Source organism: Wasmannia auropunctata, unplaced genomic scaffold, assembly GCF_000956235.1.
Source record: "Wasmannia auropunctata unplaced genomic scaffold, wasmannia.A_1.0 LD336076.1, whole genome shotgun sequence".
Lineage (NCBI taxonomy): Eukaryota > Metazoa > Arthropoda > Insecta > Hymenoptera > Formicidae > Wasmannia > Wasmannia auropunctata.
This window is the reverse complement of record NW_012026814.1, coordinates 3,850,688-3,902,831: the sequence shown is the minus strand read 5'-3', so window position 1 is coordinate 3,902,831 and position 52,144 is coordinate 3,850,688. Positions and strand designations below refer to the sequence as shown.

Genomic DNA, 52,144 nt, shown 5'->3' with positions numbered 1-52,144 from the left:
TATAAGACCGTCACTGTTTTTCAGATTCACGCGAACTTGCTTATGTCCGTCTCTTCCTTATTTCTTATCGCTCGTTTTCTCTTCTACCTATCTAGATATTTTTTAGCTCTTCTTTCTCTCTCTCTCTCTCTCTCTCTCTCTCTCTCTCTTTCTCTTGCTTGTGTATTTATGCCTATTCGATTTGTTTTACTTAGTTACTCGGTTCCATCGAAACTTGTCTTTGTATACGCGTTACTTACTGGTTTCCACGACTGGCGGCGGCTTTTAAAGCAACACAAAACCGAAGACCGAGTGCGGTAGTAGCCTGCTCGGCTAATTGGAATTGCATTAATTCCCTTTCTTCGCCGGCTATTGGCCGCTTATTCAATAAAGCTGCCTCTCAGTATGCATGACCTATTACCATGAAAATCCATGTTCTAAATATATCTTGAAAATTGAACGAATATTTAAATATAAGAAAATGGAGATAAAATTCTGATGTGATTACAACACACATGCTATTAATTTAAATGTATAAAAAATTTGAATTATAATATAATTGTTAATAATTTAATAATATATCAAAATCAAAATACCGTAATTATTACAGTATCTGCATAATTAATACCTTACAATATATTTTATTAATATCGTACTTTGGTATAAATATTAAATATATGTCAAGACAAAAATTATAATGGGCCTTCACTTGAAATGCAGTAACTTTTAATACTGATTTTTATATAATCCGACACTCTTGTGCATTTTATATATTTTGAATAGTTATTACATATATCAGAAAATTTAATAAACAAAACATTCATATAGATATTGACAGTATTGACAGTATACGTGAAATTTGTATATATAAAAAATTGCTAATATTTTTATTTTTTGTTTTTTAACATTGATAAAATGTCGATAAAGTGTTTTGTGACAGTTTGAAATAGGTATATGGAATTTATATTCACTTCCATGATATCATATTACATCTGTTTTATAATCTTCGATGCGTCCGTTTCCTATGGAACATTCACTCTTTTTTTTTACAAGATTTTTTTTATTTTTTTTTACTAGTATATTTAATAAAACTATAAATTTCAGACATTTCTTGATTTTTATATTAATGCACAAATGTAGATATTTGACCTTTTTTCATATTACAGTCGCCTGCCTGTCTTCTCTGATAAATGCAGCTCATTTTATGTTGCTTTAAGAATGCGAAATTTATTTTATTATCATTCTATTCGATAAACGGAAAAGTATTATTCATGCGACGAAAGAAGAATGATATGAATATATCACATTAACAATAGAATACGCGAGAAGAAAGAAATCTCTCATTAATTATGTTGACCTCGTTATGCATCGTCACTGCTCCAAATAATAAATGTCAACGTTTATCATTTATATCGCCCGAAATGTCAAAACTAAATATTCTTACGATTTATTGCATTAACTTCGGTGAAATCTTTATATAATTACATAATTTAGACCACATATTTAACGAGTGTTAATTAGAAATCATTGGACTTGAAATAATACTATACATTATGTACCAAAATTTCCAATTCGCTTCTTACCGATCCACAAAATCGGCAATATTAATAATTCACATGCACAACTGGGAATTGCATATTATATTGCATTTTAATTGCAAGCCAATAGAATATTAATAGCCTTAATACTATTAGTAGTGTCAATGAAGTGCACACAATCGATATTACACTTGAGCTGTAATAATGTAATACTCCGAATACTCTAAAACACATTTAAAAGATTTGCTTGAGATTAAGTTGTACCGCGAGACAAATTTTTGTGTCTTTTTAGCTTTTCTCTTTGTTATTAGTGTGCACACAGCTCTACCCGCTTTCTATGGATTTTAAAGAATATATCCCGACATCTCAATTTTCCCATTTTCTTCTGTAGTTCTCCCGTACGGAAAAATGTTACCTGCAGTGAACCATCCGGGACTAAAGGCATGAGAGCTCTGTAAACTTTTTAAATCAACAACCTTTTCCCGCTCCTCGCGATCTTTTCCTTTGTAGAGATGTACAACCGAATAATTTCGAGTAATTTACTCTGTGATCGATGATTTATTGTTGGTGCTCGTATTTATCGCTTCACATTTTCACTTGCACTTGAAGTTCTTGCGATATTGATAATTACGTTGAAAAATATTTAACTAATCTGTAATACAAATTTAATTATTTAAAATGAATGTGATATATTTTTAATAACTGTTTCTGAGAGACAGTTTCTCTATGTTCTTTATTTCATTTATTTAATTGAATCAAAAAAGATTAATACTTGATTTTATTATTACGTTAATAATAACGTAATAATAACGGCACAATCGAAATAATCTTCTTAACATAATTATTCGTGTATTGGCATGTTTTATACTTTTGTGTACGCAGATTTAATTTTAATTATAATATAATTAATTAAGTAATTACAAAATTGATAATCTCTGAATGAATACGTTGTTAATTTAATTTAATTGCTGTCACGCTAGAGCATAATACAATTCTATTATGAAGTATCCGCAATTAAATAAAATCAAGTAATTTCTCTATGTATTGTAATAATCTTATTTACAACAATTAATTTTTATCTACTATCATCTGTCGCAAAATATGCAGGTATTTCTGTTTAGTTTGAAAAAAAATATTAACAATCGATTACCACACACAGGAATCGCAAATATTAACAATCGATTATATTAAATTCCCTTTTTTTTTTGTACAACTTGGCAAACAATATGCAAGCTAGAACATTTTTCTTCTAACGTTGGCACAGGGATATACCAACTTTTATGTCACGCGTACTGTAGACACGTATCCGGGTGGGTGTGTACATAATGCGTACTAGTCAGTCGGGTCGTTGAGTGACAGCCGAGCTAATGGACCATCTCTCTTCTCTTCTCTCATCACCGACAGCCGGACGCCATTGTTGACTTCGCATCATCCACTATGACGGGCTCCTACGTCGCAATGTACCTTCGTGGATCCTTCGTTTTCCTACAAGAACCGCCTTGTCTGGAGGTTCCTTTTATTAACCCGTCCGTGGGCAAACACGTGGGGTCAATATTTCGAGAATGAACATTTTTAAGGGCAAACAATAGGTCGCGGAGAGATGAGACCATTTTTCCAGCTAATGCGTCGTACGGGATACGGTAGTATATTCTAACGTGGTATTTCATAGTGGCATTTCTCCGATATTACGTATTCATGATATACATTTTCAGTTCATCATAATCATCGACAGTCTATTGAATTACGCATAATTAATGTTAAACTTGTACATTCGGCTCGCCGTTACGGAACTGACGCGGGCGATAGTTGTAACGTTCACTTTTGACAGAAGTTACGGCATTGTGTATAGCAATAATTCGTTAATCACACTCCGTCCAATTAATGTCAAATTAAATGGTGTGAAATACGAACCGCATTTCCGTTTGATGCAGATACGCCACATGTTGATGTCATTACCGATCGCGTCTGATGAGCCGATTATACATATATATAATATTTGAGCACGCTGCTTGATAAATAACCATCTGATATAATTTTCTTGTTTAAAATGAAAATCAAAATCGCATTAAGAAAATATCTCACTATATTGGTGGAATTAATATTTTTTTAAACGCGATTAGACTGTGTATTAAATGCTTAGACTAGACGTTTGTATCTTTGCAAACTACAATGTCATTATTCGTAGAATTTCTCTGTAATTATGCACTGTCTGTGTATAGTAGAGTGTTAGACAGGGTTTGAAAAAAGAAGATCGCCATAGTTACGCCGGCTGGAGGAAATGCGTGAATATAATGAGAGAGCGAAAAAGGGGGCGAGCATATGGGTTCTCGAAGGGCACCGGGGACAGGGGATATGGAGAACATTGAATGAGGGGGTGGGGAAAGAGTGAGGGAGGAGAGGCACATACGTGAGCGAGGGTAATGTACTGTTCTCACCTCCGACAGGCCCTCGGGGCTTCCTCGGCTATCCTTTGGTAGTGTACGCGCCGGTATACGCGATTGTACGCTGTGTACTATCCGGCGTACACGTATGTAGACGCCTAACTTCATATGTACGTGCAGACAGGCATATACGCGCGACGGGCAAGGTCGGTACGACGTAGTCTCGGTGCACGAGAAGCGCGTTTGTTGCTCGTATCTGTTCATCATCAGGCGACTCGTATCATATTCCGGCAAAGGCGCGAAAGAGCAAGTTAACTTTCCCTCTTCCTCCCGATACGTCTGCCCCATTGTTGGGACCGCTATCTTCTCATCGCTCTTTCTATTTCTATCTTTAATGATTTTAATCTTTGCACGACGAGGAAATGAGATTATTTCTGAAATCATCATCCTTTATATTAATGTTTGAATTAGGATAAAGTCAAAGAAATGAAGAAGTGAAATACAGAGAAGTTTAAATCAGAAAATAGAAGAATTTAAAAATGAAACTAATCTAAAGTTAAAAATATACATATAAATTTTTTATTATAATTTATTGTCAATTTAGTCTTTTTTTCGTAGAAAACAATTTTTTGCAACATCTCAATAATCATTGACGAAAAATTACGCATAAATTATTTTATGCATTTGAATCACTGTGTTGACGATCTATTTCTCACAAAAATTTGTAGTTAAAGGCTCTATACTAGATCATTATTTATGCATTGGATAAACTAATAAAAAAAAGAAGGGGGAAAAAGTAACCGACGACGTGATTGATTCATCGACAATCCGCGATTGTCCCATCCACGTGCATACGCACTCGCCTATGCACGTTCGTGAATTATGGCGTCCGCCGAACAGGAAGGGAAGTACACGAGAGAATCGAGGAGGAATGACGCCGAGTCGAATCGCGAGCCGCTACGAGGGGGGATGAAGAAGAGAGAAACGGCGACAAGGGCTGCTGACAGGCAGTGACGGGTACCACTTTATCCGCGACACGATTCTGCGCTTACCACAGCCCACGAGTTTACCGTCGTCGTCGTCAATGCCGCCCACGACCGATCTGATCTGATCTCATCCTAGTCACCCTGATCCACACCATCCACTTTCTATCCGCCACCTACCTTCGTTTACTATCTTACTTGATCTCGTCGCCCTCTGTATCTCCCGCCGAGGTTTTCCTTACCTTCGGCTTCTATTGCTCTTGTTTTCCTCCGATATCCACAACAGAGAAACGCTGCTCCTCGGTGGTATACCGAAAACACCTTTTTCCCTCGCGAGGCTTAAACTACAAGGCTCGGCGAATCTCAAAATTTCTATGTATTATTGTATGTTCGCGCGGATTGCGAAAACACACTCTATCCTAAGTTCGTTCACGTGTCTTCATTTTGTGTAAATACGTTGCTTGTGCTGTGCTTCCTCCCTCTCCGCTTATTCGCTCTCGCTAAGAAGTAGAGCTGGCTTTCCCACACTCAGCCGACTTCGAACCGAATAGATATGCGCGAGCTCTCGGCGGAAGGCTTCACGACGACGGAGAGACGTCTGTATTTGGAAATCTCACGTCGGCGAGGGGAGAGCGCGCGCCACTCTTGCAAATCGAACCCTCTTATTTCGGTCATCCTGTCGAACGGTTCTCGATCCCTTCCCTCATGCGCACCTGCCTGTCATTTGGTACGAGAGTGCTTCCGATTTCGACGCCCTAAGGGAAATAATCCGTCGTTTCGCTCCCTGGATCACGTAGAAGACCGCGCGTATCCTTTGCCGGAGTATTACGGATTTCTGTATTCCGACATGCATGTATATCGTAGTATACCGTATCCGTATGTATCGACCGATACACGTGTAAGCCTCGGCTTCCCCCGCGATGCAAAGCAGACGCCGTGAGTGGAAGTCGTACGGCTCATCAGCGTCAACGTGCAAGTGCCTTGTTGTCTGAAATTGCGGCAACGAAATGCACGAAACTTTATCGATCGGCACAATCTTGTGCAAGTTGAGCTTGTCTTCGACGGTTTCGCGTTCTCGTCTGAGATTACGGGGGTGGGGGAGGGGGTGAGCTGTAAGTGACAGACGTATATTACAAAACCTCGTAAAGCAGCACTGAAATATCCTTCGTATAAAGCAGCGCGAAAGACGTGCCAACCAGAGGTCGTTGTCCCGTTATGAGAATAGAGAAAATTAACTTGAAATTAATGTAGAATTTAAAATTAAAAAATAATGTTTTACAAAATATAATTATTTTATGTCATATGCTTATGAACACGTAATATTAAATTCATTATTTCTATAATAAACTGAATAATAAAAAAAAGTACCTATGTAATGAATATAAATAATAGGAATAATGCACTTAACGAGGGTGAATAATAGAGTAATACTAGGGTAACGTTCGAAGCATGAAAGGTAGTTGTGTAAAGCCACGTGGCTAGTTTAGCTAGTAACAATACGACAACATGAGCCATCAACTGTCGATATACAATAATAGCATGATGGCATGCATTATTTGCTGGCTATCATCGTGAATCGCATTCTGAGTGAAAAGAATGAAACTCAATGCAACGAAACATCGAATTGTAGAAGACAACATTTGTGAGGGAAAGGGGAGATATAGGAATGTGTATACGCTAATATTCCCCCGTGTTCGTTGTAATTTAGAATAAAATTGTTAAGTGGGAATGCAGTCGATGTAAAGCGTAGAATGCAAATGTATATTGATATTTTGTGATTTTAGTGACTTCGGATTTACATACATCGCAACAGCACCTGGCATGCCGTGTTACGGATCTCAGCTCGCGTAAAATATTATCATGGTACCATCTGCCACTTGCAACAGATACACGGGAAAAATATTTTGTTTATCCGTTTCATGCGTACGGCGCATATGCATGTACTCGCGAAAGTAATCTATTTGAGTAAAGTCGGAGAAAATACGTAAGAGTAATCTCTCTTCAACTGCGCTTTATGATCGCTTTCTATTTTTTTAAATCAGCTTCAAATCTCTGATCGCGATATCGAGTTTGAGGACATATTTTTCGTGAACAAATTTTCATCTGTCAAGGACTAACAATAAGACTATTACGTACAATTATAATTTTATTTGATACATGTTGAAAAGAAATATTGAATTGTTTTGATACAGAAAGAATCTTTCGATTTGTATGAATGCAGTAGGAAATAACGTGATCACCGTCGTTCAAATGATAGAGTGTGCCGAGCTCGAGGGTCTCCGCGTTGAATGCTTGTCTTGCGGGGCAAGTGCCTTTCGGGTACATTCGAGCCTCCAATGGGCGTCGATAGACATTCTAACGATCTCCCGACCGCGACTATAATTTCGGGTTTCTCTAATTAATACAAGTGTATAACCTTGAATGAGTCCTGGATGGGTTCCTGACTGCGCGAAAGAATGGCCGTGCCCACCGCGTGCAGTTCGACGAATTAACTCGTTGTCCCTTCGCAACAGCAGGTATCACGACTCGGCTCGGCTCAGTGCGGTTGCACTAAAGCCTCCTTTTTCTTCAGGAGAAAAAAAAGCTTCATCGCCGAGGATCTCCAAATTACCAGCATTTATAAACCGGACTGAGCACTCAGCTTCGCTAACGCTAACTTTAGAGTAACGGTCCGCGGGAGTCATCGCTTTTAATTGCCATCCTCGCTCGCTCGCATTATCCGTTCCATTCGGCGTAGAATTATGAATTATCGTTCACCGCACGTTATTGGACGTTATTACTTTCGACTCAACGATTATAACTCGGGCGCGGTGTGTCTTGGGCGAATGAATTACAAAATTCATATATTTCCCTCACGTTTGATTAAAATACATTGTGCTTTTGTGGAAATTGAAATTATGTATCTACTAAAATTAAATGATTAGTCGACGAAAGTAGCTACGGATAGAATTAAAGGAGCGATAAGACATACATACATATAACATAAAAACGTAACAACATCAAAGTTAAATATTTAATAAGTAACTTCTTTTTGCTATTTTACTTTCTGCTCGTAGTATTAGATAAAAATGTTAAATTGTAATTTATAGAACTCTTTAAAATAACAGACGAAACGGATGTAATTAAATGTAACCAATTCCGACGAGAAACAGTCGGCATCAAAAGAATCTTTAGCGCTTGATATGAAAGAGCGCACCATTTCTGTAATGTATTGACGTAACATTTCTGCTCGTCTACTCGCTCATATCAACTTGCGACTCACGGAATGGCGTATGGCTTCCTTCGTGTAAACAATAATCCTACCGTGTAAACGCGAAAACGTAGGCCGCTCGAACCATCGTAGTCCGCGTGCTTCCTCAAGCAAGAAATAACGCGGGATCGCGTTCTCGCGCTTTCATGAATTTTCTATACGCGCACCGGATGGATTAAAAATAACCGTAAAAGCGTTTTTGCGCGAAGATAGCCCGGCAAATCCTTCCTTGTTGAAAGCAAATTTTGCGCCGCTAGCTTTATCCTCATATTGCTCAAGAGTAGAATATTAAAAGCTATCTAGGATAATGTCTGTTCAGCATCTTTACGTAGCGCGGGAGGAACAACAAAGGATCAAAATTTATTTATGGTGTCAGTAATACTACTGATACTCTTGCTCGACATTATGTCGTATAACCGCGTTTTCGAGAAAGATGCGGCGAAGATAAACAATAAGATACAAGCTCCTTGTGTATTCTTTCATTACGAGAAGTGGCTCGAGCAGATTAACGAATATCAGAAGATAAATCGCATCTCCCGCACGTAAAGTGTACAATCACTCTAAGCTATTTACCGTTTCCTAGACACAGTTTATTCTTTACCTTACTTTTCTTTAATAGTTAAGAAAAATACTTGGGAGCGATCCCGCTCATCGACCCGGCATTGATTAAAAAGAACAAATCAGGCTAAGAATATCTCGGCCTGCACTTCTCTCGGGACTTGAAACTGGAAAGTAGTTAAAGATTAGGGATAAACAGTATATATTAATGTACGTAGGAAGTTTGCTCGATACCTGTCGCAAAAGTTACGAAGTTACAAGCCCGCCCTACCCGCACCGGGCGAAGTTTGTTGCTCGAGCAAAGAGGTTCGCAATCATTTATTAAAAGGTAGATCAGAGAAAACGACCTGAAATTTCAAAGCTTCTCAAGAACGTTGACTGAAGAGGCAGCACGAACCAGAAAAAAAAACTAATGCTAATGAGCAATAACGATGGAAAGAGAAAATGATACACAAACTCTTAATTTAAAAATTTCCAGATGTAGGTTAGTTTAATTTGTAAGTTCAAATAACAGAACTTTCTTGAATAACACAGCTCTTTCATTAGGTTTAAGAATTTCTGTGTGATAAAAGATGAAAAGGTATTGACTTACACTGTATTATGATAAAAAATCATATGATTAACATGACAATATTCAAAAACGTACAGATACAGATTTCTACGAATGGTTTTTGCGCAATTAAGTTCTTTTTATAATCGCGTCAATTTCATAAAGCATCATTTTCACGCTGTTCAAACACAATATGCTAATCTCCACAAAATTATTCTAATTAAATCAGCACCATTATATTTTGCCTCATCGTATAACTGGCGCAAATTATTCCAGATTGCTCGTACAATAAATATTATGACTGGAATGCTATTTTGAAGGTGTTTGAAGGAATGAAGGAGAAATTCGCGCTAAGTTCTATAAGCGTTTTATGAAAAAATATGCACGGATAAATAATTGTTTTCAGTTATCGTTTATCAACGTTGTATTTCGGATAAGATATGTAACGACAGAGCTTGCCTCTTCGCCGATCTAATTGCGGTTTCCTTCGTTCGCGAATAGCGAGCATTGAATCCTAAGGCGATCAAGCGTCGGGCGTGTGTATCGACGGGGGGAGGGGGAGGGATTATCTCGAACGCAAAGCGAGTCGCAGGTACCGTATAACCGCGCACCACGTCGGTGTACGCCTCTGCGCTCGGAATTTCCCGGATAATTTGGTCGGTGCGGCCCGCCAGCCTGTGATTTGCGAGCTCCCGATGGATAAAGACGACTCGTTGCGGATGGAAGGGCGGCGGGAGGGAAAGAGAGCTGCACGAGGACAAATGTTGCGAGACAAGGAGACAAGTAGGGCGTCGCGATAAGGGAGAGAAAGAGAGAGACAGAGAGAAGGCACGCGGGGACTCGACAATTTGCCATCGAGTTTGCGAGCGACTTCCTGGCAGCCCGAAGGTCTGTCTCCTAGACGAAGGAGAACAGAAACTACCTGAGTTAATCTATGTGAGAACCTAAGCAGCTGCCTCTGGTGGTAGGAAGCCTGTCCTTCCCTTATTTCCTTACAGCCGATACGAAGAGAAACAACGGGCTTTCTCCGCTACGTTTCTTGCCCTTAGCTCGATTACAGTTTATGCAGAATGCCCAGGTGTTTGTATATTATTACTACGAGTAATTTAGCATAAAATCAATAGCGCTGCCTTCCAGCATTTCTTCAAGAGGGAGGAACGCGAAAATTCGCTAGTAATTTATACATAGCGCTTATACCTTTCTCTGGTAGGGATGTTCCCCCCTAAAAATAGAATTCACCCCGCGGACATTGTAATTTCCGTGACGGTTACTCCGAGCGTATCGCTATTTCGCGAGGAACCTCTTTTGTCTGATAGGTGTAATTTTGCGCGCGCGGATTCTTCTTTTCCTTCCTCGAAGTGTAATCGGTACCGCGGCCTCGGTTCTGGTAAACGCTTTCTCGCTAATCATATCTCGTTTTTGCTTGTTTCAGGTAAGTGCAATTAGCCTATGTACGTTCGACCGCGAGATGCATATGGAAGGTATACGCGTGAGTATATGCCACTTTGATGAAATTTCAAAACGACTGCTACCCCGGCGTCGATGTGATGGACGCTGGGTGTCCTGACAGCCGACGGGACGAAGATGAAAGACGCGGTGGCTGACGCGGGCGAGTCACCCGAAAGAGAGTGGCGCGAGACTAGCGTCCAAATTGGACGCCGGAATGACGAATCGTCGTGGCGCTCGTATGCGAAATTCAATTAGGTCGGGTTCACCGGTTAGTTCCGCGGTTGCCTTCGAACAAGCCCCGCGAGAACGGACGCGCGTCGATTGTGTCCGCGATCTCCGCCGTCGTTAACCAACAATCCGCGACAGACGATCTATAAACGTATACAGTTCATTAACTTCTAAATTCGATTTTTAAATATAATCGGTAAAGAAGTGGTTGACATATTCAAAAAACATATAATATGCGAACATTGAATTATTTAGAGTATCAGAGCAGTCTTTTATATTTTGCGTGTGCAAAAATCTAGTATAAATATCAATGTGAAATGCTAGCGCATCTCAAATTATCTCAAGAGACAAAATACCGTTTTATTATCTACTATAGTAAAAAATATTTTATAAAATGAAATCTCAATTTAAATATGACTTATATCATGAGTGACACAAATGGAACATATTTTATTTTTTAATGGGAAGTAATAATTAATTTTCCATCGAATTTTATCCGACGACGAGACGTTTTTATTATTTTTTAAGAAAATTTGCTTTTCTTCGCGAGAGATTTCAATTTTTTACACAATCTTCTAATTAATCTACTTTTTACTAAATTGTATGAATTTTTGACAATATTTTTATCAGATAGAAACCAAATATTTTTTCTATTCTCTACATTTACGAAAATAGAAAATATTCACTTAACTGTATTAAAATGCAATATATTTCCGAAACATTTTTATATTTTCTATATTTTTATATTTTTATCTTTACAAACTATTCGCGACCACATTGTATCCAAACATTTTAAGAATTCTATTTTCGAGTTTTTATAGTTAATTTTTTTTCTAATTTGTACTACTTACGATTTACGAAATGTTTAAAAGTATCGATTGTATAATAATAGAATATTATTAGTCATGGGATTTACGTAATTATCAAGGTAGACACAAGCCTTTGCTGGTACGCGGACTTGCTGAATTGCTCGCTGAGCTTGATAGGGTACAGCAAGCGAATCATGAGGTAACTTCTAGGCTGAAAGTTTACTGGTTACACCAAATTCCCTCCCTCCCCCCGCTCCCTCTTCATGAATTCTCTGCGTTCAAGGCGAGGTTACCCGTTGTGTATCCTTCTATGTGCAATTGTGGACACTCGGAGTAGTTCTACACGTACATGCAAAAACACATATTTACTCATAAGGCAACGCTTCGTCGTAACGATAAAGCATTGACCAGTTGACTAACAGTGACTGAAGTTTTCTCGATATATATTCATGCATTCGCACATAGGCTTACGCAAGTAATAAATTGTAATGTCTATTATATATACATTTATATATTTACATATATATCTGGATCTGTGAAACAACGTATGTACGAGTAGTATGTTTTCGTGTGGCTAGACAGAATCAGGATATACTGGCGGATGACACAATTGGGAACTCAAGCGCGAATAGCCAAACGGTTGTAGGGGCTCTGAGCTAATTATTATAATTCCCACAACAATGATCGTACATTAAAAACTGATATCGCTGATGAGAGCTGGAAATTAATCATCGCTTACCCAGATGTATCCACTGACCCACTGAGTCCCTGAGACACAGTCTAGGAATAACTTCTCAAACAACTACGGGTCTCCTAACGACCTTACGACCCGAGAGAATATGCGAATGGTCAGTGCATTGACGCACATGGATAAGTTTTTAATCACTCCGTCGACGCGCGATTTTTATCGGGAAAAATTACGACAAAGTTGTTCGCTCGTTACAAATCACCGAGCTTTGAGGCAAAGAAACTCTTTCATTCGTTGAAGACAAGTGCATATTAAGATTAGATTTGTCTTTTAAATTGTGCATATAATTTCATTTATTTCTCTAAAATTAACCAGAATTGTTCCGCAGTATTTTGTCCGAAATAAAAGATACAGAAACTCAGACAATATATATACATATATTACTCGTTGTAATTAGAAACGCTATTTTCTCTGGATTATATGGCAGATATAATTTGTTAGACTTCATAATAAATTAGAAATGAAATACCTCCCGGTTGTTAAAACGCCCTTTGCCTACGCCAATTGTAATTAGCAACTTCCGCAAGATTAAAATTCCTTCGCGAATCAGTGAAGCGCCGTAAAATCGCCTGTAAACGCTGATTTCATTGGGCGATCGCGCTGTGTCGCACCGTAATGACCGCGATAACCGATTATGGCCCTGAATTATGAAGGAAGTTTTAAACCGTCCCGCCTTCATTGGCAAACGCAATTAATTAACGAGGAGCCACCCGCCTACGAATTATTCGATCCTCTTCTATCTATCTATATAGCTGCACGCGTTCACGAACGGGATTGTCATTTGGGCCATCGGAACGTTGGAAACTCGCGTGTAGCGAGAGACAAATGCATCGTTGAAATATGTAAGCGAGAATCCGTTACGGTTAATGCGTCTGTCTCTCCCTCGTGCTTCCTAAATGCGTTTAGTTGACGAAAAACGTAACAAATTGCTGGCGCCATGCGAACGTCGTCGACTCCGTAAGAAAGCCCCCGTTTCTGGCATTGACAGCTGGATAATGTTGCAAGCCTCTTATGGCGAGGCATTACGTCGCTTGGCGGTATCATCGTGTCTGTATCCCTCGCGCACTAGTACTTGAATTGGTAATTTCAGTACGCGTCATTACGCACAGACGCTCCTATTATGGTGCTCTGTCTGCGACAAAGTCAGGCGTATTTTTAACGATGCGGAAATGCAAAGAAGTTTACGAAGTAGCGCGACAATTGATTGTTGCAAAATAAGTTCTCATTATTAAAAGACAGTGCTTTTTTTTGTTTATTAAACTTTTCGCCATTTTCAACTCTCAATTCCTGTACGCACGAGCCCTGTCGTCGCGATATGACGGCGTTATTTCGGGAATATTATTACAGCAAACTGAGAGATGTAATACGCAGCGCGCTCCCGAGTTCCGAAATCGCTCATAATTATGTCAAGAACTTTATTCTATGTGCGATTTTCGCGTCGACGTGATTTCCCCCGCGATATAGTCGCGTTCGATCCGTGAAGCGCACGAGCTGCGCCCGGGGAGGGATTTGATGCGGTACTTTAAAAGTACGTGGCACACTCCGGCTATACCTACAACTACATGGTGCGCCGATTCGCTATCGTTTCGTCTAAACTGTCTCGCGATATCGATGAGAGAACGTGGCGCGCGCCCCGCGGAACATTGCACTGTGGTCTCGTGGAAGAAATTGAACTCCGCGAAATCCAATAGGTTTCGGATCGAATCGGAGACTCCGCGACCGTTCCGGAGAGCTTTATCTCCTCAACCTGGCCGCGCGGCTAAACGAGGCTAAACATAATCCGCAACGGGACGTGTTCGCAGGAGGTGGCTGGCGAGCAACGCGCGCGCGCACACACACGCTTCTCTGCTGTCCGGATTCCACCGTCGCCGTCCGTTCCGTATGGCGCGATTTTTTTGCCCGAAGACTCAAAGGCAAAAGCTATTAACATCGTGACTTTTCTTCCGTTCAACGGCCAGAACTCATTACCACGTCGTATAAGAGTTCCGACAGTTTTCGAGGTAAAGTTGGATTAGAGGTTGGCAGCTCGTTAGCCGACCTTATCGATCGTTTCTCTTGGATACCATTGTGCACGGCGTATTAATTAAAAAATGAAAATCCAGTGCCCGTCCAACACACGAGGAGGTTCTGTAATTCCCCAAGTTCCGTATCCTCTCTCGCACCCTTTTCCCTCCGCCCTCTCTCACCTTCGTCCAGAAATGGTCGCGAAGTTAAATTACACTGGATCGCTTATCGATTTTCAATTTACTCTCAAGTATCAATAATTCAATGAACTTTGGAATACTACTTAGAATGAAGCTAGCAAAAGTCTCAATGGGCCATGGTTTATCTTTTCATACCTCTCTCATAGTCGAGAGCACATAAATTAATGCAGGCTCGCTGCAAAAAATGTGGTGGACGTTTCAAGTCCGATCGATAGAATATTCTGAATGATAGTACAAAGTCGTATGTTAGAAGTACACCTGGGAGCACACGGTCGCGTTCGACATAATCGTTGACAACCGTGAGAAGCAACATATGCGATTTTACCAAATCATTATCGATATGGCTCTAATCAAGCGCAAACAAGGGGGACTCTCGCGCCGCGTTCAAATTACTAGCAAATGTGTGTTACAGACAGGTGAGGGTGTCGAGGTGACATCTCGCGATCACTCCGGTCCGCCAATTTATCGAAAGAAAGACTAATGGTTGCCGGAGGGTGACGCTTGGTGAAGTCTGTGGTGGGATGAAGAGAAAAAGGGAGAGAGAGAGAGACAGAGGTAGAGATAAAAAGAGAGTGCGAGAAGGGTATGGAGGGGCAAGGAAGAGCAATGACAGATACCAGCGTCGGAACCGATCGATCTGGAACGAAATAAAATATGCTCGCGAGAGCACGGGCGTAATTACGAGCGCTGAAGAAAAATACAGCGCGCCATTACCGGAGGGTTAAGTGAACCTGCTCTGATCGGCTTGTACGGAAAGGAGAAAAAGAGAAGGACGAATACGGGGAAGGGGGTCAGCAGTGCGGGAAACACGGGGAGAAAGCGAGATAGGGCGAGGACGATGGTGAGATAGAGACGAAGAGTAAAGCGGGGCAGGGCAACGAGGGGCAGCAGAGCGAGGTGAGGCACCGGAGGAGAGAAGTATTACTCAGATAACTGAGACGTGGAACGAATGAACGAAGGGAACTTCGGAACGGGTAGGAACGAGTCGTAGGAGGTCGGACGAGGCAATGGGGAGTGCTCGCTCTCGCGGGGACCGAAGGGAAAGTACAGTTTGCGTGTTCGGGCGCAAGTTCGCCTTGGCTTCCGGTTGCTCGCATGCTACAAGTCCACTTGTATTAGGCCCGCCGCCGCGCCGTACGAATACGCCGCGCCGCGCCGCACGCCCGCCCGCCCGCCTGCCCTGCCGCGGTTCAGACGTAGTCAGTCAACGGCACACGAACGCACATGAAGCACACATTCCCTCTCTCTCGTTCGGGCATTTACGATCGAACGCACGAAAGCCGTTTCGGCCAGAACTCACCCTTCCCCCGGACGCGGAAGCTAATCGCCGGTTGAATTAATTCCAGAACTGAGAATGGCTTCTGCCGACATGCCGGCGCTTTACTATCTGGAAATGGAAAGATATCGGACTATCGAGTGCGACTAATGGCCGCCGGAAATGCTAGACAGAGCGTGTGCATGCAGAACGCGATTTCGATTGCGGCTTAGCCGCGAGTATGTGGATAAAAGGTTCGAGGTCGTGCGTTTTGCTAAATTCATGTGACCTCGCCCGACCCTGGGGCTCGGGAGGTGAACTCTGATGTGGTTAGGGAAACTACCCGTAGACTAGATACAATCGGTCGTTACAACTTTCGCGGGAAGGCATATAAAAGCTATTACACGCGGGCTAGATAATTTCTATTATTACGAGAGTCGTGCTGAAGATAATAGAAAGTTGCTTTGAGATATGCCGAATAATAACTCTATCTTAAGCCCACTTTAGATGATCTAGAATTCGCGTTACATTTATGAATTTTGTAAAAGCTATGAATTCTATTTATAATTTTATATACTGCATTTTAATGTATATTTTATATATTAAATATGTGTATATTCTGATTCTTCAATAATTTTTCGTTTATATTTTAGTACATAAAATTAGAAATGGAATTCTGTTCTAGTAGATTTTATACGTCATTCAAAATTAAGAGAAAAAATATGCATATTTTAATTTTTTACATAAAAGAATATTTCCACACATGATACAACATTTCTTTTGCAATGAACGCGCTCCGAAAGCTATTCAAAAACACGTGTGTTTTCTCTGTTCCTTAATTATCATGCACAATATTTCATTCACGCGACAGATCCAGCCTCGCGTTTCAATTAAAAACCCTCCCCTCCTGGATACGAGCAAACTCCATCCGTGCCGGCAGTCAGAAATCAATGAAAAATTTTCAGGATTAATTTCGAGGAAAATGGTGAAAACACCGTGTCCGCAACGCGCGTCGAATCAAAGTACTTTTTTGTGATTCCATATGGGGGTAGTTAAGTTAAATAATGAATGAGAGGATTGGCTAGCTGAGCCGGTCTGCTGGGGGTTCGGCTCGGTATACCGAGTTGCTTTGATGTCTGGCGGCAGCCGCCGATTATGGAATCAATTATTGCGCGGTGTGCTCCCTCTTTCGTCCTCTCTAGCCTTTTCAATCCACCACGCTTCGGGCTTTCGCTCGCTTTCCCCTCTTTATCCTCCCTCTATATATATCCTATTTTCTCTCCTCTATCTCCGTCTTGCTTCGTGACGGATGCGAAGGAAAAGATTTATTCCGTATAGGAAGAAATTACACACACGGACAGAATCACGGTGAACCGATTCCACGGAAGGTCAGCGGAGGTCCGAGCTCGGGTCCATCCGTGTACATAAGGATACCGCTATTATCGTCCCATAATCTACGCCAATTACCTCCGAAGACGGGCAGTATCGCGGAAATAGAACCTTAACTGTCGGTACGTGCTTATTTCTCCCAGTTATAACACTCGGAATTAATTTTAATGAGACAAACCGCGCGATTTTGATAAACACTTTGCGAATAATTACATCACCGTTAATCATGGAAAATGTCGTTTCGCTATTTGCGAATCAAAATAGTTGACTCTTTTTATTATTTATACAACATTCGCATTTAAATTATCGTCATTAATAAACTATATTGGAATTTGAAATTTATAAATCTAATTTATAAAGCGACTTGGAAGCATTAAGGAATAATGAAAAGGAGCAAATTACAAAAATTTACTATTTATTACATCTTATTACAATATCACAAGTCAAATTAAAAAGTTAACATAAAATAGCGTAGATGAACGAAGTGTACCTTTTCTAGAAATATTTCTTTTTTATATACTGTGTCTTCTTGGAGTCTGTAATAGAATTTGTAATAGAATGGGATTAGTCGATGTCACGAACAATATGTATACATGCACATTAATATATATAATATAAAGAGCCATCGCAGTTGCACGTTGTCTACTGGTTGCGTACGCTTTTTTTTCTACTGATTAGAAAAAATAGATGGTTACCTCAAAGTTTTCGATCGATCAGAAAATTTAATGTAACAAAAACTTGATTTAATTAATGATATAAAAGAATTTGGAAAAGGTTATTGCTTACTAACATTGACTCTTATTTTTTTTGCTCTCTTTGATGGAAATCACGTAGCGCTGCGGTATACTCAGCGGCGGCGAATAGCCGGTCTCGTAAGCGCCGTCCTCGAACAGGATCTCGTATTCTTCCGTGGCGACAGTTGGCTGTTGCTGAACGACCGCCTTGTAAAAGCAAGTAGTTTGCGGGTACAGCGCCATTACCGTGGATCCTTTCGGGAACAGGGCGTGCGGATCGGTCTCGGGATTGGCCCTCATCAGCGGTAACGGTACCACTCGTCTCCGCGACAGCGTGTGACGGTCCTTCTGCTCCTCGTCGATATCGTCCACCTCGTATTTATTTGTCGCGGGATTAAATTGCACGACCTCCGCGAGTATCCAATTCTCTCCCTCCTCGTTGCCCTTCACCAAGGCAGCCACTATATCGCCCGTCTTCGCGATGTACGTAGGCTCGGCGGGTATCGCGCCGCACAACGGTGGCGGTTTGGCGCCCGGTGTCTTTCCCACGTAGAGGGGCAGGGTCTGCGCCGTGTTCAGCAGCATCTTCATCAGCGCGCCGCGCCTGATGGTTTCCTTGTTGCCGGCCTGACGCGCCTGTATGCGCCGTTCATTTCGTATCGTGCGTATCTCGTTAATCTTGCTGAGAGCCTTGCGCAGGATGTCCTCTTCCTGCTGAGTATCAGTCACCGCGGCGTTGTACAGGTTTTTTAACTTTTGCTGGTAGTAAGGGGAGACTTTGTCATCCGGCGTGACCTTCTCGTGGGTCTTCATGATGTTGTTTAGATTGTGCTCGGAGCGGACTCGTTGATTTTCAATTTCGTGCACGAGATTGTAAATATTTTTCAGGCGCTCCTGTATCTGAGTCGCCGCCGCGTCCGCCGTGAACGGCATTGTGAAGAGATATATATGGGAGTTACAGATGTTAGTCCAGTAACTGGTAACCTAACGGAATATGCTATCGATCGTTTCCCTGTAATGAAAAAGTACAAAACGCACGCTTTAGAAACGTTTCCTCAACGTGCTTTTTAATTATCGATTTAGAATCAATTAAATGAAATAATATTCATATCACAATTTAATAAAGTAATATTAAAGTATAAATTTATTAAAATAATATTAAATGTTTTACATTAACAGCATTCACGATATCTTATTATGTAATATTAAACGTTCCAACAATATTTAAAAAAAAAAAATTTTTAAATTAGGTTAAGAGTTCATCAGTGTCAAACTCGTATTTTTCAGAAACATGCTTTAGTCTAAGATTCCACGTTCTATGTCATGTGCGTGTTAGCAGTCATTCCGAATGCAGTTAGCAGTTTGACATTTCTCCAAAAACTATGTCGCTCGATTTGACACGATTTAATGCGAGGCGTGCAATCGCGCGCGTCATTCATTTTCAAAACTCGTTCAATGAATTTTACGCGTACTACGTCCGCCAACGGCGCCAACAGCGCTCGTGCTTAAAATGGCCGAGAGTCGGCGCGGCACGACTGGATCAATACACTTACCCGGTCGGGAACTGACGCATGTCCGATTGAATAATTGCCCGATGAGTCTCCGACGAATAACGTTTCGATCAAAGGTTTCGAGACACCGGTAGTTCTACGCAGGGCTTCCTAACGCCGAGGTGCGAGAGGCACTAAACGTTACGAGATGCTACGCGTTCGGTCGTTCACGAGCATCTGCGCCACATTGCTTCTCCCACTCTCTGGCCACAACAGGTCGATTGAGTTTTCCTGTCAAGGCGATGCTGCCACCTGGTAGCAAGATCTGAAAACAGTGCATCAGTGATGATAGTGCTGATCATCGCAGAGCTGGAGTCACTAGTACCCATTGTGTATCTCAGAGTTGCTTGACAAATTTATTAATCGTCAATGTACAGAATATTTTTACAGTATGTTTTGCACATTTTTAAATATTAATATTACATAATTATATTGATTATATTAATTATATATTATTTGTGAGATAGAAGATTGTTTATCTTTTTTTTTTTTAATTTTATATTAAATAAAATTGGGAAAATCCATGTGCTTTGAAAAAAGAATTAAAAAGTTTTAGATGAAAGAGCACAATTGAAGTCCACGACGGCGATTTTGCTTCAAATTTGTTAAAATTTTGTTTTGGCGCACATGGCAATCCTTTTGCATCGGTCTAATAGCGAATCGAGTCATTTAATTTACATAAGTATATTGGAGAGAATAATCTAACAAAGTGCGGACAAATATTTCGAGTGTCTGTACGTGCGCGAGAATACATATTACGTGTTACATAAATTATCAAATTATCAAGCTTTCTCGATATGATTCGATCGCAACTTTCTCTGCTTTACTTTTTATTTGTTGCAACAATATCATTAGATATCTGTGAAAAACAAATATTGATTTTGAATATCACGGATATTGGATACGTAAATTATCAGACATCGCTTTAAATACATTCTAAATATTTTTTTCATCTTAAGATATGAAAGGTTTCCATCGCAAAAATATCTAATTAATGACTTAATCTCGAATATTTAATGCTATGAATTATAGTGAATGAGATTATCTTTTTTTGTATCTTTCTTATAAGAATGTCTTTCACGGCGATTTGTACCGCGTCAGTGCTATTACTATACTTGAATCGTATTCAAGATATTTCATTAAACGTTCGATCGGACATTCCATTACTTGCAGTGAGGTATGTGTGCGCGCCAATGATAAAGTCGTTTCGATATGCAAAAAATGGTCATACGCTGATAATTTTTCTTAGGACGAACTCGTTCCTCGTAGATCCAATCGTATATATCGTATCGCACAGACGGCTGGCTGCGGCACCAAGCGGAGGCATACATACATTGAATGTGGCGTGTATCATCGCTAACAACCAACAGGTTAACCGCGCTAACAGCATCGATAGCACCGCAGAATGCCATAACTCATTCGCGCCGAGGCATGCCAAGGCTTGGGAAAACTGAATCTAATCTCTTGATTAAATTCATACTTCCGCGGTGAGATTTCGCATTATCGTACTTTGATAAACGTAGCCATCCATTTGTGAATTCTCCATAATATATTGATAATCCGTCATAGTTTAAGAACTGAGCTGAAACTGGCATAATTATAAAAAAGTTAATGCGACAAATGAAAATATCGTATCGGAGGCAAAACAGCAAAACGTAATATTTAATTACTTGTAATCTTTTTTTAATTTGACATTTGTTGTTAAAATAACAAATTAGAATACAGTAATAGGGATCGATTTTGGAGTATCTGTGCGACAAGTCATTATGGTTGTCATAAAATTACACACCATTATTGATCAACTGCGTTTCAGTGATTGCCTATCGAAGCATCCGTTTCGATAAATCGCGACGACCGGGTTTCGCCCGTGAAAACGTGTCATATCGTTCCCAGATACGCGATCTCTTGGCATATCGTGGCGTGTTGCGCGAGTTGCCTCGTGTACACGTGCATCATCGCTAACAGCCGACTGGTCTAACCGCGCTCTAACAGTGCCGATGGTGCATTGCACGGTGCACAGGACTATGCCATAACGCATCGCATGTAGAACTTGAGAGAATTCCGAGCCACGTGGACCATTACCGCGTTTGCCTTCGTCTCTCCCGAGCGCGCGTCTACATGCTCGCTGTACCGTATGCGCGTGTACACACCTGCCGATATGCGGCCTCGCTGCAAACGTTAACCCAACCGCGCTGCGCGTTCAAGCTCTTACGAACTCCATGACCTATCCGCAATGAGATGCGTGTCACGCGTGCCACCGGCGCGGCGCTCACGTTTACTGGTGCCGTATACTGGCGTCGAGAAATCGCAAACGATTTGACGGTCTTGTACGTCCCAAGAGTTTCACGCATACGTATGCGAATAATATACATATATGCACGTATGCGCATCATCGATGGGTATTTCCGATTTCGATAGAATGCTTGCAATTCGATATCTTTGATTACGACATATAATATAATAATTTAAAGTGCTTCTGCTGATACCTTGATAATCTCGGTTACTCATTTTAAGTAATAATCTAATGTAATTGCGGGAAATTTTGACATAAATAATGTAGTATAAAAACAACTCTAAAAATGTAGCGTCGTCGTTGATATTTGATGAAACCTCATCTAATTTTCGAAAATTAAGAGCATATAAATTTTATTTGAAGAAATATAAAAAAATGAGGGTACATATAATATTCTTAAACTGCATTAATGTTGTTATACGTGTCGTCTCTCGCTTTAATTATTTCGACGAAACTCAGTTTCAAGTACTCGTGTTCTCTGCTCAAGCTCTCTCGTTGGATGGAAATCAAATCCTTTTTACACGTCTGACGGATACGACCGCGAATGGGCCATTAAAATGTGCTACGGTGACGATGAACTCAACATTACTCTTCAGAATATCTACACACATACGTATGTATGTAAATGTATTTCGAAATGTGGAACAAGGTATCTAACGAGGTGTAAGAAGAGATTCTGGGCCTCGAGTAAAGTTCTCACGTCATTTCGCACCCTTCGTCTGGTACACCTGTATTTTCATTGATATCTCTTTCGACTCTCATCGCTGAATTTCGCGCGATTTATAACCCTGCGGCGAATTCCAAATCGCAATGATACGACGACAATTGGCAGACAGAGATGACGAAGAGACAGAACGAACTTTCCACTTCAGACATATAAGTTTTTATTTTAGTATTTTTCTCAATTTTTTTTACTTTGACTATTAACTTTTTATCTTTTATTCTAATATCAATATATTATTTTTATTATTACTTTTATTTTATTAATTATTCTATTAATCTTTTCACATTTCGTAAAAGATGATCGCGGTTCTAATGTTCTTTTTTTAAAAATACGACCTAGGATACAATGCATTGATGAAAAAAAGAAGAGCCTTCAGACAAAAATTTATTATACGCGGTTGTGACATTTATGTACAGTCCGGTGTATCTGTTCAGTAAATAAATGTGATGTAAGACAAAGTAAAATGATGCGGCGGAAGTGCTGCGAAAGGTACGTACATGAACATTCGCATAAATCGATCGTGCGTAACGAACGGGCTGATTCGACGGTTGCTCGCGCGATTCCGATCTTCATCTAATATCGGCGGTTTACGATGCACGACTTAACGACTCGTTGCAGTCGTTAATCCGACCACGGTGCGCCGGATACCGGCGCGCATAAACGACATTTCAAACGGATCCTTCGTAAGGCGCGGAATGAAAATGTCAAATGCAGCTACGTTACCGTTGACGCGAACGGGAAACAGGAGGCTGCATGCAAGAAAAGCAGCCGGGATGGGAGGGTTCGACTCGTAAACGCAATTTATACGCAGAGATTCGATATCTCGTGACTGTCACATATGTTCGTCCTTTTGTTTCTATTAGGTTGTTTGTCAAATCGTTCAGTGGAGACAGCGAATGGTTTTGCCAACTTCAGAACAGACTTCTTCGCGTAAAACTGAGCTAAATACGTAAACGTAGATATCAACTTTTTTGAGCTCACATTTTACCTCGAGAATCTTATATATTTAAATAATTAGCTATTATATATCCTGAAAAATATTATTAAAATTGTTATTGTATCTCTTGTTATCTGAATATTATCTTATTTTCCTGATATACTCTCAGTACATAGTCGGCATGCCATTGACAACTATATGTGAAGACATCGTGCCTCATGCATCTCCTTTACCTATTAGTATTAGATTCGTTTAAAAGCGCCAGACGCGAGTGCTTGTAAAAATAGGAGTCGTGGAGAGAATTCAAACGGTAGCCATTCAAACAGAATCGATACGTCGTGATTTTCCGTATCTGTGTAGTGCCTTTTCCCTAACTGGTATTGGACGATTTATCGGGGCGAATCGGGGAAAACAAATGCGACGGCTTGGAAAGTTGGACGCTATGTCTGGCGCATGTAAAAGTAAACGTATTACCATGCGTACACGTCGATGCGTGCCTTATCTTTTATCTCGAGAGCTTCGCTTCCGGCCCCGATAGAATATTCAACGAGGGCGACATCGTATATCGATGTATGCGCGCTGCAAACCAAATATTCCTTTCCGTCAATGTTCACGCGTGCGGCCAACGCGTGCGGCCATAATCGGATCAGTCGGACAGGAAACAGTGGAGTAGAGAGAAGGTTAAATCACGGAGGCGGCGGTGCGGTCAAGGCGTAAGGAATATTTGATTTACACCAGACACTCCGTTCTGAGGTGTCAGAGGATGCTGGGTCGCGCGTTTCGCTCCCGACGCAGAGGATACACGCGGAAGTCCCTCGGCCGCTGTATAATGCAGAACCGCGCGCATTAGCGCGATTAGATCGACATTCGAATCGACATTGTAACCTTTGCACCCTCTCTCTCTCTTGTTCATCTTACGTTTATTTTTTATAAGGCACAGCCCGGACTGCCATATGCCGTTCCGTTTGGCAGCGCGAGGGCTCTGTGACACGCGTGGCATAAGGGATAATGCACCGCCTTGTGTTTGCGCAGGGATGCTCCTACGGACGGGAATTATCGAATTTCAGAAACGCCCGCGTACGGTTCCCGTTATTATTTCAGTAAACATACGAAGCTCGGACCAGGTGAGCAATGGCAGGGCGGAACGATAGTCAAAACTAACAGGCGCCCTCGCCCTCTCGAGAAACGATAATGCCGCCTCCGTTGCTGCGAAATTTATCCATAAATATTGGCACAGAGTAATCGATGTGACGGTGCGAATATTCCATCGAGGAATGAGTGATACCGTGACAACCGGCATTATCGATACTGCAGTCCCTTTCCACTGCGCTCACATTTCTTGCCGCCGTTATTGATAATGAATATAAATGAGATTTTGTCTGTTCGGAAAATAAAATTTTCTTTGCCATGTACGAATTTAATGGCTTTTCACAATATCGAACGATTTAGATGTTGCTGAAACAACAACTTCAATGCTGAATATATAACGCCTTATGCTTAAACAATTTTAACGACGACAACTTGATCGACACTGAAGCGACATTTGCGTAGCTGAACGGCGAAAGCCAGCCATTGGACTCCGGTTGACGGTGTTTAAATAATTAAGGAGATGTGCGAGTTGGCCGATCAATGCTGAAGTTCGGGGAAAATTGACAATCCAAGTAGGATAAAAAGAGAGAGAGAGAGAGAGAGAAAGTGAGAGAAAGTTCGCTGGGAGAAGCGAAATACTCGAGGCCGGCGACAGGAGAAGAGGGTCGGAAAGAGGGGTTGAGAGACGCTGGCTGACAGGCTGAACTCAGTGACAGCCCGGCGAACGTATTAATAATAAATGCAAACGCCTAACATCAATTTCTGTCTGGCTGCCTCCGCCGCCGCCACCCTCGTAGCCAACTCGGAAGCCCGCCACCCCCCGCCCCTCTCGGGTGGAAGCGAGGCGAACTTAGCCACCCCTTTATTTAGTCGCCCGTTTGCTTACTTACACCGGACTCGCTCCGACGAACTTCCGCGCGCGTTTGTCAGGGAGCCGAGGTTGCCAAGACACGAAGAAAGAGCGCGAGACATTGAACAAACTACAAATTGATACAATCCCCCGTATCTCCCTCTGCAATTCTGGGCTGACTACTACGACATTGTATACAGCGGCGTCCGGGAAATTGGAGTGGAGTTAAATTATGGCTCGGTTGACAGTTCTCTCTCTTTCTCGCCGTCCGCGTCGATTGATTTTAATAGTTAAAATAATCTGGTTAAGCACTTTCCGGTATATAGCTCGTACGTGGAAGTTTTAGTTGTCTCTCTCTCTCTCTCTCTCTCTCTCTCTCTCTGCGTAAATTATGTAAAATATATATTCCTGATTTTATATGTATAATTTTGATTAAACTCAGTAAATTAAAAAAGTTAACTTTTTGTAAATTATTTTTTAATTACAAAATAATTTAATGTTACACGTTGCATTTTTTAAAATTATATATCGCACAAATACGAGTTTATTTTTATTTTTGTTTACAGAATAAGGTTATACAAACATTTTAATATTTGCTCGAAATCATGGTAAACTCGCGTTTAAATATTATTGCCTAGTTGTGATATATTCCCTCCTTGTGCTCAATGGAAAAAGGCTACTTTCCTAAAACAGAAAGGTTCTTGGCAAGTCATGCGACAGTTACGACGTATCTTTCGTTTTGCAACAGAAATCATATCACTTGGTGAGAATCGATCGCACAGTCAGCGGATATCTCGTGACAGTTACCGAATAGTAAAATACGCGGATGGAAGGGATACGAAATCGCGCCACACCTCGCCGTGGTTTCGAGAATGATAGAAGAAAAGAGTGACGGCGGTGGCTGTAATGTCAAAGAAGACATTGAAAGGATTTTCCTCGATAAATGGCTCTCGAGAACCCAAACGGAAGTGCAGAAGAGAATGCGCTGAGAAAGACGAGTGCACTCGCTGGAGTGTAGAATGGCCGTTTTATCGGCACGAGATGCACTTCCTTTGGGACACCCTTTTTGCAGGACGAGCTTAACAGCACCGATGTAGCGCGCACCTTGGACCGTCGCACTGTTCCGATAAGGACTGAGATTGTCGCAGGAAACCGATTCTTTATCTGGTCTCGGGGAATGGAACAGGGGGGGGGAGGGAATAGCGAAGCCCATGAGAGCAAAGGAGACGAGGCGCAACGCGTGTTCCATCGATTAAACAAGAGGAAGGACAAAGAGAAAGAAAGAGGCAACCTCACGAAGAACTTTTCGAATACACGTACCACCGCCGCGATCTCATCTCCCTAAGTAAGATCGCCATCCTCCACTTAGCGGAGGATTTATACGAGCCAAGTTGAAATCGAATCCTGAACGGGTAGAACTTTAAATTCCTGCCCCGTAAGTATAAACGCACCGCGCGCCGCGCGCGCGCTCCGTGCCATTGATTTTGCTGCGAGGCTATACGCCTTGCAGCACGCGAGCCACGTGAGATCGACGACGGCGATCGCCGAAGATAGGAGCGTCCGTGATCCAATAAGGAAGGAAATTAAATCAACTGAAATTTTTCACGCGCGCGCGGATATTTAGGTGCGAGCAGCACGGGTTTGCGCGAAGGCTGACGTAGCGGGAAGGGACGATAATGTCATAGAAAGACTAAACGAGACTGATATTTATGGTAATTCGGTATCTGGCAATAACCGGTTGCATGGAATATCAATTTTGATCAACCGGTTCAACCTACGCGATATGTCACTCGTCTATTTCGAGAAGGCTGCCAAGTAAAAGCGACGCGTTCCACGAATATTTTAGAATAAATGATAATTTATAATAAATTAATTTAATTACGCTATCTAAATTTTTCCGATGGAAATAAATCTTGATCTCTTACGTCAGAATATTTTAATTAAAATTTTCCGTTGATAATAAATCTCGATTTTTTTAGAATACCTTAAAATAAATAATAATTTATATGTTAAATTAATTAATTAAATAAATTTGAAAATTTGAATTTTAATTCTATTATATTGTCTAAATTTTTCCATTGGAAATAGATTTTTCTCCAGAATATTTTAAAATAAATAATGCATAATGAATTAATTTAATTACGTTGGCTGAATTTTTCTGATGAAAATAGATCTTGATTTCTTTTCAAATTCTTATATATTTATATTTTAGTAACATTGCCACATCGGGATATCACCAAGCCGAAACGAACTATAATAATTGTAAGCCATATTAATTCGTTTTCAAACAGGTATTAGAAAAGATATCATATTACAGCTTTATAGATATCATCTTTTTCAATTGCCCTGCAATTCTGTTCATTTCGTGGAACACACTATCAAGCCAATCGTCATATAAATTATCATCGTACATATCATTGCAGCTAACACTTTGTCAAACACCTTAAGCGTCGATAAACGCGTAGATCTCCGCGTTTTATCTACACGCTAGAATTTTACAAGCATGTGAGAATGATGAAGGACATTGAAGGCGATGCAATAAGTTCTTCACCATATTCTTAGCCGTTCATGCCCTCGCACGTTTATGCGAATGCTGTCTTTTGACGCGCTGGTATCCCCCGTCGGGCAATAATGCCTCTATTTTTCCTCCTGCGCACGCCGAGCCTGATTTTCTAATGACTTATAGAGGCACCGTGGCCATCGGCACGTGCATTTTGATCGTGCCTTCCGATATCTACGACCCGCATTAAAGCGAGACCGCCGTGCACCTCTCGCGGCGCCGCGCCGCAGCCAGATATGCGCATGTACTCTCTTGCCAAGGTAGGTGCTAACGATCGCGAGATATGATTTGCGCTCGATTTGCCGTTGTCGTAAAAACTGTCGTTGTGTATAAGCTATCCTGAAACTGCCAGATACACTGCAGACAGATATTAGCTGAATTAAAAAAATATATATTTAATTTCGTATCGAAACATTTTCTTGTTGCAAAGGCACATCTGTTTTTTTTTCCATAAGTTTAATAAGTAACAAGGTATTATCCTTTAATGAATTTTCCATTGCACATTTAACGAATTTATTGCCTTCTTGTAACTGTTGTACTAAAAATTTGAAATTAAAAGATCGTGATAACAGAAGATATAAAGTTTGCTATATATAGAACGGATATGATTTAAGGATGTTATAATTGAAATACATATCGATTCTGGTTCTCGTCGCTGTTGTTGCTGTATTCCCCATCACCATTAAACCTATGCATCGTAATGCATCGAACCCTCGTAATATTCGAATACGAACCGATGGATAGTGTGCAGGGAGAGATAAAGACAGAGAGAAAGACAGAGAGAGAGAGAATGCGGTGGAAATCGTTCGCGGAAATGTCTGCGGGGAAATCTATTGTTAATGGGAACCCGACCAGGTATAGGAGGTGGGCGGATGAGCATGGTAGTAAATCGGTATCGTCGTAGGAAGATAGTATAATAATAGTGTCGTATAACGCGGGGCGATAAAGCCGTAATAGGCAAATTAGCGAAGCTTTTTGTACGACGCCAGTAAATGTCGGCTCTGCGTGTTTATCGATGAAGCCTGCGGTAAAGAGAGATCTCTGACAGCAGGTGGTCAGCTGACATAGCTATTTCGCGTAGATTATATTTCAACAATCAAGAATCGAATTTACGTGACAGCAAATCTGCTTAAGATACATAAATGTAAGAGCATATCTCTGCGTCTATAGGATGTAATTATTCTGTTTACTCGATTTAACGTTTAATCGCACTTTACACCTTTATATTGGACAGTTCACGTTATTTAATTAGTTATTTACACTACTATACATCGAAACGAAAATAATTCAAAATTGATTTTATTTATTAACTTTTTAAATAAATATTACAGATATACAATAATATTCAAAGAATTAATTTTCCGTGAGAGTAAATTATATTTTTTATATATGGTGAATAATTGGTTATTAATATTTTAGACTGCTATGCTATTTGAAACCGAATGAACGTAACATAATAATCTAGCATCGAAATATCACTTATTTTGTGCGCATTCCGGAAATGTTATCAATTTCGCCGTAATTGCGTGTCTGGATTTACTTACATGCGTTTTACGTAACCGCTAATTTAGTGAATAAAAATGAAATTTACGGTTACCATTTTGGGTGATAACAATACGTAAAATTTATATCTACAGTAACACGAAGAAGATACCCCAGATATAGCTGTATCGTTCATATAATATCCGTTGCGATTATATCTACGTGATTTATAACACCGCAGGAGGCAATTGGCAATCGTTGAGGAAGTCGAGTGCGCAATTAAAATTCGTGACACGATGAGAAGTAATTAGAATTTCGGAATGAATTATCCACTTACCAGTGCAGTAATCTCAAGGCCCGTATTTTAAGTGTGAACGCTATAGTGTACTTTACATCTTTATTTAAATTAGATTTATTGTCGTGATAATATAATAACTGTGTGTGTATGTGTGTGCGCGCGCGCGCGCGCATTGCATTAATAAAAAAAAAAAAGCGCAAGATCAATGCAGCTGGTAGCTCGAAAAGATCCGTAAAGATCACACACTTGCAACACTGATCCGCATAATATTCGCATTGAATTTCGGTGCGTTGATGCGAGTGCTCGCCGGGATTCGTCGTAGCGGGAAGACCCGAAAGGAGAGCGGAGAGCGCATAACCCAAGCGAGAGACAACCGGGAGGGCGACATAACTGGTTATGTATATGAAACGCTAAGTCGTGTGAGTAACATATGTCACGTATTAACAGGTTGTCCCATTAAACGTTCCGGCAGCGCGCACGGCTGGCCCTTTTCAACCCCGAAGAAACGCCCGCGTTCTCCGCTTTATCTCGCGTATTTGAATAAACTCGAAAAATAAAGGTCACCGGCGCGTTCAATTATAATTGAGCGGTTGTCAACGCGGCGATAACGTCGACACCCCGTTTCCCGCGCGTCAACACGTGTGATTCTCGTTCAACAAGGGCTCCCTTCCTGCGTCGCGGGGCCCGAAAAAAAAAAAAAGGAAATGGTCGTAACTTTCTTTCTCTCTCTCTTTCTTTCTCCCGGTACCAACTGGTACCGCGGAAGTGTTACTTTTTTCTTTCTCTTAATCGCGACAGTGTGGGTAACGCGAAAACAAGTCGGCGTCGCGTGATCTAACGCGGGAAGGAAGCGTATCGCGTCAGACAGGAAAAGGGGAAGAGGAGAGAGAAAAAAAAATGCGTAATTAATCCGGCCGGACATCGGTATGCCCGCCGTGTCGGTAAACCCGTGCGTGCATGCGTTCGTGCGTGCTTATTTCTTATGAGTAATTATCCCCACGGGTCCGCTCGTCGTTAGGCGACTCGAGAAGATCGAAGATAAATATATTAAACGGTGAGAAGATATAGCCCCGGCCTTCTTATACAACGGCCTGGTTGGCTGGCGCGAGGCTGGCCGATTATTGAATGGATAAATTTCGAGGAAAAACGAAGCCGTCGAGACTCGCCCCTCGGATTGAATTCCGTTTCGCCGGGTCCGGGTGTCGGAAGGGTCGTTCGTTCGTGAAGCCTCCTGTATTCACGCGGGATCGGTATATCGGCCGATATAAGGAGAGTCTAAGCGCTGCGCGCGGGGCACGGTGCGGCTATCTTCGAGGTATCTTAAGACCCGAGTACCAAAACGTGTTCCTATCCGAATAAAGGCCGCGAAGCGAACGGGCGCGGCGATATGATAAAAATAACGAATGTTATTGCTAACTGCTAACGAGTCAAAGCACCTCGGCGTGGGTATGGCGCTCGATAAAAAACCTGCTGGCCCACGGAATTCATTTATTATTCGCCCTGAGCATCCCTTTTCTCTCTCTCTCTCTCTCTCTCTCTCTCTCTCTCTCTCCCTCTCTCTTTTCGTCTCCCACTGTGGCAACGGCCGTGCCGCCATTATCGCAAATTTCCGTTTCGGTGATGCCACTTGTCAATTACCGCCTCGTGTTGCCTTTTCGCCGCGCGTTCGCGACGTTTATCTGGCCCGGTTCGCTCTCTGGGATTTATCGCGCATGCGAATTCCGCCGAGCGGCCGATTTATCGAATTATACCGATCGCCGGCGCCCTTATCGGCGCCCATGATATCGGCCATGTCGCGAATAAGCGATGCCTCGGCGGACGAGCGAGGCGAGCATCGTTTAAATGCTTTCGTGGCGTTTCGTGCGGGCCGGGCAAAAAATTAAGCGGCAGCGATAATCGTCTGCACGCTGGTCCCCGTCGCATCGATGCGATTACAACCCAACGCGAACGTTTCGAGGCGTTTTTCGAGATCATCCATCGATCCATCTAGCTCGAGGGAAGACGCACCCTCGGTTATTAGCGATCCATCCCGTTGCTATTGTCACACTTACTGTAACTGTCTGACACAACGTTCCCTGCCAACCGACCTTTCCCCCTTTCCATCGAATAAATATTTACCGTTGAGTCGATTTCCGTGGCCGACATGTAAGTGTCGGTGTCAATTATCGCCTCGTTGATACGCGCGCGCCCACGTCGAGTTGCGCGGCACGTGCTCCCCTAGGAATAACGCACAGGTGTTGCCTCGCGCATCGTACGATGGTCGTGGCCTCGGCTCGTTCTCTGAATTTGGGAATAATAAGCGCCGTGCCTGCGTTGCGCGGAAGAACAGGTTTACGGTGGGATTGCAATGCAAACAGTCACCAGAATGTGCACACCCGCGTGTTATACATGCCTTTGCGTCTCTGCATGCGCCGACAATCTTCTGTCCTTCTCCCCCCCCCCCTCCCTCTCTCTCTCTCTCTCTCTCTCTCTCTCTCTCTCTGTGCCTCCTCTTTTACTCGCCGGGGCTGCTATTTCTCCGGTACGCGTTCCGCAATGTAACGCGCAAACCGTGCAGTCAGTTAGGTACGCACGTCGCCTCTACTGCATATACATACAATGTTCCTCGTCGCCGACTTCTCTCTATCTCGCTATTACGGGCGTTGGCCGCACAACCTCGTCACTGGCCGTTAATTAAACCTCACGGGCTACTAATTAAACGCATCTATTAATATCATTGTAACTAGTAGCTAGCTGGAATTCTTAATGCACGTGGTAAAGAGGAGGATACAACTGGAGCATACGGGCTAGGTTATTATATAAATTGAAATAATCTTTGTCAGATAATGTTAAATATTTATTAAAAATTAATTTCGTATTTTAATATTATGTACGTAAACATAACCGCTTTGTTATTCACAATGTTATGCACAACAAATTATTTTCTTTTTTGTGAATTTTTTTAACTTTTTTAATAATACAATTTACTGAGTCTGCAGGATTTTCCTTGGCGCATGTAGTTTTACTAAAATATTTGCAGTAAATCGTGATATTATACGTAACTCTCTACCAACGGTCCAAAATCAGAGATGCAAAGCTCGAAAAGTTGAACTTATTGCAGAAAACTTCACTTGGACTTTACGACAGAGGATATAAACCTCGGGATTTCTCTTTCCAAAGTCGTAGTTTTGGTGACTGTAAAGTATTATCCCGCTTTTCTTTTTTTTTTAAGTTACTCAGGCGTACCATGCTACACGGCAAGTTGCTACGTAACTCAAACTTAGAATTACCCGCTTTCTCGAAGGAATCTCTAAATCAATGCAGAAGAAACTTCGAAATACGTAGACACGTAGCGCGTTGAACGCATTGTAAAAACGTAGAAACGCTTCGATATGAAAGATCTATACATACGTAAACTCGAGAAGAAACCGATGAAAAATTTCAATCGAGATACCGTGTTCGCCAAGAGAAGAAGATCGAATCACGGATCTCCAACTGGAAAAAATTGTAACGCCTCATACATAAATAAATATATCGGGCGAGGCAAATAATATCATCCAATTACACCACGGGCTCGTATCGGTCATCTATCTCGAGCCCATCGACTCCCACACACAGAAGCGACGGACAGACGGAACGTACCACGCGGTCGCGCAGGTGGGCTAGGAGCAATCCCCGGCTCATTGGCTTCTCGAATCCCGCATCGGGAATGAACTCATGAAAATGATTGCCAATCCCAGACGGTGGCGGGTAGGCATTAGTAACCGATAGATCGAGCGTACGGCGGGGGTAGGGGGAAAAGGCATCGAGGTTAAATTACCTCTCGGAGGTAGCAAGGACAAGGGGCCGACGCGAGGCGGTGTGGCCGGCGACCGAAAGGGTGGAGGAGAGGTGTGCCGAAGTAGCGAGTAGGTATTAGCGGAGATTAATCGAACGACGGATCCGTGCTCCACGTCCACACACAGATGCACGAAAGCCACAGTGGAATGGCTCCTGCTGCTCCTGCTGCTGCTGCCGCTGCTGCCGTCGCCGTCGCGCCGGTGGAACGAAAGGAGAGCAGAAGGAAGAGAGGGACGACATGGCGAATGCGCTACGCGCGTGATTAGTTACACACTTAGTTACTTACCGAGGTACCAAAGTGGAAGACGCCATTAGTTTCAGGTTTCAGGTGGAAACAGTCAGGAAGAAGATGTCGCCGGGGGACCACTAGCTTCTGTCTACTCCACGACTTATATACTCTTTCTCCTACGAGTTCCCTCTCCTGCGAGGGCATAAACGCTTCTCTGGGTCTGAGAAATATCCTTGCTCTAAACGAAATTAGCGATTACGCCAACGGCGACCGTCTCGTCGCGTTAAAATATTACGAACGATAAAGCCGCTGATGGCAAAGTGATCGATTTGAATAATAATTTTATAATTGTACTCTCTCTTTCATACAACATAAAAGCATTTGATGGTACTGCAGATTTAATGCAGTTACATAATTACCATTAGCATTATCATAAGTAATGCTCTCTGAGAGAGGGAATAATGTTTTTAAAATATTAAATTCCTCAGACTGCGAATTAAAGGCAGTCCTCTCGCTTGAAAGAAACATAATAAAAAATTTTACAGCGGGATTTAAGATTCAGTGAATCTGCAGCTTGTTGTGCCTTCTTTTTTCTTGTTTTAACTGCGTTCGCGACCACTGGTCAATTACCCAAAACGTTTTACCTCCTTCGGATTAAGCCTATTCGAAGTAATCCTCGGTCGTCTCGCTAATCTCCACATTCCCTTTTTTATACAGCATCGACCAGTTTACAGGATTAGCCATCTTATTGCGCGAAACGACATCGTTAAAGTCGATGACTACGTGATTTTATATCGGTTGGACGATTTCGCGTGCATACTTATCGGCTACGAAATTATCGCGAGACGAATTTACGGCTCACCTATACGAAAGCGTCTGTTAAATTCGAATAAGGAACGTATTCGCGGCGACGAATAAAAATGAAACGGTAATCGTCATGTGAAGTAATAACGAAGTATCCAACTTCATCGCGACGACTCGTAAGGTTACGCCGCGGCTGTAGAAACGATCAATCACAACTACAAGACAGTCCAATTTATTGGTAGACGTTATCTACTTTCGCAGGACAACGAACGCGCGAACCTGTCAAGAGATATCCTTAGGAATACACTAGCGTTTAGTCAGCTATTTAAGACTTACGTTGCGGCAATTTTCTTACTTGCAGCTGATATCTCACGTTTTCTTCACGGGCCAGAGAGCGACATCTCGCTCGTGTCCCCGTCGTTTTCCTTTCTTCTTTGACAATCTACTTTTTGCGCGGCGCCTAAACGAGACGGCGCGGTGGTGTGAAAGGTAACGAGTTTCGCTTCTTGCCGCGAGAAAAATGCCCCCGCTCATAAAACTCGCCTCTATTTTCTCTGTTTGCCCTCCTACCTTGTCCCTCTCTACCCCCTGCGAGAGCGAGAGTACACTGTGCTCCTTCACTCGCAAAGCCGAGGTGACATTTTACCGGCAGCGAATGAATGTTACGGAAGGCCATTTAAATGTTCTCGCAACCGAAGGTATACGCGCTTTTTGCGAATTCCGGCGGGATATTCCCAATCATTTTCCCCACGTCGGTACTAGTTTACGTTATATACACAATTTATTGATATTGATTCAAGTGGTCGCGATACTAATAATTTCGTACTTTGACGTCGCACGATGTGTGCTGCGAAGAAAGAACTCGACGACAACGAACAATGTTCACGGTACGGCATACTCAATTTATGACGCACGGTCAATTTCGTACCTTCAGCACTGCTTAAAATCAATTTCTCGTTCTCACAGATGAAATTTTAATTTTATTAGCCTGGCATAAATTCGATCCTCGATGATACCGAAAATGCTCTCTGTACTCTTTTGCGCGAGGAGTTACGGGCAGGCCGGGCGTACGTGCGTAGCGCAGTGCCGTGGCAGAAGGTAACGATTCATAGTGTTTTAATGTCAAACGCGCGCGGAGAGAGATAACGCGGACGAGGAGTCACGATCGGAAGAAGACGGGAGATTGCGTAAGGGGAACGGTTGCGAGTGCAGGAGCGGGCGAGCGTGTGCGAGCCACGGGATGGTACAACCGTGGATTCCATGCATTTAAAATGTTTCATTAGAAACCGTCTAATAAATATTGACCCCCTTTTTAACTCGGTTTTCAAAGGGCCATTCGGCCGAGCCGGACAAAGGGGGCGGGGGAAACCCGGACGTGCGTCTGATGGAGAGAACTTGTCCGGGGCCAGCGTGCTGTTGCAGCAGCGCTGACGGTACCTGCGCGCGAAACAAGATCTGATTTATATAGACACCGTCGAAAATTGGTTTCATCCCCGGACCATCTCCTGGGTGGCATTCGGGTGGCCCCAGCGACGACGCGCGCTCGTTCGGGGTATCCATAAATACTTCCATGCTCTCCATCCCCTTCGGTACGGTTGTTGTTTCGCGACGTAAAAGCGATGCGGCAACGGAAATCGATTAGCCTGGTTTATGCTTGCAAAGTAACTGCTGAAACGCGATAAAGTAGCGTGAGTTCTAGCGAATGTAAATAAGGTAAGGGAATAAATAAGCATGGGGAATAAGGACCGCGGTCAGAATAGCGCGAATCCGATTGGAGATATCGCTGCGTATATATACAATTGACAGCGATGCGAGAATCAGATATGCGTCCGAATGTGATGCAAATCAAACGATCGTGTACGTTTAATAGCCGCGGGCAAATATTACTTGAAAATGCGGTATTGATTTCAATTTCAATTTTAAAAATTCTTCAAATTAAAATAATAACAGATTTTGATGCAGTAAGTTAATTTAAGAAATATGTCAGAGATTACTGCAAAATGAAATTTATTTGTTTCTTATATATAAATTTGTAAGCGTGCTGAAGAAATATTTGTGGTTACTGCACGCTGAAAATAAGAGAAAACTTTAAAAAATATGATGATCCGGCCTTTTATGAAATAAATAAAAATCCAGAATTTCGTTACGATGCTGAGAAGAAAAACAAATCATTTCTTACGTATGCAGGAACTTACTCTAGAATAATAATAAAAGGGCTAAAGAAGAGTGAGTAATAAGCGAGCGCTTTAAATTTTCGAGAGGAAGTGCATTTCGCGTGATGCACCTGGTAGTAAAATCCGAATGCGTCTGACGCGTGTAATAAATTCCGAAATGCCGACTCCTTTGGTTACATCAGGCGCACTTCCTTATCCGGTCTCTCTATCTCGGCGCTGCCTCGTCGCTATTTCCGTAGTCAATCGTTAAGTTGCACGCGTTTATTGAGCTGTTCTAGGCGGAATACAACCCCCGTATGTACGCCCGATCGATCGAGCCGAGCTATCTATCTCGAGAAATTAACCTCCTCTCTCTCCTTCACGCCGCGCGACGGAATATTAAGTGCCATATTCATGGTCGCTCGAGGAAATGCGTTATGCTGTTGAAACAATATGAGAAGCGGATATCTGAAGGTAATGCTTTTGCGTCGAGCATTATGCACGATGATGTGCAAATAAATGCAATTGTTGTTGAAAGCGAAACGCGAATTAGAGAAGCGTAAATTATTGTAGTCTCTAATTATGTAATATGCAACCATATAACTGAATTGAGATGACAATGTTATTTACTCAATTTTTTTAAATTGGATCCCGAAGAAGTGCCAAACAAGAATATCTGCAGGGAATTGAAGGAAGGCTCGCGCAGGAAGACTATTCCAAATTTGTGTAGTGAAGTTTATTTGACACGTAATGTACGTCTCAGAAATGTGTCCGAGAAAGTGTTACAAATGAATCCGTAATACGCCCGGCGTCTGAGTAGGTTGCAAATGTTGGCAGAGAACGTACATCGAATTTCGACGCGTGCCAAATCCTAATCCCACGAATTTCCCAACGGGACGCTGCTGCGAATACGTGCGACAATCATTCTATACGCGACAGTCGAATTCCACATTAGTGCAACGTGAGAAGAAAGTGTGAAAAAGTTTCAACGGAAATATGAAAATGGTACAACAAAACATTTACGATGCTTCGATTTCGCGGTACGAATTTAATCTGTTTAAGGTAACGACCGATTCGAAAAGAAGGACGACGCTGCCGCAGTCGCATAAAATCTGTTGTAAAATTCTTCTTTTTTTTTATTCTTCGAGAGAGATTCGCGTCTTCTCGTATCGCGAAATATCATCACGCGCTCATACACAAAGCACACAGGCTCGACGAAACGCGAAGGAAGCACCTTATACATGGCGGGGCCAATAATTCTCGAGGAAGGAATATGATCGAAGCAGATGCGTCTGCAGGCGGTTATATGCACACACTCGCGCGCATATCTCTCTTTCTCTCTCTCGATCCCCCCGTACGTGTGTCCCCCGTGTGCTCGTGTCGGTGACGCTTAGTCGTAAACGCGAGGGTATTACAGGGTCTCGAAGATGGTAGATGGTCGTAGCCAAGGGAAGGACGGAAAGAGATGTAGCGTGCGGGCCCGGGGGCCTTAAAGCGGGGGCCGGTTTGCGTGGGCCGTACGGCACCTCCGTTCGCCATACCTGGCCCACCTGGATCCCCCCTTGTTCCTACGGTCACCCTCATCTCCGCGTCACTATTCTTTTTTTCTCTTTCTTTCCCACCATTCGCTCCCATCTTCTCAAAGGAGCTCTCCTTTCTCGATCTCACTCTCGACGTATGAATGTACACACGCGTTTTGCTCTCTTTTCATTCCACGCATCGATATCTGGTCTTGCAGAGGTCCTCCTGTTTCCCTTTCTCTCAGACTTCGTCATTCACCCCGAAATCTCTCGATTTCCTTTCTGTACATCCTGCATGCATGCCCTTCACACAAATACGCTATTTACCATCGTGAACGTATTCCCGATATATTTCAATCCGCTCCGTGATGCTGTACGTAATGCGACAACACTCGCTTATTCGCTTGTGTGTCTGTGTACACCCGACGAGCTTGCCCTCCCCTCCCCTTCCAGCAGACCGGGACGAGAAAGTGCCTTCCAATTTTATTACCCACCGAGGTACGATCTCGATAATGAAATACTTCGGGGAGTATTTCGGCCCCCGAGTGAACTCCATTCGACTATAATCGAGATAAGAATGAAGCGCATACCCCGAGCCCGCACTGCAGTCGCGCGGGTCCTGTCGATGATCGAGGAACGTGGGCGAAGCCCTCCGGGCGTGGAAGGTGTCGGCGACTTTTTCGTGACCAACTTTTATGGATTTTTTGGAGAGAGAGAAGCGTTCTCATATTATCTTTAAAGTCTATGAGATAGCTCTCGAAACGGAGTTCCCTAGATGATGGAATTTTATAGGGATTAAAAAACCGGAATGTGAAAAATTCGAAGGACTGCGTTTAAAGATAGGAGCTTCACACAGCACTTAGAAAATATGCTGGAATTTGAAGACTTTTTGAAATTGATCTGTCACTGAACATATAGTCAAATTAAATTTTTTATGAATTCCATTTTGAAAATGATATTATCAGTATTATGTATAATATATTACGATGAAAAAGAATATACATATATAAACACATTTTTTATTTATCTTCATTGACATAAATTTTTCACAAATTTAATACTCACTACATAAGAGTTGATTTATAACATTTTAAACACATCTGATATTTTAAAATCTTGTCCACTACGTACTGAATAGCATTCTACATGACATGTTTTAAAAAGTTTGATAAATGTTCTTTAATTAAGCACAAATACCTCGCAAAAATATAAATATATTTCATGCTCATTTGGATTTCAAACAATGTCGTTAGTTGCGATTTCCGGATATGACTGGTGTTATTTTTCAATGCTAATTGTTAAAAGCTCGTCGGAACTCGTTAATTATTCCACGTCGCTTCGGGGCCGCCTTGTTAGAACGTTGCGTCCGCGAAAACTCATTATAGTTCCCCAGTTTTGAGAAGTACGTCCGTGATAATGATAAAAAAACAGCCGTGCAGGCACGATGTGCGAGAGTATTGGCGGTAACAAGAAAGCCAGGGCACGAAATTCGTTAACGTTGTTGTCGCTGTCGATTTCAACCGATGTTTCGGACCGTATCGTCATCGAAACTGTCGCGCGCCGGCTTACTTCTGTTTCGTCCGCAAGCTTAGGCACAAGAGCGGCGATGTCCGATGCGCGGCTGATTTCTCTGGAGATTATCCAATCAAACTTGGTAATTACATTTCCATGATAGATTTTGCAAATTCTCCCACGCCGTTCGCCGTAGCCTCGCCCGCAAATTCGTGGTTTGCCGGATTCGCGGTGTGTTTCGTTTGTCCTATCTGTACCTGTTTTATTAGTTTCCCCACGATCCTACCGGATAGCCCGTCTAACCCGGAAACAAATACGACCGTGGCAAATTAGTTTTGGCGGCGAAGTTTCGGTTTAAACATTTTATTACCCGCGGGTTGATATATAACGTCTGATAGCGGCAATCAAAACGCGAAATATCACGGTGAGGATCAATACTTGGAACGTATGATAATCAAATGTTGGCAGAAATACATGAAACGAGCAGAAAACGGTACAAAATATTTTTGTCATCATTTATTTATGATAGGATAAAAGTAGTAAAATTTTCATGGAAATAATTCAACCATATCATAAGAGTATAATATATAATTTTTTAATTTTCATCGCGCTCTCCTCCTCTTGAAATAAATTGTATTATTTATGTATCAAAATCATCGTTAAGATATATATATACGTAAGTACTTTCCTTCACAGTATAATGTATGCTAATTCAACGTCATCATACGTGTATAACGATGCAACTGCATGTATGCCAGCTTCAAAGTAGTTGTTTCAAAGTAGCTACGGGCCCTTTTAAACCTACATTATTATTCGATTAGAAACATCCGGGCGCGTAAGGATCTATTTTTTTTATCTCGTCGCGGACGCAGAAAAGTCGTGATAACGCTCCAGATTCTCACGAAATTACGCAAACTCTGCCGTATCGTAAAAATCATACGTTGCTTGTTGATACCTGTCGCATCGATTAAACAACATTGTTGTCGCGGACAAACTTGGTCGAATGTCAGTATTAACTAGCGAGCCCTTTAAAGACACCTCAGAGACGCGATTACGTCAAGTATGGGGCTTCATTGAAAATAACCAGGTCACACAAATTGGCGAAGCCTCCCGCCCTCCGTCGCCGCTGTCGCCGTCGCCGCCGCCGCGCTGCACTCTCGCCGGTCCCCGCACCAAGGTGGCATCTCGCGGAGACGACGGCCAAATTATTGATCGTCGCCGGACGGGTTAATTCCTTCAAACGGGACAAATCGAGCGGACAAAACATTCCAATCCGTACGACGCCGGTCGGACATCTATTGGTACGGCCGTAAGAACGGGAACGCACCTACCGTCGTGCGTCGCCGCGGACTACAGTTGTCCGGCCGCGCGCGTTAACCGTATTCCGGTCTCCTGAGCGGGCCTCGTTACACGGTGTAAAGATCTCGCCATATTTGATGTCATAATTATAATATTTACGAGCTGACACTCGCTACGTTTAAATCGTTTATACGTGATGGACGACAAGAGCCCGCTAGGACCTGGATCCCGCGCTTCCCCGGGCCGCGCGCGATTGCCCCTGCCATCCCTTCACCTCCTCCCCACCCTCCGAGAGTCTCTCCGGGGCCCGCTAGCGCGCAATTTCAGGGCACGTTAGGGTTCGTCGAACCCGCGCAATTCCAAGGAGCCCTTCTTTTCGGAGCGATACCGGGCGAGTCATCAAGTGTCATTATGACGGAATAACAGTTTATCCATACCGTGGATATCAAACGCTCGTTTAAGCGGTTATTTTAAAAACATGCGATTATTTCGGCCGGGTTCTATGAAAAGAGCGAGTTGCCATTTATCGACAGATAAAAATGTTTACTTTCTCTGTTCGCGAAATATCGAAAGGCTAACTTATACGCTAAGTCAAAAATAATATTTTCAAATAATTACTTCAGTATTTTAATAAATTATCTTATATTTTCACTGATCTTTGTGGAACTTAGAAGCGAAAAAATAAGAAAATCTTGTGCAGTCTTTTCTCGAGACATCTTTGATCGAGTATAAAATCTTCCTGTTTTCCTGCAAATTCTCGTCTATATTCTATTGTCACGAAAAACACGATACCATCGCGGAATTATTCGCCTATCCGAAATGAGACGTCGCGTCGCTACGATTCGTATGTATGAATGCTTGGCGAGGTTCCGTGGCGAGCGAATATATACGCGAGGGTGTACTCGCGCTCGCAGCGCGAAATGATAGGATGCTCGTCGAAAGAGCGAGCCAGAGCCACACGAGGGCTCCTCCGCCGGTTATCTCGGAATAACTATGGAAATCACTACGAGGCTCGGTTCTCACACCATCGCGCTGTTGCTTCCTCCGTCGGCCGTTTCGTTTCCACTCGCGCCTCCGATACCGCACCATACGGTCCCTCGGTGCCGCCGAGAGTATCCTCTTCTTTCACCTATCTCGTCTCTCGTTCTTTCGTGTGCTTCCATACGGCCGAAGGTGGAGCGCCGCGCATGCACGGGCGGACACGTGAGAAAGCGAACGATCCAGCGGGCTTTCGTACAGTTTCGTTCCCTCGGCGAGCCGCGGGGCCGTTGCGTTCTTCATTCCCCGTTCGCCGTCTCGACTTTTCTCACCATGAAATTATCACTTCCTCGTCCTGTCGACGGCACGTTCGCGAATATTTCGCATAAACGCGCGGATCGCGCGACGCGAGATAATCTTTGCGCAAGTTGTCTCTTGTCAAGTGTATAAAATAGTAACAACAGATAATAATTATCGTAAATATAATTGTGATTACAAATTTAATATACCGAATAAGCTCTAAATAACAATCTTACTGGACCTGTTAAAATAATAAATTTCCGTTTTGACAGAGATAATTATTATCTCGCGATATATTAATAACGCTCCATTTGTCGTAATTCAGGTTGCACTACGAAAATTTATTTAATATCTCAACTAATAATAAATTTTGCAGTAAAATAAGTTATTTTGAAATTAATGGCGACTTTTTCACGGGATTATCTAATCGCCAGAACATTTTAAACAATTAGTTGCATATCACTTGTATCATACCGGAATGTTGACCTACAATAACGCGGTGAACGTATACAATTTTTAAATGTTAGTTCAAAAAGTTTAAACAAAGTTTAAAGAGAAGTTACTCTAATTGTCGTCATTGCGAAATGTGAAATCAGATTACCTTGTGCCGCCGTTCGTGTAGCTCGCGTTCGCGACCAGAACGTCAGATCAAGGGAGATTTCGAGGCCGACTGCTCAGCAGGAGTTTTCGCGTTCGCGATATCTTGCCAACGCAAAATTAAAAAGCGTAATTACTCGTAAAGCGCGATAAACCGTTGCGAGAGACGCAACGATGACAGTTCAAATTATGTCTTGTGTAATAGAATGCCCCGCCTGTCACGCGGCCGCTTGTAAGGTCGTCCATAAAATGCCGCGAGTTGTAGCAATTATTTTTTTTTTTCGCGGAGCGGTACAACCGACCGGAAGCATAACGCAAACACTGCCTTCGGTGTTGCACGTCAACGGTCTGTCTGCGAGAATATTCGCGAGAATTGGCGGAGAACTTTCCTCGCAACCTGCCAAGATATGTGCCATTCTAAACGGAAGTTTCTCCTGAAAAATATATTTGAAGCAGTTGCTCGAGCTAGTAACAGTATGCTCGTAACATCTAGTTTGTCTGTATACGTCAACAAGATGTATCTGGCGGCAAATAATATTGTCGACTTATATGTATCTATATATTGCATAATCTCTTTTAATACCGATGTATTATCCGCTGAGAATAATTAGCGAAATCTTTATTGCATTTGTAAATACTATAGTATTCATAACTCCAAACTTTTTAATTAGTTGCCTTTTTATTACACTAATAAAATGTATAATTGTAAATATGAAAAAAAAATTTTTTTCCCAATATTCATTCATATCAATAATCGGCGATTTTATCAAGGAGAGTGTCAGATTGCGATTGATATGAATTGAGGATTTATAAGGATCATTGATAATCTCCTGGTTAAGATTAAAAATCAAGCTAACGTTGTACAGACACCGCCTACACGATACATTTTACACCTGAATAGATACACGACCGGATACAAATGACGTCGTTAATGGCCAACGAGTTGGCACATAGTATAGTATTGAGTATCGGCATCAGAGACGTTTTCTTCAACCCTCCGCGATCTCTTGACGTGCGAGACTTTTCATGGCAAATCCGCGCCGTTTGTCTGGCCGAAGTATATTTATAGCTTCGGCGCTGCGTGAAATCTGTTATGTTCGTAAGTCAATCACCCACATCGCGCGGGCATTATTCATGTGCGCGAGGGCTCATTCATGTCCGCGCGCCATGATTCGACACGCGCGGTATATTCTCGCGCGCGAAACGAATGTTACTCGGCCAGCGTCACTTTACAGCGCGATCATTTCGGAGATCGCGCGCCCGACGTCCCCTTCGAATTGTCACTCGATCAGACGCTGGGCCATACTCCGTCGCACTATACGTCGATCTGCCTACCTTGAAGTATTTATTGCTCCTGACGCCGCACAAAGGCCCCCGTTACGCCCGATCGCTCGAATTGTACGACGTAATGAGATCGCGTGTGTGCTCTGCGCTGCGCGCGCTGCGCCGTGCGCCGTCTCGAGTGCGCTGCGCAACGACGTTTGATCAAGTATACGAGATATCATTCACGGCAGGCAAAGCGCTCACGGAAGCTTCGAAGTCGATTCGATCCTGGCAAATTAATGCGGCCCGAGATATCTCATTCAGCCGTACTTACGACACACTTACCCGTAGAATGCGCCCGATATCCGCGCGCGTTGTATACACTCGACTACTCAGAAATCGCGCATATGCATCAACGCGTGTCGGCCCACATCGATGTAGAATGACAGTTCTATCAGAGCAGCTTAATCTTTACATCTTTTCTGGTATCTCGCCCTTTGGATTTCTTAGAAATGTACAATAGGAGCAAACTTATCTAACTTATTAAAACTTGACGACAGATTGTGCGATTAAATTGAAATTATATAATGTGCAAGCAGACAGACGATCATAACTACGTTTTCTTCAATATATTTTACAGTAAAACCAGGTATATAAAGTACGCATTTAATTGCATCAATAATAAACGCGTAATGACTTCGTTCGAGATGAAACCGAGCACGTGCTGCAGCATCGGACGCTAAACGCGTAATTATCGCTCCCAAAGCGTCAATTAGCTTTGGCGTCTCGGATCGTGTAAACCGAGTATGACTGCACCGCAGGCAAATAAGGATACCAGGTACGCATGGTCCGGTTACCCTGGTACGCCTTGCAGGAGCGGGACACGTCGCTTCGCCCAGATAGTATATGCACAGATGCGGATGTACGCGTGCAAAGCGTGAACGTGTCGTAGAATCGCCGACATTTGTAGGAGCTCGGCTGGAGGTGGGTTAGATGCCATTGCTGCACTGTGTACACTAATTTCCGGGCTGTTTGATAGATCTTGGGTGATTGTTAATGATGTTTAAAGAGGCTGAGAGATGGAGGATCCCCGGTGGAAGCCGGTGGCTCGATACGCTTCAAAGTGGTATTAAATGTACGGTCACCGCACGGACACCCGGCTGACGGGGCAAATTAAACAAATACCATTTAGTCGCAAACGATTGCACGGCAAATGTTAAGCCTGGCCGCCGTGCTCGTTTGTCAAGGTATCCTCTGTGCAATCGAGGCACCTCGGTGAGACCAGCGGAGGACCTAACTTTGATGCGCCAAGTTTCGCGATGGATGGATTCGTATCTCCGAAGTCAAAGAGCTTAACGTGAGCCTAGCGTTTTCGTAATTAATTAGGACCGTTCTCGTTAATCTTAGCGATAAATTCGAGGAATACGTTTTGGTTGACTCTATGCATCAGCATTGATAAAGATGAGACATCGATTGCGCGATTAAAAAATAATATAACGCGATACACAATAAAAATTGATTTTAATGTAAGTAATTTCGAAACTTTATCGAGATCTCGAAATTGCAACAGCTGCGAAAAAACTGTACGCCTGAAAATACACTTTGCCGATGTACGATCCCGCGCGAGTTAAGCATCTGCGATCTTTTTCCATCGATCGTGCGCAGTATGCAGATAGAATACGGCGAGATAATCAAACGTTGATTATCATCCGCCGCGCTGCACGCTCGATCTCATAAAGTTGCATCGCGGCCGGCGTGTAGGGGTTTTCGCAAGATCATTATTGTTCGGGTAGGTAGGCGAAAAGAGCCTCCTCGAAAGAATGCGGGAGAAACGAGGGGAGGCCGCCGTGCGTTACTACTGAACGTAGGTGCTATCCCGGCGATGGGTCATATTCCCGAAGCTGGTTTTACGAGCGAGCAGACGCGCGCGGGATAGGAGATAAGTTTCCGACTATTCGCCCGGACCGGTACGTGCAGCGGCGCGGGCATTCGCGGGAAACGCGGCAGCTTTAAGCGGGCCGAGGAGCGGGTATGAAGCGCACACAGGCGCGCAGTACGCTCATACAGGAAGTGCACCCTGGCAGCCTGCACGCCGCGCTCGGGCTCGGGACTTTGCCTTTGCCGACGATATCTATGAGCTCCTCCGGGATATTTTTACGATAGGAAATGTCTCGCGATTCGTTGAACTCTGCGGAGGCGTGTTACGAGCTAACTTGAGAGAATAATGCCGGTCGGGGAAGTACGGAAGGTAATTGCGTGGCCCGAGGAAAACTTCGTCTCGCGCCGAAGAGAATTATCTTGTTCGACTTAACGTATTTATTCAACATTAATGACAGTTCCAATACCAAATTTAAGGATCGTACAGAAATGTGATAAAACATAAAACGTAGAAATTGAAATCTAAATCTATATTTAAATCTAAATTGGAGAACACTAATCACAAGCTTTTCAGCTTTTCTCAGGATTTTACTGCCACGTTTACGGATTAACTCGTGCTGTTATTCGTTACACGTTACTGCGTTTTTTGCCACGATTATATAGCGTTATTTTTCTACTTTAGATAATACTGTCTCTATCTTCCACGACAGTAAGGATAGCTGTTTGGAAATGCCCGGGTATACATTTTAACTTTTCGGCTAACTTTATATCATTTGCCACTTCCCCGAGCGCCTCTCCCTCAAGAAGTTTTATCTACTAGCTCTTCCACATTTTACCAGACATAAAAATGCCAGAGGGAAATACATCGGTGGCGTAAGCCACGCGCTACAGTTTTTCGTGTTTTACCAGTCAAAAGATTATTTTTCAGGAACACTATTCTTTTAATTAAATCGAAGATATGAATGGTGAATATAGAGCAAATAATTTACGTATATCTTCTATGTTGGAACATATAAATGTAATGTAAAATAAAAAATGCACAATATAAAATATAGAGAGATTAACATCTTAATTCATAAAATGTAAAATAAAAATTTTTTTCATAATTAAATTATAGAAGATACAGACGCGGGAAATGCGCATTAAGCGTTTAAATTTAATTATTAATTAATGCTTGTTGGAAAAAAAGTCTATATATATAAATTTGCCTTTAAAATTTTATAAAATTCTTGTTTAATGACGGAATCCTGCAGCGCACATTGTTCTTGCAGACACAATGAGCTTCTGCCGTGGGCTAAAAAATTCGCTCTAAATTCCACAGGGAAGGGTTCTCGCAGAAGCTCGCAAAGTGCACCGTAAAAGTGGATCAAGCCGGTACCCTTCGGGTGTTAATCATTAAAATACTTCATCTCCTTCGCTCGACGAAGTAAGCTGCGGCCGGGGCTCAGATCTTTCGTTTCCGCCGTAGCTGGCGCACGTCTCTGATGCAGCTCCTCTTCCCCCCCCCCTTCCCTCCTCCCCCACGTAGAGTTCAATGAGATACCATTGTCTCCCGCACCTAGAGAATGATCATAAATATTCCACAGCTCATCTCTGCCGCTGTGCCGCGCGGGCCGGCTTTTGCCCTTCGCATAAAGGCACGCGATATGTTCCCTACCGCGTTCGCGCTAACTTCCCACGGACAGACAGGAGCGTTGGCGCAGCAGGTGCAAATGCGGTATCTCTCCATCATAATCGTCGCTGATAATGGGGACGCCTTAGACGCCTCAAATTACCGAAAGAACGAGACCGGAATCATTCAAAGTCAGCTGCGGCACGTTCGTTCACGCGGCGCATCTTTATGCGCGCCGCCCGTGCGGCAGAAAGAAACGCTACCTATCCCCGGTTCTTTTGTATTCCAAAAGAAAGGCGATTCGCGAGCACGAATCACGCGGCGGTGATCGTTCGCTATTAATCGACGTCGAAATCTCGAATGCTCATTGGGCATTTGGTAGCGCGGCGATTAGTTACTTTCACGACATTATCGCGATCATTAAATGCCGCGGAGACATAAAAAATCGCTGTCTGGTGGAAACCGTAATTAATGCCCACCGTTGTGCGGCGGCTCTCGGCCTCGCATGACCGAACGCGATCGTTCGCGTTTATTTTGCGTACGCACGGTACTTCGGCAAGAAAATTCGATGGCGTCGAGCTGTGGTATCAGCGACGCGAACGCAAGTCGTAAAAAAGCGTACGCTCGTTCGCGGAGAAAGAACTTCATCGTGCGTTGTTATTGCTGGTATCATTATTTCATTTAAGACGAAAACGATGTTTCGTGCGGCCGCGGAGACCGTGAAAATTGCCTCGAGGAGGATTCTCTTATCAAATAAAAAGACGGGTGTTAGGGTGCCGGCACTCCTGCGCGAGCTGGTGAGGAGACGAAGCGAGGTGAGGCGAGGCGAGGCGAGGCGAGACGAGACGAGGCGAGGCGAAGTGAAGAGAAGAAAAGAGGAGGTGCTCGGGCTCGCGGACGTGCGAACTGACAGGAGTCCATCCCAGATATCCAGCGGGATGGTTCTCGTTTTGCGGCCGGGCGGCTGGCGCCTTTTTTTCGTCTGTTTGCACCTTCACCGAGGGTATACTTACGCCGGGCGTACTCATTATTTCTCATCCGTTCCTCTCGGTAAGACCTCTTCTTTCATATTTAACCCGTCCGGAGCTTTCGGCGTGTTTAATTTAATCGGTATCGACGCCCTCGACCGAGTAAACCCTCGTGCGAGTCCGATCGACCCGGTACGGTCGATAGCCGCGTATTCCGCTTGCGAAACGATTCTCTCGCTGAGGGCAATTGTTTTAAAACGCGCCGCGAAAGCGCTCGCCTGTCCGCACGAAGGGATCCGGGATAATGCGATATTGCGGTACAAGCGATATCGTTTATCTCTGCTCCGGCATAAAGGCGCTCGAAAATTAAGATTGAAATTACGTCGAATAATTATAACGATATTGTCACTACAATTTTGTGTATCGCGTTATTTTTAAATATCTATTTATGACAGCGTCAACGCGGATAAAATTAATCGAGACGTGCAATTCCGTCTTAATATTATTTTCAATTCGGTTTTCTTTCTGTGAGCGCATTTGAGGGAAAAACCAAACGCTATTATTTTCCGCGAATAGTCATGGATGCGTGTTTTTTGCTTTTAATACTCCGGAGACTAGCTGTCTTACGCGGAAACAGCAGAGATGAAATCTTTTATCTTGACTTCTGCATAAAGCGCCGCCTTTTATGACTGTCACTTTAAGGCCGAAGCTTTACGGCCCGGCCGCTTGCATATTTTACTCTGATCCAGCGCACAGCAGTGCCGGGTCGCGCGAAATTGAAGAGCCGTATATTATACTGAAAGCCACTTTTGACATTCTTCCGTACATTTCCGGAAATTACACCGACGTTTCGCTTTTCATACCGCAACTCTTGCATATTACGTTTGCACGACGCATAACATTGCATCAAATAATATCGATCCGCTAAAATCACACAAATATAAATAACATTGATATACAGTAACTATGTTCTAATGTCGCATGTGACTCTAAAAAATCTCATATAAAGATAAAAATTTACAACTTTTTCACATTGAATCTTCTTTATCTGTTAATTGGAATAGCGGATGACTGCTACTTTCACAAGGCATGTATATGTATATGTATTTTGTTTTACGACGCACAGCTTTTGTGAGCAAAACGTAAAGGATCTATGAAAGTCCAGAGCAATATGAAAGGCCATCAAATAAGATCTATAATCGAGGCGGAGCAAATTGCGAAATTTTGTCGCTCGGGCGCAATGTTATTATCCCGACATCGCGTAATATTCACGAGGTACGAGCGGTCTTACGCAGCATTTACGAAATAGACGGTGAATTCGCCCCGTACGGGAGAGAGGCAGCGGGTTTGAAAAACGTTCTGGCGGCGCGGCAGTTATTACCGGAAGAGAATTCTGCGGGAGTATATGTTATACGTTCTGCCATCCGCGGGAGCATTACGATTAATGAGTTTGGACGGTCGCCATCTCAGAAATCATATAAGAAACACGCCGCTTAAACGGCAATTCCGCGCTGTACACCGTTTGTTACGATAAGAGAGTAGGAAAAGGGTGGGCGGGTGGATATGAGTGTAAAGAACAAACGAGAGGAAGGATTGCGACAATCGTATTCTTTTTATATCCAGCTATATACATGTCGCGCTTCGTACCGAGAAACGCGCATGCCGCTTATCGTGAAATTTAAGTCAACTCCATTCGCCGTATATGCCCTCTCCCTCTCTGTCGAATTTTCTTAAACTTATCATTCGCCATGCCATAATATGATATTAAATTATTATTTATAATGTAATATTAAATTATTATTTTTTATGAATTAATAATTAGTATTTTTCGAATGTATCGAATATGGAAAGAAATGTTATACTTATTTCAAAATTTCACTAGGCATCCTATTTTCTGGAAAAAAATTGTATAGTCAAGGTACTCGCTGAACGATTGATTGACGATTGATTGAGATTAAACTTTATAAAGAGTTTTCAATCAACAATTTCATTCATAAGTCCGCTATCAACTTGCATGCTAGCTATCGTATGGCGCTGCTTCTCTATCTTTTCACCATGGGTGTGTCGGTGCGGAAACGACCGTACAGCTCTCTTTGAGGGCAAGAATGGGACGGGAAAGACGTAAGAGGACATTCCCGGTTTTTAATAGGAGAGAGGGATTCTTTTCGATTCTGGCGCGTCGCCAGCTTACACCCTGGGCTGGTACCAAGGCAGGGGAGGCAACGTTGCGTGTAACGCGCTGCGACAAACTCAAATATACCGATCCCGCGTTCAGCACACATACACACGCGATGCGCGTACGTGTGTACGTACGGTTAAACCGTTTCCCGAGCTATCTCGCCGGGCGATTTTGCAGCCGTTGTAACTGCCGCCACGATAGCGCCGCGCCGTAGTTTCGGGGGAGCTCGGCGATGCCTGCGGGACTGCTCGTGAGATTTAATGGCCCCGCGCAAGATTCGTTCCTTAAACCGTGAATAATGTCGAGCACGGCTATTCCCAAGAGCCGTCGCGGTGTATATGCGTTTACGCGGCGTCCACGTACGCATATTGCGATACGCGCGAAGAGATAGCAGGTCATTCATCGTTCGCACAAAAGGCACTGCTCGTGCTCGTTACCGGTCGCAATAATGATCACCATCGTGTGGGAACCGATGTATCAACGTATAAGAAATATGAACGGAGCCGTCGCTGCAAATCATTCGGCCGGTTTCGTCCCACCGCTGACAGACAGTCACTTAAACGCTTTATTGGATTAACCCTTCTACGACTACGGGGCACCTCTATGCAATTACCTTCGCGCTAATCGCCGACGGCGTCACGTGTAACAGGAATTTATTTTCCGTGACGTAATGCGCTTAGAACGGAACGGCCTTTACTTTTCGCTTCGACGATATCGACCGATGCAGATTTGTGTAGAAAATCGTAGATTTCTGTGTTTTGAGCGTAACGTATATTTAATTACGGGTTACTCGATGCTCGGAGATTGTGCGTTAAAATCTCGCAACTTGCGACATCGAACATGCGTTTACTCAGTTGCGACACCAAACACGCTGCTTCTGACGTATCACGTGCCTCGTGCCGCGCGAAGAATGACACGAGATAACACGAGAACGTGGCGGACATTAATATACCGGATGTATTAAGCTCGTTTTTAATTAGCCGTATCGATATACTTACGTAAAATTCCCGACAAAACACGAGTTTGCTCAGACGAATATATATAATATCTATCGTCTCTCGATGATACGTATCCGGTATTTGGAACACCGTCCGGTTGTCCGACCAGATATCGGCATGGTCCGATAGTCCCTCGGTCCCATCGATAGCGGAGCGCCCCTCATTCACGCGCGTGCACACACACACACACACACACA

General features: G+C 42.8%; 1 protein-coding gene across 1 annotated transcript; it reads right to left on the bottom strand.

Annotated features, from left to right (window-relative positions):
- Nucleotides 1-17,719: 17,719 nt before the first annotated feature.
- LOC105449316 (SAGA-associated factor 29 homolog) lies at nt 17,720-19,860 on the bottom strand. The gene is made up of 3 exons (XM_011688463.1): nt 19,609-19,860; nt 18,112-19,067; nt 17,720-17,857 (listed from the first exon to the last, which is right to left on the bottom strand). The coding sequence occupies exons 2-3, from the start codon at nt 18,986-18,988 to the stop codon at nt 17,817-17,819; spliced, it is 918 nt and encodes a 305-aa protein (XP_011686765.1). The 5' UTR covers nt 18,989-19,067; nt 19,609-19,860; the 3' UTR covers nt 17,720-17,816.
- Between the last annotated feature and the right edge of the window lie 32,284 nt (nt 19,861-52,144).

What these genes read in the sequence shown, in the direction of transcription:
- LOC105449316 (XM_011688463.1), bottom strand. Translation starts at nt 18,988, where the DNA reads ATGCCGTTCACGGCGGACGCGGCGGCGACTCAGATACAGGAGCGCCTG. An exon ending in CAAAAAAAATAAGAGTCAAT is followed by an intron (nt 17,858 to 18,111) that starts GTTAGTAAGCAA and finishes ATTCTATTACAG; the next exon opens with ACTCCAAGAAGACACAGTAT.